Raw genomic sequence first — 72,089 nt, 5'->3', positions numbered from 1 at the left:
AAGGAAGGATTAGACACTGGTTGGTCTTGAACAAAAGATAAACTGCATGGTACCTAGGAGTCTTTGAGAAAAATTATGAAACGTAAACAAGCTGTAAGTTGCTTTTAGAGACTTCTTTGTAACTGGCAAATATGAGTGGGTCACAGTGTCCACAGTATTCTTCCTGGAGCACCCCATCCTGTTTTCCTCCTTGATGTAGAAGAGGAGTTTGATGACATAGCTGGAAGGGAGGTGGCTTCAAGAGATCTTCCTAGGCTCTAGTTTGTAGTTCTCCAGGGGAGCAGGGCTCTGTGGCCAGAGCAAACCAGCCGGGCCAGCAGCCCACAGTGAGGTCAGACCTGTCCTGTGCCCAATTCAAGCATCTCCTTTGTAAAACAGAGGTGATGCTAATCTATGTTATCATGTTTCTTGGCACAAAAGTTCAGTGATTGTGGAGCAGTAAACTCCATCCTCTCTTTTTATAACTAAGAACATTCTTGCTTTCTATGGTCTCTTGCAGACAGCATATGTGACAAACTAGAAGTCTAAAATTCACACTCCTTCTCTGTCCTCAACAGTCTGTGTGGTCTTTTTTTTTTTTTTTTTGGTGGTACTGGGGTTCCTGGAAGCCCTTCTACATCCGGGCTACACTCCCAGACCTATTTTATATTTTTATTTGGAAACAGGGTCTCTTAAGCCAGCGCGGTTGGCTTCGAACCTGCGCGATCCTCCTGTCTCCGCCTCCCAAGTGCGGGGATTACAAGCGTGCGCCACCACGCCCGGCCTATTTGGTCTTTTGTAAGAATTCTCTTCTCTCAGGCACTTGACCCAGGAAATAATTTTTGAAAGACCTCCTGATTTGAGTGGTTCCATAGCCTAAGATTGGTTTCAAAACTCGCAGCTTGTAGTTTTTACTTTTGCCAGAAGGTGGTGCTATCGAGTTCTTTATGTTACTGCAAAGAGCTTTATGTTTGTTGCAGGTGGTGAGAGATTGGAGTTGGCTTCTACGTGCTTTGAATGTGAAGTTTTGGTTGAGGGGTCTCCTCGTGGTTCCTGCCTATTCTTCATCCTCTGCTCCTTCCCAGTCTTGTGCTCGGGCTGCAGTTGGTCTAGCTCTCTGTCTCAGGACTGGTGTGTACTTACCAGCTCCAGGTCCACAGAAAAGAGGCTGAACATCCTTGAGTTCCTGGGTATGGGGATGATGGGGTTAAAGGACAATGCTGGTGCAGGCTCACAGGAGGCTAGCCTGTCTGAACAGTGTATGGGCAAGTCCATTTCCTAGCCCCACACCACACACACACACACACACACACACACACACACACACACACACATATATATGAATTACCTGCAGTGTTAAGGGATAATGTGTTTTTTTCCTATTTTCATACTTTCCTTGGTGCACTGTATACCTCATAGTGAGATTCAAAGCGATACATTAACGTGTGCACACATGACTTGGTGTCTTCCTCCACATCTCACCTGCTCCCTTTTCTGTCTCCCCATTTATGTTAGTGAGCTTGGTTCTGATACCTTCATGTGTGGACACAGCACCATTTGAACCATTCCTTTTCTCAAGCCTAGTTCTTCCTTCCCCACCTCCTCTTCCCAATCTTCTTCCATTGTTTTACTGATCTTTCTCCTCATTTGACTGAAGACCCTTTTCATTTTGTTCTAGCTTCCACATATGAGAGAAAATTTATGACCCTTGACTTTCTAAAATGGCTGATCTCACTTGCGCAATATTTTCTAGTTCTATCCATTTTCCTGAAAATGACATAATTTTGTTTTTCCTTATACCTGAGTAAAATTCCATGGTGTGTATGGGCCACATTTTCTGCATAAGGTACATTTTATGATGGTGGTTTCAATCTCCAGTGAGCCTAGGATCCACAGAAGTAGACTGAAAAATCAGACAGCTCACGTCCTACTTACAGCAGGGTGGGCTCTATGCATCTCTGGGCTGGTGCCTGGCAGAAAGTACAGGCTACAGGTTTTGAGTTGTTGGTTGCTGTCAAGTGCCTGACTGTTCCTCCCTCCCTGTGTTATTTTGCATGAATGCCCCAATTCTTTACGCCTCTCTCTATCTAGTCCCTTTTAATAGAATTCTGCAGGACTCCCTCTGTGGCTAGCGATACTTCCTTATTTCTTGTTCCTGGGCTCTTCTCCTGCTCAGGACTTGTTTGGCCAATGGTGTGCCAACAGATCAGGCACAGAGGAGGCTCGCAAGTCTCTTGACTGAGTGGGGTTCTCTGCTTGCTCTTTTGTCCTCACCAGGAGGAGATGCCTTGCAACTGAGCCGGGTGGAGGGCATGAAAGATACGTGGAGCTGAGCGGAGCCACAGGAGCCAAGCCCATCCCCAAACCCCTTCCCTCCCTTGACCTGCAGATTGTAAGGATGTATCATGGTCATTGTGAGCCCTTCCCTGGGTTTTGCACAGTTAGATATGCAGCAGTGCTGCTGTGGCAGTAGAGAAACCAATACAACACCGATGGCAGATATCAATAATGTGGCTCTTTTCTGCAGAGCTTCCAGGTGGCTCCAGAGTCACCCCTACCAGTCATCCAAATGGTCACTGTAAGTCCTTGGGGATGAGTGGGCCAGCTGGGCTGTTTGCCAGACTCTAGGAGGAGCCTAGCTAGGGACCTCTGGAGACTGGTCTGTGGTTGGGGTGCATTCATAATACTCCTTCCTTTGCTGTATCCCATCTGCACTTGTCTGCAGAGACCAGATGTCTCCACCACATTGAGCTACTCTGCACTCACGGGGTATCTTATTTAGTCTATTTGGTTCTTTTTCTGAGCATTTGTACTGTGGGCTTTTTACAACTTCAAAGAGATTCTCACCCATATTCACTAATTAATTCATTACTCCTGTGAGTAAAACCTGCAGCGGTGAGAGAGGAGGATGTCATTAGCAAGAATACCAGAGGCTCATTATTTAAAAGAGGCTGCCCTGAGCCAGGCCCCCTCCACTGGAATACTTAACCCCTTCACAGCTGACAGCGTCTTGTGGCTGATTGTGTGCTAGAAGCCACCAAGCACCTACTGCGTGCTCGGCCACACTGGCACCACTGGGATATAAGAAGCCCAAACACACAGCTTCTAACTGTGCTTTCCAGACCTCAAGTCTAATGGGAACATAGTGTTTGAAGTCGTAGAGATCTGAGTTCAAATCCTGGCAATTTATAAGCTATATGACTTTGTCTAAATAGCCCTTCTAGCTTAATTCTCATGTCTCTAAAATGAAGTATTTATACTTTAGGGTTATATGGGTTAGCTGATGTTGTGCAAATGATAGTTTCAGCAACTGTCTGTCACACAGTGACACCACAGCTACTGTTGATATCACTCAGATCACATCCCTGTGCACCTCTCTTGACCCAAGCTCAGCCCAGCTGTACTGGATGGTGTGGTAGAATAAGGAGGCCTGGCAGAGGGGAGATGTCTTGGGGATACCTTTATATCAGGGCTGAGATGGAAAAGAGGAGGCAGAGAAGGAGACAGAGGGCTAGAGAGGGAGGGAGGAAGCCAGGGGAACACAGAGCAAGCACACAGAGCCCAGGGGAGAGTTTCAGAAATGGTGGAAGAGAAATGCGGCAGTTAGCTTTGTTTTATGGTAAAGCGCGATGGAGCGGGATACAGATAAAAAAAAACAAACCCAATAATGACTAAGTAACTAAAATGACAATGGAAATGACCAGCCCAGTTTGTGCCCTCTGGGTCACCCATGTGTTGTTGCTAAGGGCTCATGTCTTCTGGGTCATTCCCAGCTAATGATCAAACATGGCGGATGATTCCTGCTGATGTGGGGTCTTTCCTCCTGAATTCCCTGCTGGTCTGGCTGAAACTTTCTCAGTCCATGGCTCTTCATACCCATCCTGGCTCCTTTTGCCTCTGATCGCCCAGCTCACAGAGCAGCCTTACAGTCCTCACACTCTCCTCGAGCTGTGCCCTTTATCTTTCTCGGGTGTTATCCCTACCACATCTCTTGCATTTCTCCTCCTCCTCCTCCTCCTCCTCCTCCTCCTCCTCCTCCTCCTCCTCTCCTCCTCCTCCTCCTCCTCCTCCTCCTCCTCCTCTTCTTCTTCTTCTTCTTTTTTTTTGGTGGTACTGGGTTTCCTGGAAACCCTTCTACCTCCGGGCTACACTCCCAGACCTATTTTTTATATTTTTATTTGGAAACAGGATCTCTTAAGCCAGCTAGGCTGGCTTCGAACTTGCGCGATCCTCCTGTCTCTGCCTCCCAAGCGCGGGGATTACAAGTGTGTGCCACCATGCCTGGCTCTCTTGCATTTCTAAGTCCATCTTAGCATCGGCTTCCAGAAAGATCCAAATGGACAATGACTAACACAGTGCCTTCCATGTGTCATGCAGTGATCTGTGTACTAGGGGTATCATGGCAACCACGACAAACAACCTTGACACCCATACGGCTAGTGGTGAAGGTGGGGGAGAGGACAGAATAAATCGGTCAATAAACAAATATGTAAATTAACAGGAAGTTTTAGGGAATGAAACTTGCTACTCAAATAACAAGTCCAGACAAATCAAACTAAACCAAACCAAACCAAAGAGAGGCTGCTTTGGATTGTGGGATAGAAGGGAGTCCTGGAAAGGGCAATGTTTGACCTGAGACCAGACCATTGTGGAGTAAGCCATTTAAGCAATAGGGTTGGAGAGTTTGATGGTTAATTGTGTGTATCAACTTGGCTGGGCCATGGTGCCTAGATATGTGGTCATATATTGTCCTGGTTGTTTCTGTGAGAGTGCTATTGGATGATATCAATGTTTAAATCAGTAGACTTTGAACAAAGCAGGTTGCCATGTATGGTATGTGTGGGCCCCATCCAATTGCTGAAGGCAATTAATAATAAATATAGCAGAAGACTGAATAGAGCAAAAGACTGATCTCCCTCTTTCCCCCTTTAAAACATATTGAAGTCAATCACTAAGTCAAACATGAGAAGGAGTGTGGAGGGATGGAGTGGGGTGGGAATTGGGGAAGGGCTAAATGAGTGATGTGTACATGTAAGCCTCTACTATTTTGTGCTCCATTAAGATGTATGACTACACTGCACCAATTAAAAAATCAAAAAAGGACTGATCTCCCCCAGCAGAAGAGAATTCTGGCCTTTGGAAGTGAACTGCAACACCACCTCTTCTTGTTTGCCAGCTCATAAGTCTTTGGACTTGAATTGCATCAGCTCCTTCTGGGTCTTCAGCCTGCCAACCCATCCTGCAGATTTGAGACTTGCCAGCTTCCTGATAGTATGACCAATTCCCTAAAATAAATCTTCACTTATACACACATCTCATTGGTTCTATTTCTCTGCAGAACCCTAATACAAGGTGGGAGAGGGTTATAGGCAGGGGGAATAGCAATCCCGGAGATGGAAGGTGAGCCTTCAAATCAGCAAGTAGATGGGTGTGGCTAGGGCTGAGCCAGGGAGGGGGAATTGGGGAGAACTGAGAATTATGAAGAAGTGTGGAGACAGACACCTGCGTATCTTAGGTAACCTTTGAGTGGCTAACTATTCCAGAAGTAAGGACAGAAACCAGATTCTCAGGGATCGAAATCCATGTGGGGGGGGAGAAGAAGTTGGAGCTACAGGTGCAGACAGCTCTTTCAAGAGGGTTAATGTTTGCATAATAAAGAAACCCCATAACGGCAATTTGTTATGGCAGCCCTAGGAAACTAATACAAACACGACCAACCCAAAGTGGTCCCTTTAGAACCCTTTCTCTTAAAAGTGTGAAGTTCACTTGTATGGGAAATGTGCACTACCCAGGAAAACTTTGTTTGCTGCGAGCCTGGTTCCTTCTCCACTCATCTTTCAACACTCTTCATGTTTCCATTGTAGGAAGACAATTGTTATGGAGAAATGACATGGCCCTGAGAGACAGAGACATGCTTTGAAACAGCTCCTTGTCCCCTGTCTCCTTGAGGACTGAAGGTTCAAATTTACATAGAGTACCTAGCACAGGAGTGGGGACCTGGGATGTGTTGGACAGACGTCTCTTTACTGACCTCAGAGGGTCCTATTCCTTTTTATACCTCCTTAAGAGTTCTTGGATATAAGCAACTCTCAGAGATTTGTTGATTTCTGTTGGTTGAGATTTTGCTTTTTTGTTGTGGATGATAGATATATCTCTTCAGTAACTGCTGCAAGTCTGGCATTCATCTGGGCATTGAAATGACTTATTTATTTAATTCTCATGGCAATTTCAAGATTCAGACATTTTTATCATTGTTTTATAGGTAACAAAAAAGAAGTGAAGTCATGTCTGTCACTCAGGTCTGACTCCTGTATCTTACACTAGCCAGATGAAGAGGTCCTTCAGTAAAGAAAGTTGAATCTGCATTCTTGCTTCTGGCTTCCCAAGAATGAGTCTCAGTTCTTCTTGTTGTATTCTGTGTGCATTCCCCTGCTAAGCCCCAGAGCCAACGCTGTCCTGACTCCATGCCAACTTTCTCAGCCAGTGTTTGTCTTTCTTTTTCTTTTCCCACTATGGGTGTGGGGTTAAGGCATGTTGCTGGAACTGTGCCTCTTCATGGATCTTTTTGTATAATATTTAATGGCTGGAAATGACTGTGACCCTTGCTGCAGACATCTAATGAACTTCAGGTTGGCATTTCAATCAGCTACACTGATCGCTAACCTTGGGGACTTCATACATTTGTGAGGAAGCTTAGCCTAAGTGTAGTTAGTTGGAGGATCTGTAACCACCCAGCTTCTTGGGGGTAATAAGTAACCTCATTATAGCTTCCTTTGCTCTGGTTGAGGGTGGAGGAAAAGTGGAATCTCTCAGGTACTTCTTTGCATGGGAGGGCCTCTGTCCACAGCCACAGTGATGAGCAGGAGGGGATTTCTTCCCTCTCTACACCCTTCCTTTCTCTCTGCTTCCCCTCTCTCTTCCTCCTTCCATTCCCTTCATCTCCTCTCTTTTCTTTCTTCCATTTTTTTTCTTTCTTTCTTTCCTTTGTTAAAGCCTTTGGTGGAATAATGGGAACTTAATGTCCTCTGGCCTCATTAGTCCCTGGGGTATGGATGAGTTCAGATTCACGGTGAACTTGGAACACACACACGCACGCACGCACGCACGCACATGCATTCAGCATATGCTCTTGTGGGTCCTGGGCCATGTCTTCTCCATTCCCCAGTGTTTCTGGGCATCCCCGATGTCTCACAGCTGCCTCTGCGTCATTCATCTGCACATCCTTCCTATCCCAAGGGGCTGTCTTTCCATGATGTCCTTTGTTCGCTGGGTCTCTCAAAGCACCTTGCTGTGGTCAGTGCTGGTGGCATTCTTGGTGAATATTTCTTTCTTAAATAAAATCACGGTCAGTCTCCATAGGTTTTTTTTTTGTTGTTATTTTGTTTCTCAATCACTATTGGAGAATAAAGAGACCTTTGTTTTGACATTAAAAATCTCAGACCATCACCACCAACAAAATCACACAGTCTGGTATAGTCTAGGGTAATGATATAATACTGGCTCTCTGTATTCTTCCTGAACTTACAGCTTCCCCATCCCCACTCCAGGTCAAGTTGCCTGCAGGAGAGGAGGTTTGTCAGCATGCTTCATCTTGTCTTATCTCATCCCAGTATGCTAGCTTCTGTTTCTGAGGCTTCCAGAATTAGGCAATGGGAGAGGGAAGATGGAAAAAGGTCATTGGACAGAGGAATCTCCCATGAGCGTTGCACAATTGCTGGCTCTTTCTCCCCTCTGGGAGCTTAAGTTCTTCATGAGCCTTGGCCAGTGGTCTCCTGCAATGTCCCCAGCCACAGGTACTGGTCTCCTTGGAACACAATATATTGTCATGAGCTTAAAAAAATTGCACCTTTAACTCTTCAAGTTCAGTCCTTGTGGAGACCAGAGAAAGTAGGTCAGAGAATTCTGGCAGAACAGGTTTGAAGTAACTCTCCTGTAGGTTCTGTATAGATGACCTAGTACCTGCCTTTAGGATGGAATAGTACTTGGTACTTGTTCTTTTCTCAACTTTTGGTGACTTTGCTGAAAATCCAGAATAATGTACCTCACATTTACCTTTCTATTCCCGCAGTTTGGTGATCTTCCACTGACCTGGGAATAAGGTTATAAAACATCCCCTCCTCTGGTCTTATCTTGTCCATGGACGGTCCCTGCTTATCCCATTCTACAGTGATCTTCTGATTACACATGCACTTGCAACCACCCACTTGGTTGCTATTTTTATTCCTAGTCTTTAATATAGGACTTTGCCCAAGTAGGCATTTGAGAAACATTTTCACAATAATTGACTTACCACTTGGTCTCTAGTAATTCTGTGTGTTTTGGCTCTCCTCTGAGTTTGGGAGTTTCTCCAGAAGAATTCCAGGCTTTCCATAAACTCAGAACTCTTCACAGCTCTCAGCCAGACCTGGTTCCTCACATGTACTCAGCCATTGTGTCTAATGGGTTGATTGATCAATTCATTAATCCAATTTATTAATCCAATCAACAACACTTATCGAGCCCCTGTTTTGTGCCAGATATTTGGCTAGATATGTCCATACAGCAAATAACAACAAAGAGGCAAAATAAGCAGAATAAGCAAAATAACAACAACAAAAAAAAACCATAGCCTCTTCTATAGTGCTCGGTCTTGTGATAATATATCAAAGAGAAAACATTTGATCGGTTCGTATGTTTTTCATTAAGTGTCATAATAACTGGATTCCTAAAGTGGGCTTAAACAATAAAGGAGTTATTATTTTAGATAAAAGTAGGTAGGCTGATGTTAGGATTTTTTTGTGTGTGTGTGTGTGGTACTGGGATTCCTGGAAGTCCTTCTACGTCTGGGCTACACTCCCAGACCTATTTTATATTTTTTTATTTGGAATCAGGGTCTCTTAAGCCAGTGTGGCTGGCTTCGAACCTGCGTGATCCTCCTGTCTCTACCTCCCAAGTGTGGGGATTACAAGTGTGCGCCACCATGCCCGGCTAGATGTTAGGATTTTGATGATAGGTGATCCTCACCATTACACACATTTGTTCAGAGGTGGAGAATAAGAAGTCCATGCCTGGCTTACTTTCAAGCATGAGAAAAATATGTCTAGAACCTGTTGAGCTTATGTATTCTTTTATAATCTTGACCAGGCTGTGTCATGTGTTTATACTTAAACCCATCACTCACAAGGAGAATGGAAGGAACATTATTGGCTTACATGGGTTGACATTCATTTTAGAGGATAGGGAGAAATCATGAATCACATGGTTACTAATTTGTAAAGCAAAATGGGGATTCCCTCAGCAAGCAAGATAGTGTGGGTGATTGTCAGTTAGGGAAACTGTATCTGAATGTCTCTGATGCCATCAGAATGTTTTTACATAAGCTATCCATCTGTTATTCACATCACCTAGAAGGTTTTGCTATTTTCATTCTATAGAAAATGAAATTCAAAGGTAGTAGATCACTGAAGTCATAAATCTAGTTACTGGAGCACGAACCCTTGGACCCATATTAAGTTTAAGTTTATTGCACCAGGATTCTATTTGTATTAGAACTCTTAATTTTGAAATGACAATGATTTCTATGCACTTATCTGCAAAGCATTCTATGCAATATATTATTAGTATCTAGCTTTTACAAGAGGAAATGAAGGCTTAGAGATAGTGTCTAAATATACACTAGCCATTGACTATAGATGAAAGGAGATGTGCTTTAGGACTACACAGACCTGGGCTCACATCCCCTTTCCAGCACTTATTAGCTCTGTGACATGGGAAATTTCCTAAACTTCTCTGGTCTTAGTTTGCTCATCTATAAAATGAAAACAATAAATTCTATATTCAAGAATTGTCAGAGGACAAGAGAGTTGATGTGTAAAGAGCTTAGCAAGTCTAAGAGCTCAATAATGATAGGTATTCTTACTCCAAATCCCATGAAGTTAGCTTTAGCAATGTCTAGCAGTCTGTATTTACTTCCTTTTTTTTCTCCTTTCGTTTTTTCCTTCTTTTCTTACTTTCATTTTGTTTCTTCTACAGATATTTACTGATAACTTCACTAAGCTATTACCTCTAAGTGCAAAACCTTCCCTTCCACACTTAGCCTTGTGGTTTGGAGCTGGGAGTCTACAGACCATGCTTCAAGGCTGGAGAAGAAAAAGGAGACATGCTCCTTCCTGTGTGCTTCTGGGGCTTCCTGTTGACTTGGCCTTCCCTCTGAGTCTCACTAAGAGTGCAGCAGCTCCATCGCTCAGTAGCAACTGAATCCAATTTGCACCTCACCTTGAGGACATTAGTCTGGCAATGTCTCCTCCATGATCTCTTCCTCTGAGGTCAACAACATCTGCATCCTCCCAACTGTGTGCCTTCCTTCGAGGCCTGCATTTCATCTCTAGGGGGTATTTTCTCCAAGTTTCTAAATTTTAATGATTCCAAACTCCACCCTTGGTTTAAAAATTTTAACCTCTTCTCTAGGTGGTTCCTCTGATTTATCTTTTTAAACTTTTTCGTTATCAAGTTACCTTTACAGCTGCATAGCACTTAGAAAATTCTTTTTGCTTGGATTGCTAGTGTGAGCTTTCTTTTTGGAGAAGACCCTGACTGATGAAGTGCCTTCCATGGAGCAGACACTGTTCTAGGCACTGAGGAGAAAGCAGTAAATAAACTGGGCAACATACACATCATGGGTATTACATTCTATTGGGTGAAACAGTAAATAAACACAAGCATAAAGAGAATATGGTCTGCCAGAGGGTGGTAAGAGCTATAGTAGTGGAAAATACTTGGGAAGGGGAAAGGAGTTCCAGGTGGGGCTTGCCTTTTAAGCTGTAATGCTCACATGTCACCATCTGTCATGTACATAAGCTGGGCGTGGTGGCACATGCCTGTAATTCCAGTACTTAGAGGCTGAGAAAGGAGTATTGCAGGCTTGAGGCCAATCTCAGCAACTTAGTGAGACCCTGGTTAAAAAACAAACAATGAAACAAAGAAGCACAAAGAAATAAGAAGAGTGAAGAAAATACTTCATGGCCCCAAATATTAGAACTTACTTTGTTTAATTCATAGCACAGACTTCTTGTGACGCTTGGGGGTTTTATGAAACTAGAAAGAGTATGGAATGAATAGGGCTGTAAATGGATGTCACATCTGGAGAATATATAGTGTTTTAGTTGTGTGTGTGTATGTGTGTGTGCAAGTGCGCACACACACGTGTGGTGTGTCCTCTGAGTTGACAGTATAATCCTTGAACCTAGCCATCTTTCTTTGGTCCAATCCTGAGGCTCATTTTACAACACAGATACTGTGATGGCCCAGAAAAGGCCTCCATCTTCCAAATAAAAGCTCTTAGAACTTCCCTCATTTCACAGTTCTCAAGAGAATCCAATCAAATTCACCAGCACATACTCATTTACTTTCCTAAGCACCAAGGCGGCCTCTTGGTGTGGAGAATCCCACCACTGGGGCTTTTGTTTGGATGATTTGCTGAGAGTAGCAGCTTTTTTGCTCCCAGGATTCATGGAAGAGAGTTTTTCAGGAAGCCCCGAGCATGATCTTGGGGATAGCAGGGCATGGTGAGGGATTGTAATTACTTGACCATCTGGGAGAGACGAAAGAGGACTTGCATCTCAATGAGAGACACAATTTCTTGCTGACAGGCTTTTTAATCATGCTTTTAGTCAAGCCTGGAAAAACCCTGGACACAGGTCGGTACTTCTCTTTATCCTGCAGAGCAGTCCTCTGTGTTGGTTGGAATCCTAGGCGACGAAGCTGAAAATGAATTGCAGACGTGGCTCCTTAGAGAGGCATGCTCAGCTGGCGCCTCGGGACGGGGTTCCTCTGTGGGTGTTCACTCAGAGGTGATTCCTTGGATCTTGGTTTTAGGATAGTCATAGGATTTTCCTCTGTGACTTTCTGAAAATGTCTTTGGGATTCCCAGATGACAGACAAGTGGGTGGGGTTGGCAGCACTGTAGGATCTAAGAATACTCTGGAACTCTGCTGGGGGCTTTCTGTGCACTTGTCTCATTTAATCCACACAACAACTCTAGGAGGTGCATGTATTGTTATCCTGTGGTTGTGTGTGTGTATAACTGGGAATTGAACCCAGAGGATTTTACATACACTCTCAGCCCCATTATATTATTTTTATTTTGAAACAGGGTCTCCTTAAGTGGCCGAGGGCCTCTCAAGGTTGCTGAAACTGGCCTCAAACCTGCAATCCTCCTGTCTCAGTCTCCCAAGAACTGTGATTACAGGCATGTACCACTGCATCTGTCTTATTATTTGATTCTTTATATTACACAGGAGGAAATGAAAGCTTAGCGATAGTGTCTTACACAGTTAGTGCTACTACTATAACAAAATACCACAGCCTGGGTAGTTTATCGTTAACAGAAATATATTCTCAGTTCTAGAAACTGAGGAGTCCAAGGCTCTGGAAGATTGATGCCTGCTGAAGTTCCCTTTCCTAGTTCAGACATTGTACCTTCTCACTATTTCACACAGAAAAGGGACAAGGCAAATCTCTGGGGCCTTGTGTTAAGCATCCTTGTCGCACCTGTGAGAACTCAGCCTTCATAATCCAATCATGTCTTCAAAGCCCCACCTCCCAATACCATCACCCGGGGATACCAACAAACACTGAGACCATGGTGGATAGTAATCACTTAAAGATAGGCAGTCAGAGCTGGGCGTGGTGGCACACGCTTGTAATCCCAGCATTTGGGAGGCTAAGACAGGAAGATCGTGGTTTGCTGGTTCGAGGACAGCCTCAGCTACTTAGTGAGGCCCTCCACAACTTAGTGAGACCCTGTTTCAAGCTAAAGAATAAAAAATAGGGCGGGGTGTAGCTTGGAGGCTTAATGACCCTGGCTTTCATCTCTAGACCCATATACACATACACAAACACACATACAAAAAGATAGGCAGTCAGTAAGGGTTAGAAGTGAACTCCAACATAGGTGTGTCTGGCAATGATTTGCAAAAAATCTTTATATGAGGAAGGTGGGGATAAGAGGGTTTCTGAGATAAAACCTCTTGATATCCATTTAAATTATTCAGTATTAAAGGAGGACCATTCTGAGAGAAAGGTAATCTTTGCTCTGTATTCTTAAGACAAAACCAGATAAAATCCAATCTAAACTTACAATTACACAGCTCTATTAGGCTAGGCATTAGCCGAAGTGCTTTTAAATCCCCAATCTTATTTAATTTTCTCAGTATCTTGCAGGATGGAGATTAACAACCCCATTTTATAGGTGGGGTCACTGAAGTTAATCTTGAATTATTCTGAGCTATCTACTTAGTTCCAGTCTTCCTGAAAACAGGTCGGAGTCTTGAAAGGGTAATCTTTTCTGAGATCAACCAGCTACTGTTCTGGCTATCTATTGCTGGGAACAAATTACTTCAAAATGAAGTGATATTAAATAACAGTCATGTTATTTTGCTCATACCTTTTTTGGTTATGAATTCAAACAACACATAGGAAGGAAAGTCCCCCCCCCCCCCCTCGTGCTAAGAACAGTGATGTCTGGGCTGGTGACCTGGAGATGTGTACCCAGGGCTGGATCTCTGGCTTTCCTTCACATCATTTCTACTGGGACTGGGATGATCTCTTTATTTACCTGCTGCTCTTTGAGTCCATGAGGCTGTGCGGTTGGAGCTATCCAGGCATTCTCTGTGCACATAATTTGCTTCAGTGTTCATATTGCATGGTGACTCCGGGGGAAATGGTGTTCTCACATGACAGGCAGCTTCCCCAGGGCTTGGGTTTCTCAGCCTTAGCAGTACCTACATGTTGGGCTAGGCAATTATTTGTTGGCAGTAAATCATGTTTGGCAGCATCCTTCGCTTTACCTGTACCCAAAATATCCCAGACATCGTCAGTATCCCACTGAGGCAAGTCCTCCCCTGTCCCCAGAGAACACAAAGCAGACATTCCAAAGGGTCTTTGTGAAGCTCCAAATCTTATGATAGAGCTCTGGGAATCTCAGAATTTTATTTTTGCCTCCTTTTTCTCCCTATTTTATTTTATTTTTTGTTGTACTAGGGATTAGATCTAGGGGCATTCTATCTCTGAGATCCACTCCTTTCCCTTCCCCCATCCTTTTTCTTATTTTTAAAATTTCAAACAAGATCTCATTAATTTACCATGCCTTGGTTTCAAACCTCAAATCTCCTATCTCAGCCTCCCAAGCACCCACCTTAGCTTGCCAAAGCCTTTTGGTAAAGAAAGTCACCAAGGCTACTAGCCCAATTTTAAGGGTTGGGGGGGGAGAAAGAAAATTATATTTTACATTTTGAGGGGAGGAGTAGCAAATAATTTGTAGCCATCTTTTTCTTTATTGTGATAAAATGTACGTAACATAAAACTTGGTATTTTAACCATTTTTTTAAGGTTAAAGTTTGGGTCTCATTAAGTTGCCCAGGCTGTCCTTGGTGAATGGAAGTACATTACACTGTTGCAAAAATATCAGCGTTGCCCATCTCTGGAACTTTTTTTATTTTCCCCAAACTGAAACTCTCTACCCATTAAACAGTAAATTCCCATCCCCTCCTATCCCAGCCCCTGGCAACAATTATTCTCCTTTCTGTCTTTAAGAACTTGACCATGGTAGGTATTTCACATGAGTGTAATTGCAGTGTTTTTATTTTTAGGACAGGCTTATTTCACTTAGCTTAATATTTTCAAGGTCATTTCCTATTCATACCTATTGTAGCCTATGTCAAAATATCCTGGAGGACGAGGAACACTGCAGACATATTTAATCTGCTACAACTGTTGAATTTCCATTTTGTTTTGTGGTACTGGGGATGGAACTCATGGGCATTCTACCACTGAGCTATACCCCCAGACCTATTTTATTCTTTTATTTTGAAATGGGATCACAGTAAATTGCAGAAGTCCCACTAAAGTAGCTGAGGCTGGCCACAAACCTGTGATCCTCTTATCTCAGCCTATCACACTGGGACTTCAAGTGTATGCCACCATGCCCAGCTTCAATTTCCACTTCTGACTGGCCTATAAACAGTGATAAGCGACGATTCTGGCTTGACTTAGAGTGTTCTCTTGTTCATCTTTTCCTGGCTTAACGTTTGGGTTTATGCTAAATCAGTTGTTGGAATATAGATCAGGAAGATCTAATAAAATGACACTTGAGATTTTGGTTTAATCTTGTATGACATAAATGTAAACTAAAAAGGAATGGCTTCAGCCAGGCGTGGTGGCGTACGCTTGTAATCCCCGTGCTTGGGAGGCGGAGACAGGGAGGATCACGCAGGTTTGGAGCCAGCTGCGCTGGCTTAAGAGACCCTGTTTCCAAATAAAAAGTATAAAATAGGTCTGGGAGTGTAGCTCGGAGGTAGAAGGGCTTCCAGGAACCCCAGTACCACACACACACACACACACACACACACACACACACACGGAATGGCTGTAGAACAAAGTGCTTTTATTGTTCTGGAGGAAAATCTGGCCCACACATTTGAGATATTATTATCACTGTGTTTGCTACCAGGTAAAAGCAGAGAGGAAGCTCAGGTCTGAATGTTTATAGCCTCAAATTCATACAATGAAATCTAACCCCAAGGGCATGATACTAAGAGGTGGAATCACAGGGGAGCAGCTGGGTCATGAGGGTGGCACCTCCACAAATGGGATTTATGAACTTATCAGAGGAGTCTGAAGATGCTCATTTTATTCCCTCTTCTACTGAGTATAAACAGAAGACCCTGTCCCTGAACTCCATCCTCCTTGAACCCGCTTTTCCCTCTCTGCCAAGTCACGCTTTGGCCTTTCTCCTTCCTGCCTCTGCCTTTGGTTTCTTTGGTTCTTGTCTCTCATCTTGCCAATTCTGAACTAAAATAAATAGCCCAGAAGTAGGCAGACAAAGGTAGAATAGTGGAGTAGAGGATAAGATAGGCAAATGGACAACAATGTAAAAGTTTACAAGAGAGGGTTGGAAACCCTGTTTTGTTATTAATATTTGTCTCTGTTAAACTATTATTTGTATATTCTACTGGGACTATTGAAAGCCACTTTTATTCAAATTTCATTTGCTATTATTATTATTGTTGTTATTATTATTATTGTTATTGTTATTATTATTGTTGTTGTTGTTGTTGTTGGCATTGGGGATTGAACCCAAGTCCTCATGCATGCTAAGCCCCATTTATTTTTTCATGAGGAACTTTTTTAGTAGCTTAATCTATTCATTACTTCAGAGAATAAACTTTGATTTTTTTTTTGTGTGTGGTTCTGGGGTACCTGGAAGCCCTTCTACCTTCGGGCTATACTTCCAGACCTAATTTTACATTTTTATTTGGAAACAGGGTCTCCTAAGCCAGCGCACGTGGCTGGCTTCGAACCTGTGCGATCCTCCTGTCTCTGCCTCCCAAGCGCGGGGATTACAAGCGTGCACCACCACGACTGGCAAATAATCTCACTTAGCATAATGTTTTCCAGTTCCAGCCATTTCCCTGTAAATGATGTAATTGTGTTCTTTTGTGTGGCTCAGTAAAATTCCATTGTGTACATATCCCATTGTTTTGTAATCAATTCATCTGTTGATGTACATCTTAGCTGGTTTCAGTTTGGCAATTGTGAATTGTGCAGGTATGAACATAGTTATGCATTCATTACTTTGGTAGTTTGGTTTTCATTCTTTTGGGTAGATACCCAGAAGTGGTATTGCTGGATCATATGGTAAGTTCATTCCCATTCTTCTGAGGATCCTCCATACTATTTTCCAAAGTGGTTGTACTAATTTGCATTCACACCAACAATGTATTAGAGTTTCCACTTCTCCACATTCTTACCAGCATTTGTTGTTATTTGTGTTTTTAATGATTGTCATTCTAGTTTAAGATAGGTGAAATATCAAGGTAGTTTTGATTTGCAACTCTCTGTTTGCTAATGATGTTGACCATTTTTTATACATTTATTGGTCATTTTAATTTCTTCTTTCATGAAGTGTCTATTTAGTTTACTGGTTCAGTTTTGATTGGGTTATTTGTTTTCTTAGTGGTGAGTTTCTTGAGTTCTCTATATATTCTAGACATTGGTCCTCTATTGAAGGTATAGTTGGCCAAAAGTTTATTCCATTCTATTGGCTCTCTGTTGAGGTTCTTGACAGTTACCTTTGCTCTACAGAAACTCTTCAGGTTAATGCAGTCCCACATATTGATCTGCCTTTTAGTTTCTGTGCCTTTGGGGTCTTGTTGAGAAAGTTTTTACCTGTGCCTATGTGTTGAAGTGTTTGACCTATGCCCTCTTCAAGGAACTTCAAGGTCTCTGGTAATTCCCAAGTCTTTGGTCCTTCCTGAATTGATTCTTGTGCAAGGTGAGAAGATGGGGTTTATTTCCATTTTTATGCATATGGCTAACCAGTTTTGCCAACACCATTTGTTGAAAAAGCTATCTTTTTTTTCAGTGTATGTTTTTGGCTTCTTTGTAAAAAATCAATTGGCTGTAAGTGTGTGGATTTGTTTCTGAGTCTTCTATTCTGCTCCCTTGGTCTATGTATCTGTTTTTTTGCCTGTATCATGCTGTTTTTTTTTTTTTTAACTATGACTTTGTAGTATAGGTATAGTTTAAAGTCAGGAATTGTTATTCTTCCTGCGTGGTTTTTGTTGCTGAGAACTACTTTGGTTATTCTGGTTTTTGTTGTTTTTCCAAATTAATTTAAGGACTGATTTTTCTATATCTGTGAGGAATGACCTTGGTATTTTTATTTTATTTTATTGGTACACTATGGTCTCACATCATAATGTGGATCATATTGACAATGGCATAGATTTATACAGTATTTGGTTTCCTTTACCTCTTACCCTTTCCCCAACACTGAGTGTCCAGGTTAACCATGCTATATTTACACTTATACACATATTAAAATGTAGCTTCTTCAGTAATCAACCTCAGTCTTTTTCCTCCCTTACCCTTTCTTGCTAGGTTTGCTGAGGTTTCCCCTCCATTATCTGGAGTTCCTCTGGTATCCCTAATACTCCCTAGTTTGGCAATACTAGAGAAAACATATGTCCCTTCTCTTTCTGTGCTTGGCTGATCTCACTTAACATAATGCTCTTCAGGTCTTTCCATCTTCTTGTGAATGTCATGATTTTGTTCTTCATTATTACTGAGTAGAATTCCATTGTGTGTATTTCCCATAATTTTGCAATCTATTCACCTGCTGAGGGAGAGCTAGGTTGGTTCCATATTTGGCTATTGTGAATTTTGCTGCTATAAACATGGGTAAGCATGTTACTGTAGTTCTCTGATTTCAACACCCATTGGAAGATATCCAGGAGTGGTATACACGGATCATATGGTGGATACATTCCCAGTTTTCTAAGGAATCTCCACACTGATCTCCATAGTGGCTGAACTAATTTGCATTCCCACCAACAGTGTAGAAGAAATCCTGTTTACCCACATCCTTGTTGGCATTTGTTGTTATTTGACTTTTTATGCTTACCACTTTGATTGGGGTTAGATGGAATCTCAGTATAGTTTTGATTTGCATCTCCCTGATGGCTAATGATGTTGAACATTTTTTATGTATTTGTTGGCCATTTGTATCTTTTATGAAGTGTCTATTCAGTTCAGTTGCCCATTTCTTATTGGATTATTTGTTTTACTAGTGTAGAGTCTTTTGAGCTCTTCGTATATTCTGGATATTAGCCCTCTATCAAAATGGTAGCTGGAAGATCTTATCCCATTCTGTAGGCTTTCTATTTAGGTTCTTGATGGGTTTTTTTTGATGAGCAGAAACTTTTTAGTTGGATGGCATCCCACTGTTAATTCTTGCTTTAATTTTTTTGCTTTGGAGGTCTTGTTGAGAAAGTTACTGCCTGTGCCTATATGTTGGAGTGTTGAGCCGATGCCCTCCTCTAATAGCATCACAGTCTCTAGTCTAATTTTCAAGTCTTTGATCCATCTTGAGTTGATTCCTATGCATGGTGAGAGGTAAAGATTTAGTTTCATCTTTCTACAAACAGATAACCAGTTCTTCCAGCACTATTTGTTGAAAAGGCTGTCTTTTCTCCAGTGTATGAGTCTGGCCTTGTTGTAAAAGATCAACTGACTATAAGTGTGTAGATTTGTTTCTGTATCTTCTATTCTATTCCATTGTTCTGTATGCCTGTTGTGCCAATACCATACTGTTTTGACTACTATTGCTCTTTGTATAATTTGAAGTCAGGGATTGTTATGTTGCCTACCTGGTTCTTATTGCTGAGAATTGCTTTGGCTATTCTGGGTCTTTTCTTTTTCCATATAAAATTTATGATTGATTTTTCTAGGTCTATGAAGAATGTCATTGGTATTTTGATAGAAATTGCATTGAATCTGTAGATGACTTTTGGCAGAATGGCCATTTTGATGATATTTATTCTGCCTATCCATGAGCAAGGGAGATCTTTCCATCTTCCAAGGTCTTCTTCAATTTCTTTCTTTAATGTTTTATAGTTTTCACTGTAGAGGTCTTTTACATCTTTGGTTAAAGTTATTCCTAAGTATTGTATTGGTTTTGAGGTTATTGTGAATAGAATTATTTTTATTTCTTTCATTGTAGAATTATTGTTGGCATATAGAAAAGCAACTGATTTCTTTAGGTTAATTTTGTACCCTGCCATTTTGCTGAATTGGTTAATCAGGTCCAGTAATCTTTTGGTTGAGTTCTTTCGGTCTTCTAGATTATAGGATCATGTTGTTTGCAAATAAGGATAATTTTAATTCCTCTTTTCCTATTTTAATCCCTTTGATATCCTTCTTTTGTCTTATTACTGTGGCAAGAGTCTTGAGAACTATATTGAAAAGGAGTGGTGATAGTGGGCATCCTTGTCTTGTTCCTGATTTTAGGGGAAATTCTTGCAGTTTTTCCCTCATTCAATATGATGTTGGCTTTGGGTTTATTATATATTGCCTTAATGATGTTGAGATATGTTCTTTCTATTCCAATTTTCTGTAGTGTTTTTTTTTTAACATGAATTGGTGTTGGATTTTGTCAGATGCTTTTTTTCAGCATTTATGATATGATTATGTGGATTTTGTTCTCAGTTCTCTTTATGTGGTGAATGACATGTATTTATTTGTGTATGTTGAACCAGGCTTGCTTTTCTGGGGTGAAACCAACTTGGTCGTGGTGTACAATTCTCTTAATATGGTTAGAATGTGTATAGCTTGTATTTTGTTTAGAATTTTTGCATCTATGTTCATCAAGGATATGGGTCTGTAATTTTCTTTTCTTGAGGTATCTTTATTTGGTTCTGGTATTAATGTGATACTGGCCTCGTAGAAGGAGTTTGGAAGAATTCCATCTTTTTCAATTTCCTGGAACAAATTATGAAGTATTGGGATTAGTTCTTCTCTGAAAGTATTGTAGAATTCAGATGGGAACCCATCTGGGCCTAGGCCTTTATTGATGGCAGAAATTTTATTGCTGTTTCTCTTTCCTTGCTTGCTATTGGTTGGTTTAGGCTTGCTATGTCCTCTGGGTTCAATTTAGGTAGATTAGATGTGCTTAGAAATCTATCAATTTCTTCCATGTTTTTCAGTCTATTGGAGTATCAATTTTCAAAATAATTTCTGATAGTCCTTTGCATTTCCCCACTGTCTATAGTAATGTCTCCTTTATTTCTGATTTTAATGATTTAAGTTGATTTTTTCTTTCTTTTGGTTAGGTTTGCCAGGGGTTTGTCAGTCTTATTAATCTTTTCACAGAACCAACTTTTATTTATTTCTGATCTGATTTAAAATATTTCCTGCCTTCTGCTGGCTTTGTGATTAGACTGTTGCAGTTTTTCTAGGTCCCTGAGATGTGTCATTAGGTTTTTTACTTGACGACTCTATTTATTTTATGTGGGCACTCAATGCTATAAACTTTAACACTGCCTTCAAAGTGTTCCAGATTTTAGTATGTTTAGATTTTAGTATGTTGTATCTCTATATTCATTTAATTCCAGAATTTTTTATATTTTTTCCTTTATTTCTGATCTTATCCACTCCTTTTTCAATAGAATATCATTCAATTTCCATGTATTTAAATAGTTTCTTTTGGTCTTTTTGTTGTTGATTTCAACATTCATTCCATTGTGATCTGAAAAGGTACAGGGAATTATATTACATATTTTGAATTTGCTGTTGCTTGCTTTGTGGCCCAGGATGTGATCTATTTTGGAAAAGGTTCCATGGGCAGCTTAGAAGAATGTATCCTCTGCTGATCCTGGTTGAAATATCCTGTATATGTGTATTAGGTCCATTTGGTTTTCTTTAGTTCTGAAGAGTCTTTTACTTAACTTTTGCCTTGAAGATCAATCTAGTGGCATGAGTGGTATGTTGAAGTCTCCCAACATTATTGTATTTGGGTCTCTTTGAGATCTGATGTCCTGAAGGGTTTGTTTTACAAATGTGGATACACCCATATTTGGGGCATAAACATTTACTGTCATTGAATCTTCTTGGTGAATTTTTCCTTTTTATAAAAGGAAGTGCCCTGCTTTGGTCTCTTCTGATGTATTTTAGCTTAAAGTCTGTTTTGTTGGATATCAACATTGCTACCCCTGTTCATTTTTAGTCTCCATTGGCATGATATGTATTTTTAATCCTTTTACTTTCAGTCTATGAATGCCTTTGGCTGTAAGGTGAGTTACTTGTAAGCATTATTATATTTTCAAATCCACATTGCCAGTCTAGGTCTTTTATTTGGCAAGCTAAGTCCTTTGGCATTCAGTGTTATTATTGAGATATAATTTTTGTTTCCTGCCATTTTATGTTTTATATTCTGTTTGATATAATATTATTTTTTCTTTGCTTAGTTGCCCAACTGATCAAATTAATCTATTTTCTGGTTCTGAAATTTGTTTCTTTTTTTCTTCTTTATGGTTTATTTCTTTAAGTATTTTCTCTAGTGCTGGCTTTGTATTCATCAATTTTTGGAGATTTTGCTTATCTTTAAACACTTTTGTTTCTCCATCAATTTTGAATAATTATCTTGTTTTATATCACAGTTTGGGTTAGAAGTTGTTTTATTTAAGGGTCTGGATTACATCATACCAATCTCTCTCGGCATTTATAACTTGGGTAGTAACGTCTGGGGTGATTTTTATTATTTTGCTCCTGTATGTCATGTTCTTTTGTTCTCCCTGCTTTTACAATTCTTTCCTTAGCCTCTATGTTGGTCATTTTGATTATTACATGGCATGGGGAGGTCGTTCTTTGACCTTGTTTTAACAGTTTTCTGTATGTTTCCTGTATGTGGATGTGCAAGTCTCTTCCCATATTTAAAAAAATTCTCTGAAATTATTTCTCTGATGAGATTACGAATACACTTGGTCTATGCCTATATCCCTTCTTCAATGCCTTTTATCTGTAAGTTAAGACATTTCAAATTGTCCCATAGTTGTTGGATGTTTAGGTTCTGTTGTAATGTCTTCTGTCTGCTGTTGGCTGTGCTTTTGATTTTAAATAAACTGTCTTCTAACAGTGATATTCTGTTTTCCATTTCATCTCATCGTCCAGAATTTCTTTCTATTGCTGTATTTATTTCATTCATTGACTCTTTTATTTCATGCCCCTTTCTGATTTTCTTAATGTCTCCATTTCCTTTTTCATTTTTTGTACACTTACTGTGAGGCCTTTTATCATATTAAAAACCAGAATTTGGAATTCTCCTTGCATTTCCTGTAGATCAGTATTTGTGATTTCCTATATTTCCTCACTGTTCCTTGTTATCATATTTTCAGTGTTCTTGGGTTTGTTTTTCTATTGTCTTGGTATATTCTTACTTTTTTTTGTGTGTGGATAATCTGTCTGATCTAATCTTAGTAGTAGGGATTTAGGGGTGTCAGCAGGTTTGTGCACAGGTAAGTAGTATTTTTTTTTCCCCAATGGTGAGAGTTGGATAAGGTGGGAGGAGCTAGGGTAATGGATACAAGAGTTTGGTAAAGTAGAGGATATGATAACATTGAGTATAATAAGCTAGTATCTGGTTGAGAATGAGAGAAGGTAAGATAGTAAAATTCTTGTAATTAATATAGTGTATTTAGGTATGGAGCTATAAAATAGAGTGAATATAAAATTGGTCAATCAGTAAAAGAAAAAAGTTTTGAAGAAGAGAGTAGATAGGCTAGAGGGAGGAAGTTTGTAAAAGGAATGGGGGAAGGGTTATCAAACATGCATAAAGTAACATTATCAGTAATAAAAACTAACAATTATAAATAAAAGACAAAAAAAAAACCAACCAAAAGAAAAAAAAAAAACAAGAATAAAAGAAAGAAAGAAAAAAGCAAGCTGGGCATGGTGGTGCACGCTTGTAATTCCCACGCTTGGGAGGAGGAGACAGGAGGATCGCATGGGATCAAAGCCAGCCTTACTGGCTTAAGAGACCCTGTTTCCAAATAAAAACATAAAATAGGTCTGGGAGTCTGGGAATGTAACCCGAAGGTAGAAGGGTTTCCAGGAACTCCAGTACCACCACCAAAAAAAAAAAAAAAAAAAAAAAAAAAAAAAAAAAAGAAAGAAAGAAAAACAGTCCTGCTAATTTACATATATAGGGCCCAGGCCCATATAATGTCTGTATGTCTTTTCACTGTAGTAGATTCTAGAGTATATTCCAATGTCTCTCATTGCTTCATTACCTACTGTTAGCATTTAGACCCATTTATGAGTGTTTGCATCCCTCTCTCCCTCTGACAGCTTTGTGCTCAGTTGTCAGGGCCTCGGGTATCACTGTAAATGAGATCCGTGTAGACACAGGGTTCTGTGTTTTCTAACCCTGGGCTTTGTGCCTTCTGGCCCTGGGCTCTGCACTCTCCGGCCCTAGGTTCTGTTCTCTCTGGCTCTGTGCTCTGCACCTTCTGGTCCCAAGCTCTGCAACTTCCAGCCCTGGGCTCCATGTCCTCTGGCCTTGGCTCCTCGATCTCTGACCCCAGCTCTGTGGTCTCTGTCCTGGGCTCTGTGTTTTCCACCCAGGGCTCTAGTGTCTCTGCTCAGAGTTCTGGAATCTCATGCCCTGTGCTTTGCACTTTCAGGTCCTCAGCTTTGCACTTTCTGAGCCTGGGCTCTGCACTTTTAGGTCCTCAGCTCTGTGCTTTCCACTCATGGGCTCTGCACTTGCTGGGCGTGGGCTTTTGTCTTCCAGCTCTGGGCCTGCACCTCCCTACACACACTGGTGGAGGGTGTCCAGTATAGTCTCGGAATGATCCCCATGACCATGTGTCAGTACCACATCCTGGGCACTATGGGCCTTTCCTTTGTCTGGAGGTTCTAACTAGACTACCTCAGGGGTGGACTGCCAGATATTAGCCTGCCGGGATTCCTGAGGCTGCTCTGTGTGGTTGTCCGCTGAGTAATGCAACACAGTTACCTTGTTGTTCTGCAGGCCCCGGTCTCTGAAGGACAAAATGTGCAGCTGTGGGTGCCGTCTTCTGGTGAGTACACAGGCTTTTGGATCTTTTTCTCCGTCCCTGAAGTGTGGTACTGGTCACTTAAGTTGGAGCTCTGCCGCTGCTTTCTCCACTTCAAGTTGTTGGATTACTTGTCAGAATTTCTAGGGGCTGCAGAGCTTGCAGTTTCGGTTCGGGCCAGCTGCCATACCAGTTTTGTTGGACACTTGGGCTCTTTGCTGTGGATCTCAAGATCAGAGTATTGGATTTCCCCCGACCATGGTTCCCTTTTGTGTATTTTTGTTCATATATATATATATATATATATATATATATATATATATATATATTTTTTTTTTTTTTTTGGTGGTACTGGGGTCCCTGGAAGCCCTTCTACCTCCGGGCTACACTCCCAGACCTATTTTTGCATTTTTATTTGGAAACAGGGTCTCCTAAGCCAGCGCACGCGGCTGGCTTTGAACCTGCGCGATCCTCCTGTCTCTGCCTCCCAAGCGCAGGGATTACAAGCGTGCGCCACCACGCCCGGCCATAAATATCTTTTGCTGATTTTTTTTGTCAAGGCACTGCCTTCTAGGTAGCTTATTTTTGTTTGTTACAGCTATGGAAATGTGCTGCATCCCACAGTCACCATTTTCCCTCCCTGCGACTTTGGTAATTTAATGGGTATTGCATTGAATCTGTTGATTACTTTTGGAAGAATGGCCATTTTTTTTTTTTTTTTTTTTTGGTGGTACTGGGGTTGAACCCAGGGTCTTTTATACCTCTGGGCTATACTCCCAGACCTATTTTATATTTTATTTGGAAACAGGGTCTCACTAAGTTGCTGAGAGCTTCACTAAGTAGCTGAGGCTGGCTTTGAACCTGTGTGATCCTCCTGTCTCAGCCTCCCAAGCGTGGGGATTACAAGCGTGTGCCACCACGCCCAGCTAAGAATGGCCATTTTAATGATATTTATTCTGCCTATCCAAGAATATGAAAGATCTTTCCATCTTCTAAGGTCTTCTTTGATTTCTTATTTCAATGTTTTATAATTTTATTTTGTAGAGGTCTTTTACCTCCTTGGTTAAGTTTATTCCTAAATATTTTATATTTTTGTGGGATATCTTGAGTGAAAGTATTTTCTGGATTTCTTTTTCAGTGGATTTATGGTTGGCATACAGAAAAACTTCTGATTATTTTAAAACTTATTTTGTATTCGGATAATTTGCTGAATTTGTTGATCAGTTCTATAAGCCTTTTGGTTGAGTTTGTTGAGTCTTCTAAATATAGTATCATGTCATCTGCAAATAGTGAAAGTTTGAATTCTTCTTTTCCTATTTGTATTCCTTTGATTTCCTTTTTTCCTTCTTATTGCTCTGGCTAGTGTCTCAAGTACTATATTGAAAAGAAGTGGTGATAATGTACATCCTTGTCTTGTTCCTGTTTTTAGGGGAAATTCTCACAGTTTTCCCCCATTTAATATGATGTTGGCCATGGGCCTATTGTAGATTGCCTTTATGAGGCTGAGATATATTTTTTCTATTCTGGTTCTCTGCAGTGCTTTTAACATAAATAAGTATGGATTTTGTCAAATGCTTTTTCAGCATCTATTGAAATCATGTGATTTTTGTCTTCGTCCTGTTTATGTGATGAATTAAAGGAATTGATTTTCATATGTTGAACCAGGCTTGAATCCCTGGGATGAACCCTACCTGGTCATGATATATGATTTTCTTGATGTGGTTTTTTATGAATGTTGCTAGTATTTTGTTTAGCAGTTTTGCATCTAAGTTCATCAATGATATAAGCCCGTAGTTTTTTTCTTTAGCTGTCTTCATTTAGTTTTGGGATTAATGTGATGTTGGCCTCATAGAATGTATTTGGGAGAGTCCTGTTTCTTTCTGTCTCATGAAATAGATTGAGGAGTATTGGGATTAGCTCTTCTATAAAGGTTTTATAAAATTTACTTGGGAAACTATTCAGTCCTGGGCTTTTCTTTGATAGTAAGCTCTTTATTGCTATTTCATTCTCTTTGATTGCTATTGGTTGGTTTAAATTTTCATTGTCTTCTTGACTCATTTTAGGAAGGTTTTATTTATCTAGAAATTTGTTAATTTCTTTCAGATTTTCTATTTTGTTGGAGTGTAGTTTTTCAATGTAGTTTTTGATAATCCTCTAGATTTCTGCACTGTTGGTTGTAATATTTCCTTTCTTGTCTGTTATCTTTGTAATTTGGATTGATGATCTCTTTTTGTTAAGTTGGCTAGTGGTTTATCTATCTTTTTTTTTTTGAGAAACCAACTTTTCGTTTTATTGATTTATTTATTTTCTACTTGATTGATTTTGCTTTGATTTAAATAATTTCTCGTCTTCTACTGGTTTTGGGGTCAGACTCTGTTTTTCAAGGGCTTTGAGGTATGTCATTATGTTGATTTGTTTTGATTTTTTGTTCTTCTCATATGGATACTCAGTGCTATGAATTTTCCTCTTAATACTTTTTTCAATGTGTCACAAAGGTTTTGATATATTGTATCTCTATTTCCATTTGTTTCTAGAATTTTTTTTTTATTTCACTCCTTACTTCTTCTATGACCCATTCTTCATTCAACAGTGTGGTATTCAGTCTCCACATTTTTATGTGGTTTTTCTGGGTCTTCTTATAATTGATTTCTAGTTTTATTCCATGGTGCTCACTTTGTGGCCCAGGGTGTGGTATATTTTAGAGAAGGTTCCATGAACAGCTGAAAAAATATGAACTATGCTTTAGTTGGGTGGAATATTCTGTTTTAGTCTAATAGGTCCATTTGGTTTATTGTGTTCTTTAGGTCTAAGTCATCTTTACTGAACATTCCCATATGTTTGTACACACTTACATGGAAAATAAATACATCAGAATTGTTTTGTGTGGTCTTGGTGGAAACAGAACTGGGTCCTAATTCTAGCCTTGACAATTACTAGCTGTGAGGTCTTAGGCAAGTCACTTAGCCTTCTTTAACATCTTGGCTGCCTTCTATGCTAAATGAATATGATAGCTATCTAACTCATAGCTGAGATTTTGGGTTACTACTTGACATCCAAATGCCCCTTCATGCTTTCTAATCAGTCTCAAAATCTGTTTGTGTAATTCCCTTCTACATTTCTGTATGCTTCTCTAAACCAGTTGTGGAAATTGGTTTAGGAGTAAGCACAAAATATATTTCTGGTCAAGGGGACACATAGGTATTTTTATTAAATAATGTGTCTGGATATGAGGTTTGGAGCTATGGTGACCATCTTGTGATCACAAAGGATCACACTGTCTCAGGATGTCAGAGAGGGTGAGAAAAGTATGTGTGTCCTTTCTTAATGGTACCTCTGAGTTTATGAAATATAAAGTCAGTTACCTATTGATTTCTTATATTATTATAACTCATGGTTTAAGCCAGTTGAGCTGAAGTTTTCTATTTCTCAAGGCTGAAGAAATCCGGTGATATACTTATTGTGTTATGGGGATTAAATGAATTAGCCTATATAAAACATTTCACACACTGCTTTGCATTTAGTAAAGAATCAATAAATGTTAGCTTTAATAAAAATATAACTAGATCCATTATATCTGTCACTGGGGATGCCTAAAATGTAATTTATGTTTTACTTGGATTTCTAGAAGTTCTTCCAAGAAAGAAAAATAAAGAAGTTGCATTTAGCTGATATTGACAGAAAGGTTGACAACTTTCCTATATTTATGATAATTCCCTTAGGCCTCCTTCTTTAGAAGTGACGCAACTGGGCACCAGCAGTTCATATTCTTTTCACAAATACTTCTAAGTTGCTCTCCTTCAAGGTTGCCAGAAACTATGGGCAAGAGAGCCTCTTTACTTCATATTGGCCAATATTCTGGAATTATTATTTAAAGCATTTTTTCTGGTAGGTAGAATGTGGGATAATCATTATAATTTCATTTCTCTGACTAGTAACTTTGAAAGCCTCTGATGTGGGCAACACACATCTGGCGCTGGTTGAAAATCAGAAGTGCTTTTGAAATGAGCTCTAGGGCTAAAGAGTGATGTGTGTGTGTGCATGCCTCTACCATCTTGTTCTCAATTAAATGTATGACTACAATGCACCAATAAAAATAAAAAAAAGAGCTGTAGGAGTGTGGGACAGGACTTTCCCCTTTCTGTTCCCAGTAACTTGCAGTGGTTTTCTGGCCTGATGTAATGGAAGGGTTTGGAATCATTTGCCTTTATATTGTCCTGGGTCATCTAGAATTTCCTGGTTATATTTCTCCTAAACTTTTTGAATGGAAATAGAAAAAGAGTAGCAAAGCCTATGGATAGAATCTTATTACCAGAGCTGTCTTTATGATAGGCAATATCTTTTTTTTTTTTTTTTTTTTTTTTGTTTAGCGGTACTGGGGTTCCTGGAAGCCCTTCTACCTCCGGGCTACACTCCCAGACCTATTTTATACTTTTTATTTGGAAACAGGGTCTCTTAAGCCTGGCTTCAAACCTGCACAATCCTCCTGTCTCTGCCTCCCAAGTGTGGGGATTACAAGGGTGCATCACCACGCCCAGCCCCCAATATCTTTTTATAGGGCCTCTGTCTGCATGAATAATTTATCAGCCCTAATCAACACATCAGTACTAAAAGATCAGCATGATCTTTTGCAAAAGAAATCCCACACTGACCAGTGGGAGGAACTTCCCCGCAAGGCCACTATCTTGGATCTGGGGTCTATCCATGAAGCTCCTGGACAATCCAACAGGCAAAGTTCTATAGCTGCAAGGAGCACCTAGTCAGTAGCATAATAGGGACTGGAAGTAGAAAGTTGATAAACAACTCCAAATGGAGAAACAGAACCTGAAGATTCTTCTGGTTCAGACTTGATATACCCTGCCCAATAGTGATGCTCATCTAGGACCCATTTTAGGAACCAGAAGTGTCTTTAAAAATTAGAAGGATGGAGCCCCAGCTCCTTTGGTTCCCTTTGCTGGAGCATAGGGACTACTAATTGTTATCACTACAGAAATAGCTGATGACAGTTGTGCTTGCTCCATGCACCAGACCCTATGCTAAATGCTTTACAGTGAGCTGGATTTTATTGTTGTCCCATGTCACAGGTGCAGGAGGGTGCTAAGATGCTTATAGACTGACTTGTTCAGGCAATCCAATGTAGAGCCTGTTCTCTCTACAGCTCTGCCAAACTCCTTAGAGTCAGAATGAAGGCCCTTTGGACTCTTTGTTTCCATCGAGAGGTCCTCCTTCCATTTGTCCTTTAAGATCTTTTGCTTCCAGAAGATCTCATGCCTGTTCTTTTTCATTAGGTGTCTAACTTGCATCAACATCAATCATTATCTAGTTCTCAGATGACCTCCAACTCAGCCACTCTTGGATAGCATTTCCTATTCCAAATGTCCTTGCACCTTCAAAGGGACCATTTTATTTATTTATTTATTTATTTATTTATTTATTTATTTATTTATTTATTTATTTATTTTTTGGTGGTACTGGGGTTCCTGGAAGCCCTTCTACCTCCGGGCTACACTCCCAGACCTATTTTTACATTTTCATTTGGAAACAGGGTCTCCTAAGCCAGCGCGCATGGCTGGCTTCGAACCTGCACGATCCTCCTGTCTCTGCCTCCCAAGCGCGGGGATTACAAGCGTGCGCCACCACGCCCGGCAAAGGGGGACCATTTTAAACATTTAATTATGGCTGTAGAATGTTTCATTGGAGTTGGCTGACTCTGAAAATGCTACAAACAGCAGGCTCACACTCAGCCATGAAGCACCATGCTCCCTGTGCTCGAGCCTACTTAGCACTTTGGTTTTTGAATGTCTGCCCCATGAACTTTGAAAAATGTTTTCTTTTCCCCTTCATTATTTTTCTTGGGAAATGTCAAATGAATGTATAATTTCCAAAGAAGCATCTCTACATTAAAGTATCATGTAATTGTCAATTGTGGGTCTCTTTCATAACTCTTGATCTCATTATAAGATATTCATTCACATCTTTACCTGCTGGGATACACAAGAATGACAGATAAATGGCAAACAGAAAAACTCTGAAGTCTGCAGTTATTTCCAAATTGTTATGTTTCACAAAATTTTAAGCTGATGTTAAGGTGTCTTGATTCTTTTTTAATGTCTCCACAAGATCTAATTGAAAATTAGATCAATAAGTGAAATTTGACTATATAAAGAATTGCATATCCTTTTGGTGTATGATTTGCAAATATATGGAAATGAGTGGACTGTTGGTCCACCATTGGTCAAATGAGTTCGCATTATAGAATAGTGAAATGTTTGTCATTTTCTTGTGAAAGAAAGAAGCCTCATTTTATTTGCTTTGCCCTGCTGAAAGTGGTGTTAAAGGGAGCTGAATACTTGGCATTCAGTCACAGAGTCAATGGTTTGAATATTTTAGATCTGTCAATGGGATTCCTTTTGGCATCTTATTAGAACACAATGAATTTGATTTTGGAGAGGCAGGAGATCTCATACAATGTTTTTTTTTTTTTTTTTTTTGAACAGAAACATCTATTGTGTAACCCAGTGAGCCAGTTTGAATTCCTCTAGCTCATGGTTCTATCTTCCATTGTCAAACAGTTATACCTTCTCTAACTTTTGACATTTCCATTTTATGCAATTCGATTGAAAAGGAATTGTGGCACCTAAGATTTAATTTAAAGCTTGTTTAGTGTAATAAGCAGACACTGTGAAGGCTACTAGTCTGAACCTCTGAGGGCTGAAGTGGCAAAACTTGGAAAAAACAAAGATTTAAGGGGGATGCAATAAGCTAGAAATGGTTTTAGCAGGGAGAGGACACCTATGGAAAAGGGAAATTTGTATCTTATAGTCTAGTCTGTAGTATACTAAGGGAATGAAAACATTTTTTTTCTTTTTTCTTTTTTTACCTTGTGCAGAGTGTAAAATCAGGATCAATGTATATAAAATGCAGAGGAGGCAGAGTTCTTCATAATCCAAAAATGAGTTTGTGATCACTTCCATTTGATTCACAGTGGGATTAGTGTCTCAGGAAGGTTGGTCCTTAATGCCACCATGGATACCAATGTGGCCTGGTAGGTGATGTGGTGAGGGGCTTCGATGTCAGTCTGCAGAGAGGGTCAGAGAGGCTTAGATTCTGTTTGCAATCACATAAAGGGTAAGTGTTGAATTTTGAAGCCCAATTTGTCTGATCTCAAACCCCTTACTTTCCCCACTATTCCAGCCAGTTCCATTAGGATTCTACTGAATTATCAAGAGACCAGACAGGTGGTCAGGGGGAATCTTTAGCCAAGGTAGAAATTTAAGCTGAATGATCTTTCAGGTCACCTGTACTCCCAAGCTTAGTGGTTCTATGATCTGGTCGCTCTTCAGTCCCCTTGATGAGAGAAGATGAAAAAAAGAAACTTTTACCCATTTTTGTTAATTTCTGAGCTAGATCCTCTTTTCTCAGGGCTCCCATTCACTGTGGCAACCACACACCATCAGCACTTAACATTTTGGGCCTATTTAATTTTGTCTGCCTTTCCTGCTAGACTCTCTTGGTATATATTAGGATTCCTCTGTGTTTATCTAGTCTCTTCTGTAGCCCCATTTCCATTCTTAGGATGTAGCTGATGACTGGCACTCGGTTGTTCTTGGAAAAATTGAGCAAACATAGAGATTTATTTAGTTAAAGCACTCTTACCATCAATCTATGGAATGTAAACATTTTAGAGAAAATGTACTCATGACCCTGATAATGGTTTCAGATAGTTGGATGGCACCATCTGTGGGATGTGTGTGAAATGGCTACTGATTGTATGATTAAAAATGGTCCTAATGCAGCAATAAGGGAGACACACATTAGAATTAAGAAGTCCATACCAGAAAGAGTAAGCTGAGGCTTTGTAAAGGGCTAAAATTTTTAAAAAGTGGTTAGCTATGTTTAGAACAGAAAAAGTAACAAAAACCCTACATTCACATAGCTCAGGTCAAGTAATATGGTAGGAGCATTGAAGAAGGAAAACAAATGTGCTAGTGTTGGTTTTGTCTTTTTTTTTTGGTGTGTGTGGCCAACCTATGAACTTTTCTGTCTAACCTCCTCTTTTCTAGAAATTTCCCATGTCTTTGATAAAATCATTTTCATGGAGATTGTTATAAAACTATGACTTAGCCTAGTTATAGTTTCCTTGGCCCAGCTGATTGGTCTAGGTAGGAGTGGACTCTTCATCCAGAGTTGGCCAGTGAATACTTTCCTTGGGGCTTTTGGAATGGAACCAAAAAGATCTGTCAATATCAGTGACTAAATCTATAAGATGGAAACACATTCAAGGACCATATTCCCCATTAATAGATCCAGTGGCCAAGGATGGAAGCAAATATAACAAGAGGGCAGTATAGATGGAGATGATCCTGGATCCAGGCCATGGAGACAAGCCTGAGTAGCATGCAGTGAGAGAGATCACGATTTTGGAATGAGATTTCTGGAGTCTTGTAGAAATTTTATGTGGAGGATTTTAATTTCCAGAGCCAATGGAATTAGGAGTTTTCTGCTCACTTTGACTGTCAGTGAGATTGGTAGTGATACCTTTAGAGATGGACATAACATTATTTGAACTGTTCCCTTTCTCAAGAGCCCTCTTTCCCCTCCCAGGATCCCTACCCCAGTCTCCTTCTACTATTGTACTAGTCTCTTTCCTTATTTATCTGAAGTCCCTTTTGTTTCTTGTTTTCTCTCTAGCTCCTACATGTGAAAAAAAAAACACAGGACCTTTGACTTTCTGAGACTGGCTGATCTCACTTTGCATAATATTACTTAGTTCTATCCATTTACCTGCAAACGTCCTCAGGGAAGGGCATCCACACTGATCTCTAGGTTTGTCTGCCCTCACTCCCATTCTCTACACTCCTGGGGTAAGAGGACCATGACTGCTTTATATCCGCTTCCATCTATAGGCCCTCACAAGGTTCCCACTTCATAGCTATAATAAATAATGGGTTGATTGACACAGGTGTTTAAGAGAACTGGTACAGTAGGATCTCAGGAACAGAAATCTCACCAATGTAGGTTCAGAAGAAAATCTGGAATTGTGGTGTAGAAATGGGAGCTATCTACCACATGTTCAAGAAACTAGGGAACAATAGTTAAAATACACAGCACAATTTTTTGGGGGGGTTATTGAGAATTGAACCCAGGCATTCCTTCTCTGGGCTATACACTTGAAAAAGGGCTGGCCCTTTTCATGTTTATATTTTGAAAAAGGGTCTCACTAAGTTGCTGAGGCTGGCTTTAAACCTATCATCCTCCTGCCTCAGTCTCCCAAGTACAGGGCTCATAGCACGCACCACTTTTTCTGTCTTAGGCAGCACAACTGAATGAGCATCTAGTTATTATTTTTAGATGAAGCACACATAGCTGTGAAACATGAGTGCACAAAAGAGATTTGAGAATCCATGATTTTCTTTTTAATTACATATTCACTCTATAAAACAGTTCATGTTAGACACTCACCTGACCATCAATACTTACCCCTCATATGCACGAGTTGTCATTACATTACTTCCCTTCTTCAAGTCTTTTGGGACTTTCCAGAACTCTCTGTGTACAATTTATAGTCTACAACATGGCGACCCTACTTGACCTGGCTCCCGCTAGCTTCTCCAGCCTTAACTCTCTTCACCTTCCAGAATGCTATGCTTCAGCTCCATTACACCACCTGCAGTTTCCAGAAGGCACATGCTCTTTGATATAATTTATCTGCCTCTCAGTGCTGTTCTCTCTGCTTGAAATTTCCTTTCTCGCAGCCTTTCTGCTTGGATAAGTTCTTCTCTTAGCACAGTAACGGCTCCTCCAGAAAGCCTTCTCCCGCTCAGCCATCTGGGTGTCCTGGGGGCAATCTGCATGTTCCTCTTTGCCCACTCCTTGCCACATTGTAGGATGGGTTTCTGTCTAGTAGCTGTCTAGACTATGAGTTCTGATGGCAGGGACGTTGTCTTTTGCCTCTTGTCCCAGTGCCTTCCTCATAATAGGACTGTGATAGTATTCTATCAGCCGCATGAAGCGAGAGCAAAGAACACTTCGCCATTCATAGCCCTAACTATTTCAAAAATTCTACTGCCTGTTTCCATTTTATGGTTTTAAGAGACAAATACTTTACTGTTTGTTATTTTTATGGCCATTGGATTACAAATTCTGCTTTTTCATTACATCACTGTGTGGTCCATTTCACACCTGTGCAGAGTTCTTTGAGGCAGTTATGGTAACAGTGATATACAATAAGTACTTTCATCTTTTCTGCAATGTAATTGCCACATCTAAGGACCACATCCTATCCCTGAGCGTGGAGTATCTGGGCAGGTTAGTCAGTCTCACAGGGCTGGCTGTTTCCAGCTCCAAGTGAGAATATTTAAACATCTTTTCAGCAAATATATATATATTTGCTTTAGGATTAATTTCTTGGGATAAATCCTCCAAACTGATATTCCTGGGTCAAAGAATATAAGCCTTTTTATGACTCCTGTCACCACTTCTAAATTGCTTTCTGTACAGATTATGCCACTTTATTGTTCTTCCATCATATATGTTTTTCCTCAAGTATCCTGAAGGTGTTTTACAATTTGAAAAAAAAAAAAGAATAGACAGGCATGATGTTGAACACCTGTAATCTTAGTACTGGAGAAGTTGAGACAGGATGAGTGCAGGTTTGAGGCCAGCCTCAGCAATTTAGCAAGGTTCTTAGAAACTTAGTGAGACCCTGTTTCCAAATAAAGAATAAATAAAAATAGGGGGTATAACGTTGATGGTAGAATGCCTCTGGGTTCAATCCATAAGACCACAGGGAGGGGGGAAGAAATAAAAGGAAAGAAAGAGAATGAAAGTAAATGAGTATTACTTTATTAAATATAAAGTAGACATTTAGACCATTTAACATAAATTTAATTATTAATTATTAGTAGCAAAGAGGACTTTCCTAGACTTTCTTGTTTGCATTTTCTGTGTCAATCACCTACTAATATGGACAGAAATAGAGGCAGAAGGAGAGGAATAAATACTAATATTAGAAAAGAACAGGAGAAGATTTTATACTTGTAAAGATGGAGGGACATAGTTTCTCTTAAGAGAAACACAAAAGAAAAGATAGGTGAGAGGGTAAAGATACAATGATAGCGCACAATACCCAACATTCCTCTGGAACTTAAGGTATTGGAGTTACTCTAATAATTGCTTTCCATGAATCCCGTCTTTTAATGTTTAGACCCATTCATTTTATAGCTCTGGAAACTGAGTCTCAGTGAAGCCAGTATACATGTTTCTGGTCACCTAGACAGCCCACAGAGAGCTAGGATTTGGTGCCCTCACCCACTGGTGTGCCCTTTGTGGCTGACTCAGAGGGGATGAAAGAGTTTTTTGTGTGATTCTGATTCAGTGGAAGTGTGTGTGTGTGTGTGTGTGTGTGTGTGTGTGTGTGGTGGGTGGGGGAAGATACTCTTTTGAAAAGACCACAGTGATGAGAGTGTTCTAGGGATGTACAATGGTGGAAGCAATTGTGGGCAACTTCTATTATGAACCTGGGTGACAGGTCTCAGTGATACTTCTCAGAAATACTCAGGGATTTGAGAACAAGAACAGAAAAAAGTCAAAGAGTTAAGTTCTAGGCTTGTGTGTCCCTGGGCTATAGCAGGAGCTGGGGAGGGGGCCCTGCAGCCTGGAGTTGGGAGGGTAGCATTGAAGTGGCTGTCGTGGCTTCTGGGCTGGACAGGGACCCACATGTGGCCACGGGGTTAACTTCTGCATATTGCCACCACGTGTGCCACGACTGTATTTTACCCCTGCTCACTGCTTGTCAGAAAGCAGTGGCCTCTGTTCCCTTGGCTTGCTGGATGCTTGCTAGGCTGAAGGGGTTTGTCACCAGCTGCAGCTCTTGGTCCTAGCCCAGCCCCTCTCACCAGGGTTCTAGAGTCACAGCCTCTGCTCCAGTGGCTCCAGCTCCTGCCTGAGTACAGTTGTCATGACTCTCCTCCTTTAGTGTATGAAAACAGGTGCAGAGAAGAGGTACTTTCCAGAGACCCTCGGCTACTGAGTGGAGGAGCTTTCATACCAACACAGCGGTCTGAGGGGGAAACTGAGGCATGAGAGTCATGGAACAAGTTCAGAGTCTCACCACTAGTGGGTGGCAGAGCCAGAATCCCAATGCAGGTTGTCTGAAAATGGAGAAGTGGCAGTGAGGAAGTCAAGTGGTCCTGAACCAAAGGTCCTCTGTCCCTGAGTTATGGTTTGGGTTTGGTATGTCCCCTCCCAAAAGCTTTAGAATTAGCTGGGTGGGCATGGTGGCTCATGGTTGTAATCCAGTACTTGGAGGCTGAGACAGGCAGGTTGCAGGTTCCCAGACAGCCTCAGCTACTTAGTGAGGCCCTCTGCAATTTAGTGAGACCCTGTTTCAAAATAAAGAATATAAAATAGATGTGGGTGTATAGCTTAGTAGCTCAGAGGTAAAATCAATCCCCAGAACCACACACACACACACACACACACACACACACACACCTTTAGAGTTAGAGTTCCTGGTGAAGTTCAGAGGTAGATGGGGCAGCTGGAAGAGGTCTCTGGGGCATGGCCCTGAAGACTGTATTTGTATCTATCCCTGGCCACATCCTATCTCTCTTTCTGCTTTTAGCCACAATGAGCAGAGCTGAGCCCAGTAGCTATGGTCTTTTGGCCTTAAAGCCAGCCAACCATGGACTGAACCTTTGAAACCAGAGTCCAAAGAAACCTTTTTCTACCCCAGGTTGCTCTTGTTGGGTATTTGGGTCATGAACTAATACACTGACTCTTCTCTCCTTGAACGTGAAGCCAGAGCCAGGGCCTCCTGGGATGGAAGGGGAGGAGGAACAGGAGGAGGAGAAGGAAGAATAAGAGGGAGAGGAAGGCAATAAAGAAAAAGAAGAGCCAGGGAGCCAGGGGAGGAGAGGGGAAGGAAGGTGCAGGGCCTCAGCTTTGGGACTGACTTAGATCTGAATGGACATATCGTGCAAAGCCTGAGTTTTCACACACCGAGCTTTGTCCTCCTCACAGCTGGCCCTGATTAGCTCCAGGCATCAGCCCCTCTCTCAAGCCGCGCTGCCCATCAGGGGCTGATTCTCTTGCCCTTTGCTCAAGCTTTTGATCAGGGGGCACCGGGCACTAAAGCCACAGCTAGGAAGCTGTTCCTTGGGGCTTCCTGGGAAGCTTCAAAGGTTGGAAAGCAATTTGCAGCTTTTGTGTGGAAAGCCAGGGGATTTGAAGAGGGAGTGTTCCTATTTGTGGGGGTGCTAATTAGACCGGCAACTGTTGGGCCACCTCTCCCTCACTTGAAAGCCCTCCAGGATGATGGGGTGGGGAGGACGGGGACCACTTTGTGCTCAGCGGGCAGTTTGTCATTGTTGCTGTGCTAGAGGCAGGTTTGGGAAATGAGGTCTGGGGAGACCAGTACTCAGTAATCCCTGGGCGATTTGCAAAATGGGCTCCCCAAGCTCCGCTGACATTCTGCAGCAGCTTGTGTGGAGGCTGTGAGGCTATACTGCTAGGCAGTTGTGTTTTTTTTTCTGAGATTTTTTTTCTCTCTATGTAGAATCACAAATTCTGGGTCACATATATTGTTGTATCCTTATTAATAAAAGATATCCACTCTTATCAGTGACTTAACTGTTCCCATAGTGACTAATGCACTTTTTGAGAGTGAAATGGTTATATCATAAGAGCAACTCCCTGATGGAAATGCATGAAAAATCCAAAGATATTTGTATTATTTATATATCATGATTTTGCAGATTTTTTTTTTGTGGGAGGAGAAGATTAGGAAGATGTGCTATGTTAGGTCCATTTGGGGGGATTACAGAGTCTATGTAAATCTAAAGAGAGGGGCTTCCTTTCTAAGCCTGAACAGATTTCATTCTAATTTTGAGTTCTCTACTTACCAGCTCTGTGGCTCCACACAAAGAATCATCTCTCTCAGTTCCACCATCCTTGTGGGGATAGTCATGGGATCTCCTAAGACTGTGAATAATGCACAAATTGCTAACCCGAAGAGGCACGTAGCAAGTGCCTAAATATAATTTCCTACTGTTTACTGAAGTTAGTTAGTTCCCCCCACAGCTCCGCCACCGGCTCTCTCATTCCTCAGTCTCTTCTTTGCCCCCACAGGTGGCACAGGGAGGTGTTCCACCCACTCCTGCTTCATCACCAGAGGTCCTGTAGGACTTTCTATTTACATCTCAATTAGTGCATGCTTGGTCTTTAATTGGGGTGTTAAGCCAACAGGAATGAGTGGGTAAATGTACGTGGATTCGCTAAAGAGAGAAGCAAATGCCACAACTTCATTATGCCAGATTGCTAGCTCTTCTGTAGATCAGTGATTTCTTTCTTTCCTGTGTCCTTTATGTTTTGATCTGCTTTCTACTTCTGTCCTTTTTACCCTTGTTGTAGAGACTTCATGGGATCCCTCTGCGGTGTGTGCAGGGTCTAAGAAGTCTATTGAAAGGGCTTTGCTGTCCTGGCTGCACATCTCTGGAAGCTGGCATACTTCCCTTTTCCCAGGTCCTGTGTTCCCTGGGCAGCAGTGTGTGCAGACTGAATTTGTTTATAGTGAACAACTAGGAGTCAGTGCTGGGTGGCTTCGCCCCTGTAAGTGTTCTCTATTAGAGTCTTGAACAAATGGGGTAAGGGTAATTTAAAACTTGTGCAGAGCATTTATGATATATCAGGAATGCTGCTGCTTGATGTAAGGGCATTGGCAATTTTATTTAACACAGAACTGTGAAACGTAGGCAAAAGTCTAGAGTCAGAGCCACTTAGATTTAATCCTGGCTCTAACCACTAGCTCTGCTATCACGCACAAACGACACATGGGACTCAGCCCCCATGTCTTTGACATGCCAACCACGATAACTGCTTCAGTTAGAGGGTTATAGGGAGAGTAATTAGGATATCACATGCAAAGTGCAAGTTGGGTAAAGTACATGTGAATTCATTTTCTGCAGGTATTTAACCTTTCAAGAACGTTCTTGCATTTGGCTTTTTTGGGGGGGAGGGGTAGGGATTCTCTTATCTTCTTTTTATTTTAGGCATAATTAAACATTATACCATCTCTACTCTCTTAAATTCCACCTGTTTTCTTTGATTTTCTTCCCATACTGTCTGTCTTTTTTTAGAAATGCTTCCTTTTTTTGTGGCACTGGGGATGGAACCCAGGGGCATTCTACCTCTGAGCTACCCCCCAGCCCTAGCTTTTTATTCTTCATTTTGAAACAGTCTCCCTGAGGTGCAAAGAAAGGGTCTCACTAAGTACCTGAGGCTGTCTGCAAACTGCGATCCTCCTGTCTCAGCCTCTCGAACTTTTTACACTTAAAAACACTCCTCAAGAGAAGTGAAAAAAAATTCAGTGCACATAAGAAATGGACACCAGAAGTTGGGTTCAATGGCACATGTTTATAGTCCCAGTTGCTTTGGAAGTTGAGGCAGGAGGGCTGCAAGTTCATGACCAGTCAGAGCAACATAGCGAGACCCTGTCTCAGGAAAAAGAAGAAAAAAAAAAAAAAGCACTGGAACCAAAGTCAGGACTTTTAAGAAAAGCTCTTAAAAATAAAAAAGGATCAAATTCCTTGCAAAGTACTCTCAACAAGACTCAGCCCAGGTAGCTTTGTAATTTTTAACATTCACATTTAGGTCTGTTAACCATTTTTAAAAAATGCCTATTTGCAGGGGTTGGTTTTTGTTTATGGCATTAAGCAGCAGTCTAAGCTTTCTTAAATTCTCTTATTTCTTATGGATAGTCAATTATCCCAATCATTATTTCTTGAAAAGTGCATACCTGACTGTTGAATTTCCTTGGCAACAGAGTTGAATATAAGTTGGCCATGCACATATGGTTAATTTCTGGGCTCTTTCTGTTCCTTGGTCTCTAGGTCTGTTCTTATGTCAGTATCACACTTTCTTGATTACTGTAGCTTTGTAGTAAGTTTTGAGATGAGTAGTGTGATAGCTAAATATGGCCTTCCCAAGATCTCTGTGTCTGCAACCCTAAAACCTGTGAATGTGACTTTAGATAGAAAAAAGAGTCTTTATGGATGTGCTTCATGTGAGGGTTTTAGGATGAAGAGATTATCTGGATTTTTCTGGGGGGATCTAAATTCAGCACAGATATTATTATAAGGAGGTAGAGGAAGAATTACACACTCATATACACACACCACGTGGGGAGAGGGAGAAGGAGAGGGAGCTGGAGAGGGAGAGGAAGGGGAGAGAGGGAGGGAGGGAGGGAGGGAGGGAGGGAGAGAGAGAGAGAGAGAGAGAGAGAGAGAGAGAGAGAGAGAGAGAGATGGAAGGAGGGAGGAAAAATACCCCCCAAAATTTGCAGATGTTGACCTAGGTTTAACATAGGCTCTCAGAGTTGGGGATACCTCCCCCGGATGATGCTGTAATGATCCAGGGGAGTATTAGTAGCCTCAACTGAAATTTGGAGAGGATGAATAAGAATAAGGGGACGCTGAGTAATTATTTTTCCTAAAAAGAAGGCATTTAGCCAACAAATGAGGGAATCTATGGAGAAGATTGTAGTGATTTGGCCACAAGCTAAGGAATGGCAGGAGAGACCAGAGTCTGGAAGAAGCAAGAGACAAATTCTCCCCAGGAACGTCTGGAGGACGCATGGTCCTGCTGCCACTTTGCTCGTGGTCCAGTGATACTGATTCCAAACATCTGGTCTTCAGAACGTGATAGTTGTATTTCTGTTGTTATAAGGTCCTGCTTTTGTCAAAATTTATTATCGGAGCTGTAGAAAATTAACACAGGCAATGTCAACTTTCAAGATTTCTTCTCTCCTTTTTTAACAGACTGATTTGTTTAGATGTGACTCTTTGTGTTTATTATACTTGTGGTTTGTTGAGCTATTTGAATCCATAGATTGATGAATTTTTATAAAAGTTGGGAAATATTCAGGTGTGGCGGTTCGTGACTGTAATCACAGTACTGGGGAGGCTGAGACAGGAGAATTGCAGATTAAGACCAGCCTCAACAATTTAGTGAAGCCTTTGCAACTTAGAGAGACTGTATTTTAAAAAAAAATTTGGCCTGGGAGATAGAGGAAGAATAAATACCCTTGAGTTCAATCCCCAGTCCAAAAAGAAAATAAAATTTGGGACTTTTTTGCCATTCTTTTTTCAAATATTTCTGCTCTTCTCTGTGTCCTCTTTCTGTGACTGCCATTGCATATGCGTTGATCACTTGATGGTGCCCCCTGTCAGGATGGTATCATGGTTTCTGAGGTGTGTTTTTCTTTAGTCTCTTTTTTTCTTTTTATATTGGATAATTTCTACTGATTTATGTCCAAATTCACCGATAATTTCTTTTGCGATTTTAAATCTGCAGTTGAACTCAAAAAGCGACATTTTTGACTCTAGAATTCCCATTTAGATTTTAAAAATTGGTTCTGTTTTTCTCTTGAGATTATTTCAGGTCATTTTCATCATATATTTTTATAATTCCTTAAAGGTAACTTCTTTTAATTATTTAAACATATATAAAAATATACAATTTCCTGGTGTGGTGCTGGAGATTGCACCCAGGGGCATTCTATCTCTGAGTCTCACCTTAAGCCCTTTTAATTTTTTATTTTGAAAAGGGGTCTCACTAAGTTTCTCAGGCTGGCCTTGAACCTGCAATCCTCTGTGTCAGCCTCCCAAGTACTGCAAATATAGGCCTGTGCCATTGTGCCCAGCTTGAACATATTAAAACTTGCTACTTTGTAGCCTGCTAAGTCCAGCATCTGGCCCCCCTCAAAGACAATTTTACTTCCTTTTCCCCTCTGAGAATAAATAGGTCATACTTTTCTAGTGTTTGCATGTTGTATGACTTTTTTTAATTGACTATTGTGCATTTCAGGAATGCAAGATTTCTAAAGTCTGAATTATTTTTGTAATTGACATGATCTTAGGATGTGGAGTCTGTTTTCTCATGGTATGCAGCTCCTTCTCTGTTCAGTATTTTATTCTAATTTTTACATTTACCTGGCCTCCTAGGGCTACCCCGGTGTCTGTATTGCTTAATGGTAAATGAAAAGAGATTTTTTTCCAAACAGCTCCAGTTTGCAAAGCTCTCAGCCCCTGCTGACGGGTGTGTTTTAGGGACACATTCAAAGCTCAGTCAGCTCTCTGTCTTACTTTACCTGGGCCGTCTGTAGTTTTCCTATCAGCTCGTGATGTGTTGGGAGCTCATGCAGGCCTTCTATGGATCTTCCATTTCTCTGCTAAATTTCTGGCTGTTTCCCCTCCATTCCAATCAGGTCTCCAAGCTCAGGCTGGCAGAGCCATTGAATTCTCCCAGTTATGGCATCATCCGCCTGGACTTTTGTCTTTGCCCCAGATTGAGTCTGTTCCCTCTGTCAGAATGGCTGCTGGTTTTTAAAACGTTTTCTCATGCTGATAAAACTACCACTTTTGTCAAGCTGGAAGAGGACTACGGGAGACCTTTCAGTTGATAAGGTTACAGACTCCTGCTGCTCTTACCTAAAGTTTTAGCAGTTTTTCATGAATATATGCTTTTCAATTTGTTACTGGCCTTTGTCTGATTTCAAACACATTGCAATGGTCTGGAGAAGCTTCTGGTGAGGGGAAGAGGGGAACATAATTCAGGACTGGTGTCCTGAAAAGAATTTCAGCATGAGCCAGTCATCGACATAGACATATTTATTTAGGAGAGTAAGAAATACACATTCAAAGGAGAATGAGGGACAGCCTCAGAGAGAGATGCAATTTGGGGGTTTATGACTCATCCTTGAAAAGAAACTGCTGTGTGTGGAAAGGCACACAAGGATGGCCCCAGGCAGCGATCACAAGCAGGTTTCTGATGGTCTGGGTTTTCAGTATCCTTAGGGTGATTGTGGTCTCCATCTTCTGATAAATAAATATCTGGTAAATCCCCTAATATTTATAATTTTCTTGAGATATCATCTGTCTTGTTAATAGTACACAAAGTAATTATAATTTTGTTGTTGTTGTTGTTCTTTGACTTTTGCAGATATCTGGGGAATTTGGGAATGATGGGCCTGGGAGAGAGAACTGGTTTAGAGAGTAAACATATGAGGAATGTTAGCATCAGGCTTTTATATTTTCCATTTCTTTTTTCTTCTATCATACTATATATGTTTTATATAGTCATATATATATATATGTATGTATCTTTACATATACCTTTATGTATATATTTAGACATATATATATATATATATATATATATATATATTGTTCTACCTATTTCTTCTTTTTTCTTTAAAAATCCTTTAATCATTTCCAACTTTCTTTTAATATAAAATAACAAAAAGACCACTATCAACAATAATTAACAACCAGAAGCCACTGAGATCTACAAAAAGCATATATGGTAAGGACTTTCCTTGTTACCTGTGTCTAAATTTTATAAGACCCCTAACTCTGGTCTATTATTATCCTCACTTTACAAGATGAAGTGGTAGCTCGGAGACAGGCACACAGCCAGTAAGCAGTAGAGATAGGGTCTAAGAGCACTTCCTTCCTCAAACCTGTTTTTTTTGGGTACTCAGGAATGAACCCAGCGGCATTCTACCTCTGAGCTATACCCCCATCCATCCCTTTTGATTTTTTTTTGGGGGGGAGGAGGCTGAGACAGGAGGATTGCACAGGTTCGAAGCCAGCCTCAAGCTACTGAGTGAGTCTCTCAGCAACTTAGTGAGACCCTGTTTTCAAATAAAGTATAAAATAGTCTGGGATTATAGCCCAGACCTATTTCTTTTTAAATCTATCTATGTACCTATCTACTAAAGACTTTCTTACCTCTTTTTTTTTTTTTTTTTTTGGTGGTACTGGGGATGGAACCCTTCTACCTCCGGGCTACACTCCCAGACCTATTTTATATTTTATTTGGAAACAAGGTCTCTTAAACCAGTGAGGCTGGCTTCGAACCTGCACGATCCTCCTGTCTCCACCTCCCAAGCAGGGATTACAAGCGTGTGCCACCACGCCCAGCAACTTTCTTACCTCTTTTCTCTTTGTACTACCAGGAATCTTTATTTATTTATTTATTTATTTATTTATTTATTTATTTATTTATTTTTAAGAGAAGTGACATGATCCCTTTCAGAAGGAAGAATATTTTAGTGGTAATAGGTTAAAGAAGAGCCAGTCCTGAACAGGAGGAGTATGTGTAGGAGACAGGATGGGTGCTGGAGTGGCAAGGAACGTGGCAGCTGGAGAGGACCAGCTGGTGCGGTGTCTCTCAGAAGAGAGGGAGAAGAGGGATATCAGAAGCAGCAACAAAGGACATAAAAGATGCTAATTTTCTGACATTCAAAGGGCCTCACACTGGAAACTCATCTTGTTTTAGGTTGTTCTCCAGTTGTTTGTTATGTTAAAATTTTGTCTGGCCTCAGATTACATTGAGCATCAAGGAGAGGGGCTCATTTTAGGTTTCTTTAATGTGTTCTTCAATGTCTACTATATTGCTAGACTGGTATTAGCAGCTTAATATACATCTATCAGCTTGATTTAAACAGCATGATAATTCTGAGTCATGAAATTCCAATTTTGGCTCTAACTTGCTTTGTGGCCTCAGATAAATCAAGTGGCTGTTCTTGACTTTATTCTTTTTATCTCATCAATAGGAATTATAATCATACAGTAATAATGTTAATGTGAATAATGCCTCATTTTCCCCAAGGGGTGTGATAAACAATAAGAGATAAACCTCAACTGAATGTAACTGGCAAGCTTTAAATGTGCTCTGAATAAACCATGAATCTCTCTGATGATTGGCTTGCAAAGGGTGTTTAGTGTAGATTATTCCTTGTCTTCACATCACTGGGCTGGTATAAGGGATGCCTGATTTCATCATGGTTTTAAAAATGCCTAGCGATTTTCACAGAGCTGTGTGTGATGTGTTGGAATGACCATTTCAAAGAGAAGCAATAAACCACAAGCTGGTTCCCAATATCTCAAGGGAAGCAACTAGACCTTAGGTTCACACAAAATTAACACATCCATTGTTTTTCACAGCCAGACCTATGGGAAGTTATTATTCTGTTTTGCTTTGTAGATGTGCTCTTAAACCCTTGGTAAAGACCTGCCTTAAAATCAGGAAAAAATAGGTCTGGAACACATTCAGATTTTCAGAAGTTTTTTCATATCACATGAAACTCGTTTTCTCTACAATACTAGCCCTAGCAGTACAACTTAATAAAATGATCTAGGAGACATTCATAGATGTAAATGAAGTATGGATTTTCTGGGTGTCCAGGGACAAGCTATTGGACAGGAACACTAGGATGTGGGGCTCAGTATCTGGGCTTCACTGTATGCTCTTCCCAACTAACCCAGAGCCCCTAGTTCATTTCCATCTCTCCCCGAAGGATACAAGTCTGTTAGCATTACTGTGAGCATAACTAATCCATGGTATGCCTACTGAGAGTAGATAAGGCCACTGAGACACACAGTCCTCCAATAACAAGGAGCTCAAGTTGTTGTATAGGAAAAGCCTCTAAAATCTACCCAAGGTTAGGTTGAAGTGAATTTTTCAAAACAAACATATAATCTCAGTACTTGGGAGGTTGAGACAGGAGCATCCCAGGTTTGTAGCCAGCCCCAGAAATTTAAGGAGGCCCTCAGCAATTTATTTTTATTTTTTTAATTTTTTATTAGTGCACTGTATTCATACATCATAGTGGGATACAAAAAACTTTTGTAGACATACATGCACACATCGCCTAGTCAGCCCCCACCTGATCCCCACCCCATTCCCTCCCCATCCCTCCTTCCCATGCTTGGCTTAGTGGTTGACATCTAGTATTATAGCAATTTATCCAAAATTAAAAATGATAATCTCACATAACAGTTTTATTTGTCTGATACCAAGCATTTGATAACTTAAAGATAACATTTCAATATTTCTTTTTGCTTTCTTTCTTACCAGAGAATATTTTTTTTCTTTTCTTTTTTTTAGGTGAAACTATCATATATTTATATATTTATTTTTCAGAAAAAAAATCTATCCTAATATAGAATATGGACTCTAGATACCCAAAACGATCTCGAAAAAGAACAAAGCTAGAAGATATATATTTTCTGATTTCAAACCATATAAAGCTACAAAATTGAAACAGTGTAGTACTGTTCTAAAGGCAGATCTATAAACCATTGGAGTTAAATAAAAGCCTAGAGCTAAATTCTTCCATATATTGTCAAGTTATTTTTGACAAGGTTTCCACGAACATTTGGTGGGGGAAATAATAATCTTTTAACTAAATATTGTTGAAAAATAATAATTACATGAAACAGAATAAAATTGGACCCTTACCTAATCCCATATACAAATATTAACTCAAAATAGATAAAAGACCTAAATATAAATCTTAAGACTATAAACTTTTAGAAGAAAATCTGGATCATAAAACCTCACAACATTGAAATTGGCAGTGATTTCTTAGATATTATTTCAATGGCACAGGCAACAGAAGAGTATACAAACTCCCTAATAAATAAAAAAAATTATATATCCAAAGACAATGTAAACAGAGTTAAAAGTTACTGATTGAATGGGATAAAATATTTCCAATTGCTATATCTGAAGGTATATTAATATTCCAAGTAGAAATCCAAAAATTAACAACAATAAAAGCAAACAATACAATTTAGAGATAGGTAAAAGACTAACATAAGTAATGAATCTCCACAGATAACTAATCTTAGTTGTCTGTTGGATGGAAAATCTTGTTTCTCTGGTTCTGGTGTGTGTTACCTATTTCTTTTTTGTAGTTAATCTCTGAGTATTTTCTCTAGTGCTGGTTTTGAAGACATAAATTCCTTCAGTTTCTGTTTGTCATGGAAGCTTCTTATTTCCCCATCTAATTTGATATAAAGTTTTGCTGGGTAGGAAATTTTTGGCTGGAAGTTGTTTTCTTTCAGAGTTTGGAATATGTTACTCCAAGTTCTTCTGACTCTCGTGACTTGGTTTGGGAAGTCTGGAGTGATTCTAATTGGTTTGCCTCTGAATGACACTTGGCCCTTTGTTTTTGTTGCCTTTAAGATTCTCTGCTTAGCTTCCACATTGGTCATTTTGACAATTATGTGGCGTGGGGATCCTCTTCTCCGATCCTGTCTGAAGGGAGTTCTATAAGTTTCCTGGACCTGTGTATCAACCTCTTGCTCTATGTTTGGAAAATTTTCTGCTATTACTTCCTTGAAGATATTGTTGATCCCTTTGGTTTCACCTTCTTTTCCCTCCTCTATTCCAATTATTCTTAGGTTAGCTCTCTTAAAATGGGCCCATATTTCTTCAATGTCAGATTCCTGCTGTCGGATATTTTTTTCTAGATTAGAAACTATGCATTCATTTTTGGAGTGCTCATCTTCTAAGAGTGAGATTCTATTCTCCATGTGGTCTAATCGGTTGTTTGTACTTTGAATTGAGGCCTTTACTTCATTAATTGCATCCTTTATCTCTTTTTGGCTCTCTCTGAATTCTTTTCGAAACACGTCTATTATTTCTATAGTTATTTTCTTGATTTGATCTTCTAGAAATCTCTGAATTTCTGTTTTATTGGGTTCTGATGTAGTGGGATTGTGGGCATTCATTGCTCCATTGTTATTCCTCTTTCCCATGATTTCGGAAGTTTGTACCTTCTCTGGGTTCTTCCCTTGGGTCATTATGACTTCACTTAAGGTGCTCTGGGTCTTAAGTCTGTGGTATCTCAGACCCCACTACTCCTTTACTGGGTTGTATTGCAGAGTCTCAGACCTAGGGAGTCAATAGAGGCTGCTTTAGACTATGGGGGGTGCCAGGTTGGGCGTTCTCCTATGGTGTGATATCTCTGCCACTACCACTCTCCCACTGGGTCAAGTCCCTGGGAGTCAGTACTAGGATTTCTCCTCTGGGGCCCGCAATTTGACTCACTGTTGTTGAGTACGCAGATCGAGCTGTAGTGGATTCAGTGAATTTGCTGCTGTTGCCGCCGGTGGCAATATGGCACCGCTGCCACACCCTCTCCGTGAGGCTGGTGTATTTGTTCTTTGTTTTTGAGCTCTGCTCTGAGTCCCTGCAGCGTGTGCTGAGCTCAGCCTCTGGGAGCTTTAGATACTCCCTGCACCGAAAAATCCCTCCCGGCTGTTCCGCAGCGGCTCACCTCGGCTCGCTGTAGCCGTCCAGTGAACTCGTCACTGCCGCTGGCAGTAAGGCGCTGCTGCTGCGTCCTCGGGCGTGAGGCCGATGTATCTCCTCTGTGGCTCTGAGTTTTGTTCTGAGTCCCCTTCCTCTCTGGAGCCTGGTAATTTTTTTGTTTCTCTGGTGATGGTGTTTTCTGGCTATGAAAGGCGCTGATTTTGTGGTAATGGAGATTAGTTGTTAGCGGGGCTCTTAAGCCCCACTTTTCTCGGTTGCCATCTTTCCAGAAGTCGGCCCTCAGCAATTTAGAAAGACTCTGTTTCAAAATAAAAAATATAGTTTTTTTTTTTTTTTTTTTTTTTTTTTTTTTTTTTTCAAAATGGCGACTGAGGGACACAGCACCTCTCAGTAGCTGAAGTAAATAAAGTTTAAATACTGAGAAAGCAGTGTCTAAATCAACAAAACAAATACATACCAGGAACCAAAACACATCCTGTACCTCGGCGGAACCCTGAACTTGAACAAGAAGAACAAAGATCGGACACGGGACCTGCTGCAGATACAATCTGACCGCGGACCAGAACGCTGAACCGCGGGCTGCTTTGGCAGCTGTCCAAGGAGCTGCCTGCCCGATATTTCCACGGCAAGATAATCCGGGAATAAAAACGGACTTAGGACCGCATCCTAAGCAGCGAGCAGCACCCTCCAGAACTCTGTCTGCCCACCAGCGACCGGATCACATCGGCACAGAGACTCACACGGATTCCTGCACCAAGACAGGTACCTGAGGGCGCCCTAGTAACTGGGGTCCTAGCGTGTGCGGAGTCGCAGTCTCAAACCCCCACCACGGGCTCAAGCCTCAGAGCACTCTCCTCGCGCTTCCTGCCTGTCCCCTACTAGTAATCAGCGCCTGTACACTGCCCTCCTAAATTGGAGCCTGCTTCTGTGGCTAACCCCTGCCACCTTGCCAGAGCCTACCCTCCAGGCTGCAAAAGCACTGGGAGACCCGGAAATCTCCTTGGGGCACCCCCAGCCTCTACGTCCCGCGGGACGCAGAGACCATTGCTGGACACCGCACACTGGAACCTTGAGCACCTACCCTGCACCCCTGGCCCACCGCGGGGTATTCCCAACCTCCTGGTAGCCAGATGCTTAGTTCTAAGTGAGAACACAGCTCAATACACCTTGGAAGAACATACCAGCAGCAATAGACAGCTGCACCCACTCTCACTAGGGTCCAGTATTAACAGGGCATCCAGCCTGCACTCTTGGAATAGGCAGAGCTCTGGCAGTAAGTGTGGCCACCCAGGAACCAGCATTCATTTGCCCAGGGCACATCTTGGGACCACACCTGGCTAGCCCAGCTGGAATTTCCAGAGACACAAGAAAATCCATCGGGCCACAAAATCTGCTCAGGACCTCAGGGGGAAGTGCCAATTACACTTTAGTCACTCTCCACCCCTGCTGTAGGGAAGCACAGGCTGGAGGCGAGGGTGGTGAGTGCAGATGTGCTGACCACAGGTTAGAATTTCGCAGAATCTGTGAACTGTACAGAATCAAATAACAGTGAAACCAGACACCCGGACACATAAACCTAAAGCAGCTAAAGGAGAAAAAGGTGTCCAAACACCCAGAGTGACTTAAGAAGATAAAAATAGAGTACAAAGAAAACTAAGAGACATTGGACGGTATCCTGAAAGCTACCAAGCAATCAGATACACACATATTATATGGACCTGACCCCATATGCGTAAATAAGTAGGACTGTTTGTTTTACTTTTAATGTGGATGTTATGTTTTCTTTTGCTTTTAAAGTGCTTTTGTTTTAGTATGGTTATTGCTGTTTTCTTTTTTTTTCTTTTTCTTTCTTCTTTTAATCCAAACTTCTCTTACTTTAACTTGTTGTTTTATATATATATACATTGGATAGTTTGCCTTATTTCTTTATTTCACACGGCTGCTAGTTCCTTTTATTTTATTCCTCTTCCTTTTTCCTCTTTCTTCCCTTTTCCTTCCTTTTCTTTCATTCTCCTCTTTTGATTGGTTTACCTTCCTTTTTCTTGGATTACATAATAGTCTTGGTATCTTGAGCGGATTCTTTTTTTTTTTTTTTTTTTTTTTTTATGTCTGCCTGCTCCTACCAGCATCCCTATTTACAAACCTTCCCACACTAACCTACATACATTTCTCCCCCAAAACTTTTCCCCATAATATACCTCATGGTTTAAAACTCAAAGTATTTTTTATATCCATAACTACTCTACTAACAACAAGAGTCCTAGTAGTTAACTCTCTCTCATTCATAGCAAGTTATTACTTTATCATACTTAAAGTCCTTCTCAACCTAACATATCCTCCACCTAATCTGACTCCTTTACCCATCACCCCAGCTCCTCCCACATCACCCACTTTCAACACTGGAAAGGCTCTGCTGACTGGCCGACACTCCTAAACTCCTAATATTAAGATTTGACTAAACACATTACTCACGAACGATGGGTAGAAATCAGAAAAACAGGACAGAGAACACTATAAATATGAGAACCAGGAGTTATGAAGAGACAGCAGAAATCACGAATACTGACCTACTAGAAATGCAAGAAGGGGAGTTCAGAATCTTGTTGTTCAATATGATGAAAGGTTTTAAAACAAGTATAGAGGAGGTTAAAGGTGAAATAGAAACACTAAAAAAGAATCAGAAAGAGGTCTGGAATGAAATGAAAGAGGCAATAAGTGAAATGAAGACAGCAATAGAAAGAAACTCTGGAAGATTAGATGAAATGGAAAACAGAATATCAATATTAGAAGACAGTACATCCCAAACCGAAAACACAGTCAGCGATATACAGAAATCTTTACAGCAACAAAACCTAAACATCCAGCAATTATGGGATAATATGAAGCGCCCTAATTTACGGATAATAGGCATTGAGGAAGGGATAGAGGTACAGACCAAGGGCATATGTAATATCTTCAAGGAAATAATCTCAGAGAATTTTCCAAATATGGAAAGAGACTTGAATCTTCAAGTACAGGAGGCATACAGAACTCCACTGAGACAGGACCAAAGAAAAACCACTCCACGCCACATAATAACCAAATTGACCAGCATAGAGGCCAAGGAAGGAATCTTAAAAGCAGTAAGAACAAAAGGACAGGTGACATATAGAGGCAAAACAATAAGAATCACCCCAGACTATACAACCCAGGTCAGGAATGCTAGGAGAGACTGGTATGACGTGATTCAGACCCTGGAAGAACATAACTTCCAGCCCAAATTAATCTACCCAGCAAAACTACTATTCAAGATCAATGGGGAAGTCAAAGTCTTTCAGGATAAACAGAATCTCAAAAAATTCATGAATTCAAAGCCAACACTAGAGAAAATTCTTAAAGAAATAAATCATAAGGAAGAAAAAAGAAGCAGACTCCAGAATCAGAGAAGCGAGGAAGTTAATAAGTGGGCCATTTAAGTAAAGAAGAAAGATCACAACACCCAAGAGTAGACAGAACACAAAATGGCAGAAAACAAAAAGCATATTTCAATAATATCACTTAATGTCAAAGGACTTAACTCACCAATCAAAAGACATAGACTGGCAATGTGGATTAGGAAACATAATCCAAACATATGCTGTCTGCAAGAAACTCACCTCACAGCCAAAGACATTCACAGGTTGAAGGTGAAAGGATGGAAAAAGATATACCATGCCACCAGTGACCGAAAAAGAGCAGGGGTAGCAACCCTGATATCCAACAAAACAGACTTTAAAATAAAACACATCAAAAGAGACAAATCAGGGCACTTCCTTTTATTAAAAGGAACAATACACCAAGAAGATATAATGATAGTAAATATTTATGCCCCAAATGTGGGTGCAACCACATTCGTAAAACAAACCCTTCTGGACATAAGATCCCAAGTAGACCCAAATACAATAATTCTGGGAGACTTTAATACGCCTCTCACACCACTGGATCGATCTTCGAGGCAAAAGATGAGTAAAGATGCTCTAGAACTAAAGGAAACCATAAACCAAATGGACCTAATAGACGTTTTCAGAGTATTTCAACCAGGAACTACAGAATACACTTTCTTCTCAGCAGCCCATGGAACCTTCTCCAAAATAGATCACATCCTGGGACACAAAGAAAATACCAGCAAATTCAAAAAATGTAATATAATCCCATGCATCTTTTCAGACCACAATGGAATAAAAGTAGAAATCAACAACAGGAAACTCGAAAGAAAGTATTCAAATTCATGGAGAATGAATGATACACTACTAAATGACGAATGGGTAAGAGCAGAAATTAGGGAAGAAATAAAGAAATTTATGGAAACAAACGAAAACAGAGACACAACCCACCAAAACCTATGGGACACCATGAAGGCAGTACTAAGAGGAAAGTTTATCGCATTGAGTGCCCACATAAAAAGGATGGAGAACCACCAAGTAAAGAACCTAATGAAACAACTCAAGGATCTAGAAATTCTGCAACAATCCATTCCCAAAGCCAGCAGAAGACGAGAAATCATCAAAATTAGAGCAGAAATAAATGAAATAGAGAACAAAAAAACAATTCAAAGAATCAATAAAACAAAAAGTTGGTTCTTTGAAAAGATTAATAGAATTGATAAACCCCTGGCCAACCTAACCAAAAGAAAAAGAGAATCAACTCAAATTACCAAAATTAGAAATGAAAAAGGAGATATCACCACTGATAGTGAAGAAATTCAAAACATTATCAGAAACTACTTTAAAAATTTATACTCCAATAGATTTGAAAACCTGGATGAAATTGACAGATTTCTAAACACAGTTAACCTTCCTACACTCAACCAAGAGGACATAGCAAGCCTAAACCAACCAATAACAACCAAAGAAATAGAAACGGCAATAAAAATTCTTCCACCAAAGAAAAGCCCAGGCCCAGATGGGTTCCCAGCTGAATTCTACAAAACCTTCAGTGAACAACTAATACCAATACTTCATAACACGTTCCGGGAAATTGAAAGAGATGGAACTCTTCCAAATTCCTTCTATGAGGCCAGTATCACATTAATCCCCAAACCAAATAAAGATACCTCAAGAAAGGAAAACTACAGACCAATATCCTTAATGAACATAGATGCAAAAATTCTAAACAAAATACTAGCTATACGCATTCAAAACTATATCAAGAGAATAATTCATCACGACCAAGTCGGTTTCATCCCAGAAAAACAAGGCTGGTTCAACATACGCAAATCAATACATGTTATTCACCACATAAATAGAACCAAGAACAAAAACCACATCATCATAGCAATAGATGCTGAAAAAGCATTCGACAAAATCCAACACCCATTTATGTTAAAAACACTGCAAAAAATTGGGATAGAAGGAAAGTACTTCAACATCATCAAGGCAATATACTGCAAACCCAAAGCCAACATTATATTGAATGGGGAAAAACTGCAAGAATTTCCGCTACAGTCAGGAACAAGACAAGGATGCCCACTTTCACCTCTCCTTTTCAATATAGTCCTTGAGACTCTTGCTGCAGCAATCAGACAAGAGAAGGAAATCAAAGGAATCCACATAGGAAGAGAGGAAGTGAAATTATCCTTATTCGCAGATGACATGATCCTTTACCTGGAAGACCCAAAGAACTCAACCAAAAGACTTCTGGAGCTGATCGACAAATTCGGCAAAGTCGCAGGTTACAAAATCAACCTAAAGAAATCAGTGGCCTTTCTTTATGCCAACAACGAATCCACAATGAAGGAAACAAAAACAACAATTCCATTCACTATAACCTCAAAACCAATAAAATACCTAGGAATAAACCTAACCCAAGATGTAAAAGACCTCTACAACAAAAACTATAAAACATTAAAAAAAGAAATAGAAGAAGACCTTGGAAGATGGAAAGATCTCCCGTGCTCATGGATAGGCAGAATAAATATCATCAAAATGGCCATTCTGCCAAAACTGATCTATAGGTTCAATGCAATTCCCATTAAAATACCAGTGACATTCTTCAGAGACCTAGAAAAATCAATCATGAACTTCATATGGAGAAAGAAAAGACCTAGAATAGCCAAAGCAATTCTCAATAACAAGAAACACGCAGGAGGCATTACAATCCCAGACTTCAAACTATACTATAGAGCAATAGTAGTAAAAACAGCATGGTACTGGCACAAAAACAGATATACTGACCAGTGGATTAGAATAGAAGATACAGAAACAAACCCACACATCTTTAGTCAATTAATCTTTGACAAAGGGGCCAAACACATACGCTGGAGAAAAGACAGCCTTTTCAACAAGTGGTGCTGGGAGAACTGGCTAGCCATTTGTAAAAAGATGAAGCTAAACCCCTATATCTCACCTAACACAGGAATCAACTCAAGATGGATCAAAGACTTAGAAATTAGACCTGAGACGGTGAAGTTAGTAGAGGAGAACATAGGTTCAACACTACAACATATTGGCACAGGCAGTAACTTTCTCAACAAAACCTCCAAAGCTCAGGAAATTAAAGCAAGAATAAACAAGTGGGATAACATTAAACTAAAAAGTTTCTTCTCATCAAAGGAAACTATCAATAACCTAAAGAGGAAGCCTACAGAATGGGAAAGGATCTTTACCAGCCACCATTCTGATAGGGGGCTAATATCCAGAGTATACAAAGAGCTCAAAAGGCTCTACACCAACAAAACAAACAACCCAATCAAGAAATGGGCAAATGAACTAAATAGACACTTCACAAAAGAAGAGATACAAAGGGCTAATAGATACATGAAAAGATGTTCTTCATCACTGGCCATCAGGGAGATGCAAATCAAAACTACACTGAGATTCCATCTAACCCCAGTGAGAGTAGCAAGCATAAAGAAATCAAACAACAACAAATGCTGGCGAGGATGTGGGGAAAGAGGAACTCTTTTACACTGTTGGTGGGAGTGCAAACTAGTTCAGCCACTATGGAGATCTGTGTGGAGATTCCTAAGAAAGGTGGGAATAGATCCACCATATGATCCAGCTATACCACTCCTGGGTATCTTTCCAAAAGGGTTGAATTCAGAGAAATACAGCAACATATGCATACCTATGTTCATAGCAGCACAATTTGTAATAGCCAAAATATGGATCCAACCCAGATCACCATCAACAGATGAATGGATAGCAAAACTGTGGGAAATACACACAATGGAATTCTATTCAGCCATAAAGAAGAACAAAATTTTATCATTTGCAAGAAGATGGAAAGCCCTGGAAAGCATCATGTTAAGTGAGATCAGCCAAGCACAGAAGGAGAAGATACACATGTTTCCTCTAATATGCCCAAACTAGAAAACACAAAGGATACCAGTAGGACCCCAGATATTAGAGGGGAAATACTAGCTAAGTTTTAATGGAAAGATAGGAGAGGAGAAAGGCCGATCTTGATTAAGGAGCATCTTCACCTGAACATGTGTAAAATTATGAATAAGACATGGTTAACCTGGCCAACCATTGGTGGGGGGGGGGGAGAAAATGGGGGCGGGGGGAGAGGGCACCAAATATAGTGTAAATGTATACTATTTATGTTCAATAAAAAATTGTTAAAAAAAAAAAAAAAAAAAAAAAAATAAAACATGGTCTTACTAAAAAAAAAAAAAAAAAAAAAAAAAAAAAAAAAAAAAAAAAAATAAAAAATATATAAACTAGAGCTGAAGGTGCAGCTCAGAGGTAGAATGCCCCTTGCTTCAATCTCCACTACCACACACACACACACACACACACACACACCACCACCACCACCACCACCACCACCACCAAATTTGCATAGAAATACTCAACCAAATCTGGCTGACTTGTTTCGATCAGCATTCTCATAGCCAAATCTAAAAAAAGTTGACTGTGTAATTTAGAGGAAGGGAGATTTATTTGCTCATACTTTAGTCCATGTGAATCTCAAAGCAGAGCAGCAGGAAGTGGAGACAGGGAGAGACCATGGGCTGTATTCTTCACATCATGGAGGCTGGAAGCAAGAAAGTGAGTGAGGGGAAGGAGGAACCGTGTATCCCCAAGGCCACACCCAACTTCCCCCAGTCACATCTCCCAGGCCATCATCTGGATAAATCCACTACTCCTGGAATTACAACCCTCATGACTCAACTCCAAACACCAATTTATAAGCTCTTCAAGAGGCTAACTATAATATGACCATTTAATATCACAAGCTCAAAATTTCCCCCACAGAACATAGTTCCCCGCTAAAAGAAACATGACACCTGTGAAAAGGTATGAAGACTTTCTATGTTTGTACAAAGGAACCTTAAAATTCTCCATTCTCACAATCTAATGAGCAAGCAGCTTCTCTGTCTTCTTTCCTAGAAATTCCCTTGCCACCAACCCACTAGGGAGGCAGATTTGAGTCTTGTGCTCCTGACTTCCTTGTTGACTGACCATGCAATGAAGCTCTTTCTTTTTGCATAAACTAGTGCTATAGTAATGACTTTTCTGCACATTAGGTAGAGAGCTATTGCTTTGTCTTACTACTTCTAATATTTATCCTTTTATATTTATCAGAAACCAGTAAAATAGAATAAAATGAATAAACAAGATATAAATGTACTTTTCCTTTGGTCACATCCAAGGAAATACTAAATCATAAGGGGATGAAATGAGACCACAGAGCTAAAGGATACCAGTCATCCTAGCCAGCCCAGCCCCTTGGAGAAATATTTTAGAGTACAGGTAACCTCTGCTCCCCTAAGCTGTAGTTTGGAACCCAGAAGGGAAAACAGTCCAGGCCATTCCAGTCCTTGGCTGTCAATGCCTGTAACTGCTGCTGCCAAGCATTTTCCAAGCTTGCTGTGCATTCCAGCTGGAGTCGAGATGTTTCCATCTGCACAACCGCAGGTGGTTATATAATGAGCCGCCTGCATTTGTAACGCTGTAAAAGGAGACTAGCAATGAATCCATCCATGCTGTACATCTGTTGGGTGTTGCAATGGATTGGAAAAGGGTCTGTTCTCAAAATAAATAGATCAAAAATACTTTTGTGTTTAAAATCTTCTGAGGTTGCTTATTTTGGCAAAGTTATCACTGCACCCCAGGGGACTGAAATGTCAATGCAAAGTGAAAGGGAAGGGGGGCGTCTATGGCCTCCGTGGTCCGCTCAGCTTGAGCCTTTTTTGCATTGCTCAGAAACCTGCCATAGCCATTCCTGTCCTCTGGAGGGGTCGCTCTGCCACGGAACCTGTCGCACTTCCTGTCTTCTGCCGTGCATTAGGGATTTGGCATTGCCGTTATATCTGACTTATTTCTCACCCTTGTAGACCAAGTGGATACAGATTTCCATCTTAGGTATTTGCCAAAAGTAGAGATAATTTCATTCAAGTGTCACTCAAAAAAGACATTTGATTATTTTTATCTAAAAATGCATTGACAATAAAGAAATACCAAGAACCTCAGTGAAATAGGGTTTCAGCTCAGTAGACAATAAAGGTTCTTGTAACCCCCTCTTTGTTCTGCACAGCTGTCAGGTTGCATAGTACATAAAAGAACCTAATACCTTTGCAATGAGGTAACACATACTTTAGGGCGGGAAAGCCGGCATTTCTATCCTCTAAATGCCATTTATTATTTTGCTTTTGTTCAGAACTGGGTGAGGAAGAGGAAGAAGTTGGGCACATCCTGAAAAACTTCTAATGAAGCTGTTATAATTTCCTTACTACTAATGACATCTCCAGCATAAGTTTAAATCCTTTTAATAGTTTTAGCCAAGCCAGAGAACTGCCACTCTAAATGGACCCTAGTTTTCATTAGATGATCAGTTTCCTCTTGCAATAAACACTTCTTCTAGTCATCAGGTAGCAAAAGCAGGCTAGACTTCTATCAGTGGTGAAAGAGTAGTGAAAGGGCAGAGTTGGCTATTGGACATGGGCCTACTGGTTGATGTCCAAGTGGGCACAATAATTACAATGAGAATCTTATTAAAAGTTTGGAAAGGTCCAGGGCCACAATACTGTCCTGTTCTGCCATTTCTGAGGTATCTTTCTAATAGTTACCCTTAGGACTGAGTTATACCCTCTTTTGGATAAAGGGTAGAATTGGCATGTCATCCCAGGCATGGACAGAGCCCAGAGCTGACCCTGGTGTGTGCACGGTGCGTGCACTAAGAACCTAAGAAGGTCTTGTGACTCACCTGGCAAGATGAGTTAATACATTTCCACTTTTAGCATCTTGGATCTCCAGACACCAGAACTTTTTAAGCTCTGATTTAAGAGCTTATCATTATAGGGATGAATAAATCCTCTTTCTCATAGTAAGGAGAAAAAGAGTTCTTAAAAGTCTCTTATGAACCAGAATGATGAGACTGGCTAGAATTTTATACTTAGTAATCCAGGAGAGGGAATTTTCTGAATGTCTTTTACCAAAGGCACATAATTGAAATCCAGCTCAAGAGTTGATCCAGCTAGGTTGGCTTTCCCCTAATTTAGTGTACAAAATGAAAAAAAAAAAAAAAGAATCAGTAAAAATTTAGACCCTGGGGACTCAAAGGAAATATCTAAACTCCTTATATTTTGATCCTGTGTTCCTGGTTCCAGTATTCTCTTTTCTAATCCATTTAGTTCATGTGCCAGATGAATCTTCCTGAAATAATACCATGTACATGGCACTTTCTTGCTCAGAAATCCACAAGTGGATTATTGTTCCTAGGAGGAGACCTGAGTCAATTGCCTGGCATTCGAAGGCCATCTTGTGCTGGCCTCTGTCCACCTGCCAGAGTCCATAGCTTCAGCCAAAGGATTTGATTTTTCCTGAGCATCCTTTGTTCAATCTCAGTTACTAGACTTTGCCTGAAGACATGATTCTCAAACTCTGGTGCACTTGAGATCTACTTAAGAAGCTCATTAAAACATCAAGTCTACCTTCTTCCTCTTCTGGTATAATCTCCTTATGCCTTGCTGTGCTTGTCTAAGTCTCTTCTTTTTGTAGGCTGGTTTTGAATTCACCAGCAGCCCAACATGGAAAGTGTGTGTAAAAGGAAACGGGCATTCTTTGGTAGGTGGAAACCAGGCTAAAACTGAATGTTTGAAAAGCACCAGGCACAATATTTGAATCTGAAGATTATGTTTCAGTGCTGTAGCATTGCCTTATGTGGCTGCACAGAAGAATTCCAACAGTCCCAATTGTAAAGGTGCCATCTTTGAGGTTGGAGGGAATGGAGTCTAAGTCCTCACTTACCTCCTGGGGCTGAACTCTCTTGGGTAAATCTCTTATTCCTTGGACATCTGGTTCATTCATGTGGAGAATGAAAGATGCCTTTATCACAGGAATTAGATGTTCTAACACTTGCAATATATTGGCACATATTGGGTGTTTAATTAATATTGGTTCCCTTCTCTTCTGTCTGCTTGGGTAACTGAGACAGGGTAAGGGGACAACTTTTGTGACATAGTAGTGGACGCCCCCAATGCCTTGTCTCATCTCCTGTTTAACAAGTGCTACCCTTTACATTCCTGGGCTTGAGGAGAATTCTCAGAGGCATGCTTTTCCTACCCTTGTGGTAGACTGAAACTGCTAGGGAACTAACCATCTCTGGAGCAGTTTTCAACTACAGCAACTGTTGTTTAAACACCCCAGCTCCCTGGTTTATCCCCTGGGTGTGATAACTCAGTGGTAAGTCTTGTATGACTTAGAGTGACCCCCCCAAATTAAATCTTATAGCAGTAACTGGTTTGATAAGATATCCTGAATTTGCTGACTACTTTTCTTGTCTAATCCAGTTTTCTAAGAATCTTTTCCTCACCTCCCAAATTAATGACTTGCATTGGAATCACATCTTAGAGACCACTTCATTTAGAAGAATCCAAACTAAAATAGGTAGGAAATCTACACTTCTCTTTATATCCCTTCCAGGAGGGCTGGTCTAGCTGCTTCTGACTGTTTTATGAATCTGGGTGGCAGAACAGGTATATCATCTCTGGCCTCATAAGCCACGCTGTCATCGTGTAACATAAGAAATGTGACAGTGGCAATAACACGCTACATCTCAGTCACTCTAATGTGTAAACTAATACAACCATCGGGCGCACGCCACGTCTCTGATATTAAATGATGGCTGAATTATTGATAACCAGTCCCACGCTCCCTGTAATCAAATATTAATACAGCCATATCTTGCTTGTGGTGGCGGGATCCTTTTTGAATGATTTCATCACTCAGAAACCTGACCACGTCTTTCCCCTCGCACAAGATGAATTGGGTACATTTCGGAAAGACGACTTCAGGAGATGGAATGTTTAAACATCGGCTGTTGCGTTCCATCAGAGTCGATGCATGGCAGGCGACATGGCAGGCTTTCCTTGGGACAAGTGTCAGGCACCAAAGGAGGACTTGGGTTGTCTGAGGCTTTTGTTAGGGGCTACTACAGAATTTGGTTTTGCTGATGGATTCTACGGTGGCTTTGAAATGGGCAACACAGCACAGGCGAGGTGGGGCTGGGATGGGCTTCCCATTTGTGTCCTTGCTGTTCAGCATTGGCTGCGAGGCTGTTTATGTTAGCCACCCTCTGTGCTGCTTTTATGGCTCTTACATATGCTCCATATTATTTGTGCACATCTCTATTTTTATTGGCCCTTGTCTCCTTTTGTATTTTTGAAATTGTAGAAGTTTGTGTCGTTTATATTGAGAAGTGTTCCCCCAAGGACTTTCTGTGTATGTATATAATATATACTTTTTTTTCCTTTGGCGCTGAGGATTGAGCCCGGAGACATTCTACCTAAAAGCTACACTCTAAGCATTTTCTAGTTTTTGTTTTATAACAGGGTCTCACTAAGTTGTTTTAAAATAGAGTCTCACTAAGCCAGTTTCTGAGATAGGCTCTGAATATGGGATCCCCCTGTCTCAGTTTCCCAACTACTGAATTACAGGAGTGCACCATCATGCCTGGCTAGGACCTAATAAACTAACCATGCTTGCAATCCTAGCAGTTAGCAAAGAACCCAAAACACTGTAGGTACACCATAAATGCCTGTTTAATGATATTTAAAATGTTTGGCATTGAATGCATGCAGTTTTGAAATTTTAGATACAAAAGACCTGTCATCTCACTAAAGTTTGCTAAGGGTGCTTAGTTTGCATCCTCATTATCTCTCTTCTGAATCAGAGATATTCTCTTCAAAGATTTAAGAAAGAAAGAAAATATCCTCGGGTATCCTTTTGAAGGATGTCAAAAGCATGTGCTGTCTTTTAGTAATTTTATTCATATTGCTGACACTTAGTGGCCTACCCTGTCATTCAATAAACATTTATGGGACATTTAGGATGGTCTGGGCACCATGCCAGATTCTTGGGATATTTAACTTTAGAAACCATGTTTCCATTCATTGCTTCATGGTTTGAGGTGAATAAATTTTCTCGAGTAAGCCAGGCCTGGTGGCGCACGCTTGTAATCCCCGCACTTGGGAGGCGGAGACAGGAGGATCACGCAGGTTCGAAGCCAGCCTCGCTGGCTTAAGAGACCCTGTTTCCAAATAAAATATAAAATAGGTCTGAGAGTTTAGTCCTGAGGTAGAAAGCCCTGGGTTCTACCCCCAGTACCACAAAAAAAAAAAAAATTTCTTGAGTAGATAATTTTAACTTCAAATTCAGTGTAACTTATTCTTTTAGAAGCTGTACATATATTAAACAGCAAGCAAAAGATGGATAAACTTGTTGCAGAACATACTGTTAAACCTACATCCAAATCTATTCTTGGATACCATTGTTGTGGTCTCAACTAATTTCCTTATTAGTTTCATAATTGGATTTTATTTTCTCAGGTTATTTCTTCCCTTAGTTAGGATCTTTCTAAGCCTTTTGTGGTGTCATTCTGAGATCTAGTCCGGGGAAACAGTAATCTTACCAGATTCAAAAGAAAAAGAATGTCTTTGTTGACTATTTAAGATTTCAGTACCTATGTATTAGACCAATGATTCTCAGACAGTGCATAGAATTTCTGTCTTGCCCAAGGCCATTTGAACACGTCATGAGCAGTAGAGACAAGCTATGCTAATAAGACTTTTTTTTTTTGTGATACTGGGGATGGAACCCTTCTACCGCCAGGCTACACCCCCAGACCTATTTTATATTTTATTTGGAAACAGGGTCTCTTAAGCCAGTGAGCGCGATACTCCTGTCTCCGCCTCCCAAGCATGGGGATTACAAGAGTGCGTCACCACGCCCAGCAATAAGACTTTTAAAGTCCACACCTTCCATATCTGCAATATGGCATTTCCCCACAAAGTGATGTGTATATTTTTCTTTTCTTTTTTCTTTTTTGTGGTACTAGGGGTGAAACCCAGGGGCTTTTCTCCCTCCGAGCTCTACTCCCAGACCTATTTTATACTTTATTTGGAAACAGGGTCTCACTAAGTTGCAGAGGGCCTCACTAAGTAGCTGAGACTGGCTTTGAACCTGTGCGATCCTCCGTCTCAGCCTCCCAAGTGCTGGGATTATAGGTGTGCGCCACCACGCCCGGCATTCTTTTTTCTTTTATTATATTTTCAACATTATTTAGATCCAGTTTATATACAAAAATGCATCTGCATATACAGTTCAATGAATTTTCACAAATGTTATGCCATGGAACTAACACCAAAATCAATACATATAATATTTTTATTACCACCTTCAATTTCCCTGATCCCTTTGGTGATCAATTTCCACTAGGAGCCTGGGTGTGATCCTATGCAATCATTTTTTATTTTAAATGTTTTCAGTCATTTGAATAAACAGTAGCATATAGCACACACTCTTTTCTTTTTTTTTTTTTTTTTTTTTTTTTTAATTTATTTTTTATTGGTGCAATGTATTCATAAGCACACACTCTTTTCTATCTGCATTCTTTTGCTCAGCATATCATTGTGGGGGAGTCAAGCTTTATATACAAGTAATTCGTTACTTTTTATTGCTGAATAGTAGTAGTAGTAATAATACAGATCCATCCACCGGATATCTGGGTTATTGGCAGTTTTGGGTGATTACAAATAAAGCTGCTATGTTAATATTTCTCCAGGCTACTGGTTACAACTTTCTCATTTTTCATATGTCTTTTTTTTTTCAGTACTGAGGGATTGAATCCAGGGGCATTCTATCTCCGAGCTATACCCCCAGCCCAATTTTTTATTTTGAAACAAGGTCTCACTAAATTGCGGAGGGCCTCACTAAGTAGCTGAGGCTGTCTGCAAACCATGATCCTCCTGTCTACTGGGATTACAAGCAAACACCACCACACCCAGCTCTATGTTTATTGTTTTAAAATTGATTTTATTTTTAATACCTTCCTACTTTAATTAACACAGTTCATTTATTTCTATGTTTTCAGAGATTACAGTCCTGTTAATGTATGTTGCCCAATATCTCTAAATGGTTACTTCTTATATTCTAGTTCTCTTCTTGCATAATGAGAAGAGACTTTTATACTCCTTTGCTCCTGTACAGAAGCAGAAGTCATAATTTACATTTATTATCTCATGTGGTACATGTTCCACAACCTATTGACCACTTTGTGATATACTGACCTGGTGGGTTTGCATCATTAAACATGTATGTTACTAACATGTATTTTATTGCATTTAATTAGCCACCAGAGATTTGTTCTCCTTGGAGATGCAGGAATGAATTTGTACAATTAACTCTTCTCTTAAAGAAATATAAGTTTTATTTATATTTTCTGGAATATATGTTAAGCTGCCTTTATAGCTTATTATACATTATCTCTAGGAGTATCTGTCTCTTTCTGATTTTTTTTGCATTTACTTTTTATATTTTACTGACAAAAGAAATCTCACATATCATTTTACTGACAAAAGAAATCACACATATTGTGCCTTCATATACATGTCCTGAATAAAAGAAACAACATACTCATTTATACTTGTACTTAAACTTTCTAAAAAGAAACAGAAATTAACATACCTTACTATATTCACCATTCTCTTATTTTTAGCTCTGCATTTAAAAATGCTTTATTTTTAAATTGGTCTTTGGAGTACCAAAATTGCCACAGGTTGGTGGTGCTAGATCCTTTAACAAGAATCTTTCCCCTTTAGCAGTACTCAATAACTACTTTTGAGTTTTACACATACTTTCTTCCCTAGACTTCCCCAAATCTATTATACAGACTGAATAAGACTATTTCTTTTTTTTTTAACCCCATCCTTAGAATATAATTTTAGATGTTAGTTTTTAATGGTACTGGGGATTGAATTTTGGGGAACTTTGCCTTTGGGCTACATCCCAGCCCTATTTAATTTTTTAAAACTTTGAAACAGGGTCTCTCTAAGGTATCATAGGCTGGTCTTGAATCTATGATCCTCTTGTCTCAGCTTCCCAAGTACTGGGATTACAGGTGTGCACCACTGTGCCTGGCTTAATTGTAAATGTTTTTAAGAGTGGGTCATACTGCCATTATTATTGCCAAGTCTTATGATACCAGCTCACTGCCCACCATCTCACCCCATTCTATGCCGGTGCCAGTTTACTCTGTTTCATGCCTGACCACCCCTGCTAGCCTTTTTTCTTTTTCTCTTTTTCTCCTTCCTGCTCAGCTCTCTATGTGTTGGAGGCTGATCTGTTTGGACTCTACTTAAGGACCATTGGCTTATAGTTTGATTCAGCTAGCGAAAAACACTATCAGTAGACTGTAGGGCTTGGAGGCTTTCAGGAGGGAGGATGGAATATTTAGATCCCGGTTCCCTCCCTGTTTCAGGGTTAACTGTGGATAGTGGCACCATCTTTCTGCAATTTCATTTTTGCAGAATTTTCTACCTTATGATTCAGCTCTTGCTGGGCTCTGTGAAGATGATTTCCTTTCTTCGTCCCTTCAGCCATAGGGATGGTGATGACTTATTACTATTGCAGTCTCTGAGTGCCTCCACATCGTTAGTGGCCATAAATTCTCTTTTGTTAAATCTTTTATAGTGGAATTCTGTTTCCTGCTGGGACACTAACTGACATAATGATTATTACGAAATCCTCATGTTTTTGTTGGAAAAGCTTAAGCTGTCAACTTAGAGCAAACAGGGCTCTTGTGCTGTCTGATAAAGCTCTGATAAATGTTGTGGTGTGGATATGTGCCCCTCCTTCTACTCTAGGAAGTGTTAGAGTTACAATGGTGTTACTCTGAAGTGGATGAACTTTAATACATCTAATAACAAGCTTCCAACCATCCAGCTAATCACTCTGGTTCTGAAATCGATTAAAAACCTGGCAGAGTCCTCTCAATTACAGTGTCCTCTTGCCTTTTTATTACTTTTCAGTTATTGATAGTGGTTGCTAGTCTTAACACTTCACAGAAGAAAGCAGAAAGCTACTGAGATCTCCTAAGTTGAGAATAAGGATTTCTAAAATTGAGAATATCTGGTCAACCTCATGGAATGCTTAATTAGGTTTATTTTCAAAACAACATCAAATAAATCAAGCTTCTCTTTGGTTTACTTTTTTTCTTTGTTGTATTCCAGTTCATATACTTTCTCGAAGGTGGTGGTGGCTTCTCTCTTCTTGGGACATGGCATTTGTTGACTTTTGGCCCCTCTGGAAGTAGGGAGAATAGTCTCGGCTTCAACTCAGAATTATCATTACTATTTTCTTGTCACACTGGCAGACATCAGATATGTTCCAAAATATATGAAGCTTAGCCCCGAGACTTGACCATTTGTGTCTGGGAATTGTTTTCTGAAGCCAGTAATCAGTGACCTTCTTTCTCCTGGAAATCAGCTTTGGGCTGTCTTCCAAGGATGTGTCTGAAGAAAGCTAGCTTAGTCTTCTGAGGCCACAAAAGCCAATCCCTCTACTTTTGTACAAGGATGAGGATGAGTGGTGTGTATAAAATTCTCCTAGAGGTAGTCATGGTATCTTTTTTTGAAAGATTCTCACTAGCCCATTGTCTATATTTTCTGAACTTTCTACTTTCCTGGAATAGGAAGAATCTTATATTTCAAGCATATTGTGATGGTCTGCTACATCAGTGGCCTCAATGGATTAATGTCCACTTGTCTTCATGTCCTTGACTGATTTCTTCTTCTAGCCTGGTAACTGTTTTAAACCAACAAAATACAGTGAAGCTATGCTGCACACATTCAGGCTCCAGTTTTAAGGAGGCCTAGAAGCTCCTGTTTTTGCCTTCTTGGGGTCCGTTAGCTTCCATGTAAAGAATCTGATTATTTTCAAGGGGAGGCTGCATGGAAAGGCCATATAAAAAGTAATTCACTTTGTGACCCTATGGAGAGGGTCAAGGAGAGGATCCTAGGCATCCCAGAGTTTCTAGTTCAGCCTAAGCACTAGCTTATCACCAACAAAATATAACTGTATAATCCTACTAGCCAGATAAGCTAAAGAAACAATTAGATATGGTTAAACTGATATATGTAAACATTAAAAAAAACCATTAAATGCACAAGGATAACAATGGAAACACACACATACAAACACACACACACATACGTGTGTTCATATGAGCTACAGCACATGCTCTTATAGACTTCCTCTTGGATGAGTTCTTTTTCCTGGCTGAGCAAAATCCTCTCCTACTACACAGGGAAATATCATTAATCATTAAACAAGCCCCAGGACAGTAGGGTCAGCCAGGAACTAGGGATCAACCTTTTATTTATGACTCTACTTCTGAGGTCTATTTTCTTATCTGAGCATTTATCATATGGCTTCAATATTAACTATATGAAAGACAATAAAGTGATATCAGTATTTATTTAAATACAAGGGTTGAAGTTACATTTTATTGTGCTATCCCCTGAAGACATCCCTCTTCTCCAGAGCAGGTGGTCATTCCTAGAGGTGCAGTGTGTATCATTGTCATACAACCCTAGCCAGTTTCAGAACTCAGGTTTGCTAGCATGGTCATTAGTATTTTTTTTCTTGCTCTCCTCTTCTGTGTACAATCTCCTCTTCTGTGTTACACTTACTTCTGGGCAGATGATGCCATAAATTGGAATGGAAGTGATGCATGTTAATTCTGGAACAGACTTTTGGTATACAGGCCACCCATAGTTCTCTTGCCCTCTGCCAGAGTTGGCATTGGTGACCACTTCATCAGCCAGGGTTCTGGAGTAAGGTGATGGGGAATAAAACTTATGCATTTTTTTTGGTTGTTATTGTGACTAAAATCCCTGTGAGGAGCAATGCATGGGAGGAAATGTTCATTTGGCTCGTGGCTTTGGAGGTTCAGTTGATGGTTGTCTGGCTCTAATGCAGAACCATAATGGTGCCAGGGTGTGGAGAAGGAAAGCTAATCTGGGTAGTAGAAGCAGAGAAGGAGAGGAAGGAACCAGGGACAGGTCTAGCGCCCAAGGCCAAGCCCCCCACTGTGGGTGTGACCCCTGTCCTCCAGCTCCACCCTATCTGCCTGGCTACCATCCAGTAAATTTATTCCCATTATTAATCCATCAGTGGATCTACCCACTGACGAGGTTAGAGCTCTGGTTCAATTGTTTCATCCCTGAACATTTCTGCATTCTCAACACATATGAGTTTTTCAGGGGACATTCCATTTCCAAACCATAATAGCTTTCTTGCCGACCCTCAGTAGACATGCAATATGAGCAAGGGTATTGTTTCAAACTACTAATGTCTTGGGATTTTATGTAATTGGAGTATAACCCAACCAATCCTGATTGACCCATTTGCTGACATAAGAGAAAGCTCTGGCTGCAGAGCTCTTTATCTCTCATTTCTATCTCTGCGGTTAAAGCTTTTCCTAGTGGAAAACATACAGGCTATCTTTCCATTGTTCACTCTCCTGAATTAGATCTTGAATATAAAAACAAAGGACAAAACCCTTTAACACTTGAGGATTTCTCATATTTTGTCTCATCTTTCTTCTTGCTTGTTTCTTATTGTTTATGTTTAGGCACCCTAGATTCCAGCAACTGGGGCTACTCATTGCTGTCTGCATTCTGTAAGTACTGTAAGTACTTTTTCTGTAAGTACTTTTTCCTTATGTTCTTAGCATAGTGATTTGGAGCAGGTACTTGAGTCAGAGAAATGGGGGCCAAATTCTGGCTTCAGCTCTCACTATGTGGACTTCAGGAAAAGTAGCCTCTCAGAGATACTTTCTTCTTTGGTGAGTGGGAGCTGAGTTATATCTTTTGGTATTAGGATGAACATGTTTGAAATGTGTAGTACATTAGCACTGACTTGGTAGACCCTCAAAGCCTGAACTTTTAACTGTGATTTTTTTCATTCCCTCAGATGGAATCTACTACCAGGGACCCTATCTCACCCCTCTAAGGGAAGTTGAAGTACTTTGTCATCACCTGTGTCTATATTTCCAGCCCACGAATTTCCCTTAATATGTAGCAACCCTATATCATCTTTATCGTCTTAAGTTCCAATATAATTATTAGTACCTCTCCTAGATCCCCAATTATTATATGACATATGCATTTATGTTTTTCTCATATATCTTTCCCCATTGGGAGAATTTGGATTTACTATGGATAGAATTCACATCTGTTTCTCAATTTTACATATCTCGCAATAGCCAAATCTGGGCTTGGAAGATTCTTACACACAGTTTAAGAATTCAATAAAGGTTCTCTAAATGATGAATGAATGGAAATTTACCACATATGGTCTGAATCATACTATAGCCACTTTTCCATTCTTTGGGTCCTTAGTTTCTACATAGTATTTTATTTATAGGAAGAGGTATACAGAGAAAGAGGCAAACTTTGGAGAAGTTTCTGAGCTAGGTGCATTACAAATATTGTCTGACTGGATTTTCATTTTAGCCCATTTGAGGCAGGTATTGGTTAAGCCTTGTGTCTGGGGCCACACAGGTGGTGACTGGTGGACTGTAGTGTTGACTTCTAGTATACGTGATGTTTGTATTACGTGACATTCATTTTTGAATCAAGCCTCGTAACAATTTTTATAACTTTTTCTTGAGCCCTTAGGTCAACCTATTTTCTGTTCTGGCTCTTTTAAATAAGATGGAAATATTTAGAAATATGTAGGTCTTAAATACACGGTGATTTTTTTTTGGATCCTGATGTGGCTTTAGAGACTGAGGCAGAGATACTCAGAACCAGTGCTCATGGCAGTCAGGTCTGGATGAGGATGCTGCAGTCCTGAAATGACCTTGAGGACCACTGGACAGCAGGTTTGATTTACACAAAATCCTCCCCAACACCCCATAAGACAATTCTACAGCTGAGTATAATCCAAAGAGAAAAGTAAGGAACTGGACAACATTGATGACACATAGGACAGTGACATGGTGTTCTTGCAGGAAGGAGAGAGGGCTTCTCTGCAGAATTGCCTCCCAGATCAGTACCTCTCTTGATAGCTGATGGCTGAAATTAGAATCTGCTGAGTAAATGAAGTGAGAGAGGCTGTGGGAAGCTGTGGGAGAGTAGAGTCCAGAAGGGCAGTGACCACTTAAAACTCCTGGCCAAGAAGTACTTGTTACTCAGTGATTTTAGTACTTGGCCACCTGTTGAGTCTGTCTCAGCCAAAATAAGCTCTACCCAGGTTGTTAATGGGAAAAGAATGCATTATTTTCTTTGGGCCAAATCCAACCCACATCTCCCAAACAAAGGTCCTGTAACTTATACAGGCCAGGATCTGGTTCCAAACCAGACCCTATTGTATACAATGTCTTTTCCATGTTGAATCTCACCCCTGCTGTGTCAGTGAGTGAACTCTTTCAAGTTCTAATTTCTCCTCCATTCTTATACAAATGGCAACTTTCCAAACCATTGGAAACACATGAGAAAATTTCCAGTTAGAATTAAACTCATTCCTCTCCATTTCTCATTAACTTGTGGGTACTCTTCTATAACATTAAAAAAAATGGACTCCATGGGTAAATTGCTTACATTGTTGTCTCCTTCACCTGATGTGTGTGTGTGTGTGTGTGTGTGTGTGTGTGTATTTGTATCTGAGATATATGTATATATTTATGGATCTGTGATGCATAAATATCAATTCATTTTTGTGGAATTAGATCGAATTTATGGAAACACTTCATTTACCTAGTGTAATTATAATAGCTAATTCTCATATAGTGCTTATTAAATCAGAAGCTTTTCTAAAGACTTTTCATACATTAAATCTTTTAATCCTCACCCCAACCCTACAAGCTTAGTAGCATTATTTTCACCTTCATCCTCTAGATAAAGAACCACAAGCACAGAAACTAAATAAAATGTCCAAGTTCCCACTGATCCAACCCAGGAAGTTTGTTCATGGTTTTTGCCTCCATGTTCTCCAGCTTCTCCATCCTACACTAGTGGAAGCTGCTATGGTCTGAATATTCACATCCCCATCCAAAGCCATGAATTAAAATCCTGGTCTCCATGGTGATTGTGTTAGGAGGTGGTCCTTTGGAGGTGATGGAGACATGAGAGTAGAGCTACCATGAATGAAATTATTGTCCTTTTGCAAGAGGCTCCCAAGATCTCACTACCCTCTTATACCATCTAGATATACAGCAAAAAGCTATTGTCTAAGAGCCAGAAAACAGGCCTTTAGAAAATACTGGATGTGCTGATGCCTAGATTTTGGGCTTCCCAGCCTTTAGCACTGTGAGAAACAATTTCTTTTCCCAAATTATCCAGTTTATAATATGTTGTTATAGCAGCCCAAATGATTTAATATAGACATGAAGGGACATTCATCACAGATGTGAAAAACATTTATTTCAAAAATTTTAATACTATTAGCTATAGGAACTCATATCCACGCAAATATCCATCCATCCATCCATTCATCCATTCATCCATCAATCCATTTATTCATTTGTCATTTAGTGAACATTTTAAAGTATTTATTAATGTGTTTTAAATGCTAAATAGTGTGTGTGTGTGTGTGTGTGTGTGTGTGTGAGTGTGTGTGTGTGTGTGTGTGTGTGTGTGTGTGTGTGTGTGTACGGTAAGCAGATATTGCTTCTTTGTCATTGACCCCCATAAACTTACTGTTTATTTAGGTCAATCCTAAATCCTATCTCTGATTCTATAATCCTCTGGTATTTTAGGAAAAAGAAAAAAAGTAAAAAAGAGAAAGGGAGAGGGAACTAAATAACTATCTCAGACAGTCTACTTTTATAGCTGAATGGTCACTGTAGGTGCACCATACCAAATCTCTAATATAATCACTCACATTTCTTCCCTGAAAGTTGTTGAGTGGTTACCCTCTGTGCCTCATAACTCATTCTTATAACTCATTTCTGACTGGACAAGGGAAAGACAAGTGACCCAAGGTGAACGATCCTATAGAAGAATGAAGAGAAGAGATAGAGAGTATATTATTAAATTTACTTATCTGGAAGTGACTTAGAGTTCAACCTTGAGTGTTGGGTTGAGTCCTGGCCAAAGGAGATAGTTAAGAGAATAAAGTTGATTATATAAAGAAACAGGATTTATAAAAACCAAATGGCCTGTAGAGACACAAAAAATAGCTGAAATGTTTAAGTACTTAGCTCTAGCCCTGTGAAATCTGTGTTGGTTTGACTCTTGGGCTGGTATTAATTCCTTTTTACCAACCCAGTGTTTTATCTTGACTTCAAAATATCTAGGTGTGCACTCTATTTCTGTGGTTAGTGAGTAAGCTTTTATCTATAATTAATCCTGCTTCTGCAGTTAGA

This window comes from Muscardinus avellanarius (genome assembly GCF_963383645.1).
Source record: "Muscardinus avellanarius genome assembly, chromosome: 4".
Lineage (NCBI taxonomy): Eukaryota > Metazoa > Chordata > Mammalia > Rodentia > Gliridae > Muscardinus > Muscardinus avellanarius.
The sequence above is the reverse complement of the archived record's forward strand: the minus strand, read 5'-3'. Positions refer to the sequence as shown.